Below are 72,089 nucleotides of genomic sequence, written 5' to 3'. Positions count from 1 at the left end.
TGAATTAATCAAAAAGTAATGCAAATTTAAAAACTGATAAGACTTGCCTGTTCTCTGCCTCTAGACTAACATTTACATGCAAACCCACACAGTCTTTAGGGGCATTTTGTACATGAAATTAGCTGCATCAGCTGTGGTGCAGTTCTCAAGAGTCTGACTTCTGCAGAGTCTGTTTTCATGACTCAGATCAGTGCAGACAGATCATAAACCTGATCCAATGCAAAGTCTGAATGAAGAGTGTGAAGTAGATGAAGTCCCAGCAGATTCCAGTCACCAAAACACACACAGAGCCCCATTCCCTCACCCAACAGCAGCAGAGGACTCCAGAGAGTAAAGGTGCAGGGCCGTAGTTGCTGTGTAGTGTTGGTCTACTGGGCGCTTGTGAAGAAGAAAGCAACCAAGATACTTAAATGAGTTTCTTTTTCTATTTTTTTCCCTACTGTTTTCCCATTAGGTGGATTAGTTAAAGCCACTCACAGATTAAAAGATTCAATCGTGTCCATGAAAACAAATGGACTTTAATCAGTGTTATTTTAATTTCTGTTCTTGATATCTGATTTAAAACTCTTCAAAGGACTGTAAGTAGCCTGGGGGAGTTTGTAGAGAGGAGGCGTATGCCAGCAAACAGAATCTTCTAATTGGTTTGGGACTTCAGATTTAGTGCAGATTTTAAGACTTTTTTTGCAAATGCCCATTAGCTTTTATGTGTCTTGACTTCAATTGCTTCTCTCTCCCTCTCCCTAGAGGATGAGAAAGAGAGAGAGTGAGTGAGTAAGAAAGAAAGGGGGAGAAATGTAGGATGTAGTGAATTTGATCTCCCTTAGAGGGCTAAACTGTTAATTGCAGCGTTGTGGGTCAGACAGGTAATGTGTGTGCAAGAGAGAGAGAGAGAGAGAGAGAGACTCTAGGGCAAAGTTGTCTTTTCGCTGTCTGGCTGTCAGTCTGGGTCACAGTTAGTCAAGACAGCTACATATAACTGATACTGGAACTCTCAACCCAACACTACAAAACTGAAAGAGATAAAATTGTGCAAAGAAACATAGTTTTGATATTTGGACCAACATTGCTTTTATACAACAGTGTAATAAGTTAATGAGTTAACTTCTGTGTTTAGTTTGATCAATTCATTAATTCATTATGTTTTAATAATTAATCGTTAATAAATACAATTCATAATTTTGTGATACACAAATTAAATTATGTCCAAACAAAGCCAGAAAAAATCATTGTGTGTCTCATTCAAAGAGACTCTTGCCTGCTTTGTTTCTGGTGTGTTTGAACAAATCAGTTTGGTGAGTGATTCAATGGCACACTTATAATGTCAGTTACAGTATTTGTTTTGTTCATGAATGAGTTGTTTTTTCTGAACTAATCAATTGTTGGGTTGATAATAAATGGACTCTCTCATAATAAAGAGAGGAGGTGAGGAGAGACCCCTGATATGATTGTAAAGTGCTTTGGGTCTACAGTACTACATAATAAAAGCACTATGTGAATGCCTCATTTATTCATTCATTAAGATGAGAGAGTCATTTGGTGTAATGCTGTAACCACACTACTAATGGACACAGAAAAGGACAAACAGAGTAATATAAACAGTGGAAAGTCGCAGTGCTATTAGACTGTATATAAGCACTCCTGAACCATCTAGGATATCAAAGCGATTCAGACAATTTAAGATTCGATCAGAATAGTGTTAAAACAACACAAAGAGTCAAATTCCACAGAGGCCCAGGATAAAAAGATGTTGACCATAAATCTGCCCAAGATTCTGGCACCCCAAGTCTAACTAACTAACTAACAGCTTTGAATAGCATACAGTTTAAAACAAAGAACCCTTAAGAACCCCAAGATTAATGGTCGAAGAGACAACACATCATGATCATCACAAGTAAAACCGTGAGGAAATCCTATAGTTTAAGACTTCCTTCATTTTTCTACATCCTTACATTCACAGAATCACTGTCTTTTACACACACACACACACGCACACACACACATATATATACATATTGTCTAAATTACACTCTGCGATGTGATTTACGTATTAGGAGGAGAAATGTAGACCTCAAACACCTCAAACTAAGAAAATGTCTAACTGGTAAAGACACCAATTGGGATGCATCTAAAGGCTGAGTTTAAAAACCCAGGACACAATCAAATTTTGCCACGGCTTTTTTGCCTTCAAGTTCTTCAAGCACTTTCCCAGCATGCTCTAGCTTGCATGCCAGCTGCTTCTACAATCATGAAGAGATAAGCCATCTAGTCTCGTCACACTCTTATTTTCTATCTTTTTAAGTTTCTTTTCCATTGAGAGTTTTGTTTCATTTTGCCACAAACCTGTGACTCCTGTAACCTTATCTGTGCCCACCACCAAAACCTCAACCAGCCCACAACTCTGCACCATTCTTCAGCCAAAGCCCAACGATTAGTTCTCCAAGATGTCACTCCGGAAGATTATTAGTAGACCTCCAGTGAATTAAACCCATTTCTACAATGACGCCACAATGAAAATCATGATAAAGGCAACACAAGTAAACCTCCAGATTCTAGCTCAACTGGAGCATTTAATATAATTAAATTTATTAGCCTCATTGAGGAACTCAATGCAAAACTTAATCAAATGATTGATGGTTGTTCAGGTCTATGAAACTGCGTATATTGCTGTAAACTTGGGATTTCACATTTCTTAAACTCATTCTTTCTGCAAGTTGTGTGAATGTGTGAGTACATGTGTTTGTGTCAGATTAGTTTAGTTTTGTCCAATAAAGTCTTATTTATATTGAAAAGAGAAGTATATTGTGTTTTGTTTTGTGTTTTACCTGCTGATCTTGTTGATGTGCTAATAAATGTTTTCACTATACTTTGGAGATTAATATCCAATATCCAATGTTATATGACCCATTCAATTGACCATTGGCCAATTCAGTTCAGCAGTAAAACAGTGATTCTGTCCAAATTCCCTAGAAATATCATAATTAATTCCCTTTGAGGTAAATATACCTGTTTCCCTCACTACCAACATAAGTGTGGCTCAAGACATTTAAAGTGAAGTCACTTTGGATAATCGCTTTAGCTAAAATAGTGAATTTCTCAACCAAATCTATAGGGTGATTTTTCTCTTTACTATCCCATTTTGCTTCAGATTAAATTAAAACAGAAAAGTGCCAGACAAAAGCACAGATGACCCATATGCTTATGGCAGTTTCTAATATCTTTCTTTGAAAGCTGTGATCACTTTGGAAAGTGTGTTTTGGAAGGGTGCTAATTGTACCTATGAATCAAGCTCTAATGATTCTTTAATGGAGTTGGCAGAGGTTTTAACTGTTGCCTGATGGAGTTGGATCATATTAAATCACGCTATTCAACACTCAGCCCTCATCATTCCATTGTGCATGTGTTTAGCAAATTTTTTACCAAGCATTTACTTTTGCTAGATTTGAAGATGATTAATAACATGTAAATGGCCTAAAACAAATCTTTAGTTGCATTTTAAAAAAATTATATAAATAATTTTCTGTCTTGAAAAGCTATGTCAAAGATTATTCTTTTCTTAAACCATTGATAATAATGGCTCAGCATGTTCACCACACATGCAACACTAAACCCTGGAAATAATGTACGTAGCATCACATTCCCAGAATCAATAGACTTTTGCCTTTATTGAAATCCAAACTTACATGTGATGATCACTCTGTTATTAGTTGTGAAAATTTAGGGTTTGGTATTCATGTCAGAGGTGAATTTATTCTTAATTTAGTATATAATGGGCTCTGCTTCATTTTTGGGGCGGAGTGCAAATAAATAAATAAATAAAAATATGGTAATGAGTATTGTGAGGTTCTATGGCATTAAGTTTGTCCAGTGTCTAAACTAAACTAAATCTAATATAAATAGAGAAACATGTTACAGCTGTGGCTACAGATGAAACAACACCCATATACTGTACCCACTCATCCCTAACATATAACTAAGAGTAATGCATAAAATGCCTCTGCCAGATCAAAGAAATAACCCACAAACACATTGAAAAGACTAATTTCAAAAGAGCTTCAGTTGTCAGTCATCAACCCCATAATGGGATACTGGAAAATCACAGGTTTTTCTGTTCCTCAGTGGCATTTTCACTAAATCCCCTCTGGTGAGTTGCTTCGGTGTGCTGTTGTTTTTGAAGCCAAAGCGGATTTGTGTGTAAATCTGTCAGTCTGTGAGGATAAGATGCTGTTTTTAAAGAGAGTGAGAGATGGTGAAAATAGCATAGACAAAATTTGGAACTGTTAAACCCAGGCAGGAAGGATTCTCCATACAGATAGAATGATGCAGATAAAGTGGTATGCAAAGTATACTTGGATTTCTACCCTGGGCTATAGTATGAATTGGTATGGAGGTCTTTGTTAGTATTTAAGTTTCTACTTAGTACCAGTATTTAGTTATATATTTGTGTGAGTATTTATAGTACTCATGTGCTTAATTCTCTTACTGAGCTGGGACACATTTTTAAATGTATTATGATGGCAAAATATTAGTAGAGAATACTGAAGAAACACTTTTTGAATGAAAATAACTTTGTTCTGTTTACTTCTTCACTTTTGGCATTTCATAACATTTCATAAATTGTATTACAACATCTGTATTATTCTGAAATTTCTGAAAACCAACTGTGTATATCTTGTAGTTTAATGCAAGTATTTTTGTTAATATCAATTGATTTTATTATGCTATACCATGTCCATGTCCTTTGGTGGATCCATTGTGCTTTGCAAAGTTTGACATGACTTTACTTCAGAAAGCGTGATCTCCAGATCCAAGGGCGCTTCTTTTCCCTTTCTCTCTCTTTTGTTTTTCCTCATTCTAGGGTTTAAACACTAAATAGAGGGAAATATCTGTATAAAACTGGGACGGCCTTCTATAAATACAAAACAACCCTGTCTAAGAAGGATGTATGAAAGAAAGAGAGAGGAAAGATGTACTTAGGGTTTGGCCATGCAACCTCACCTTGGCTTAGATACTTACTTTATTTACAGACTTGGCATCAATCAAACAGTTTAAATGGTCGACTTGCAGTTTATTCTGACCATGAACCTTCCAGTTAAATGGGGAAAAGGCTCTTTAACTTATTAGTTAAAAAAATAATAATAACCTTGCTTTTTCAGTTGACATTATACATAATGTATAAATCCTAAATGTATAATTTAAACTTTTGAAGTCCAAATATCCAGTTAAAAGTAATAAATCAATGTTCAGATATCTGTGCCATATTATGTGCAATGTGCTTTAGATGGTCCCTAAACATTGTGCTGAATCTAAACTGCAGATGAAGGGATTGAAACAGGAACTCTTGCTAGGATATCCTAAATTATGTGAGTTCAACTTCAGTTCAACTTGATGGAAGTTACTGCATATTTAGCAGAGCTGTTAGATCTTAATTTGATTTTAATTTGCTCTCTACACCATATGGCTCTGAAACCACACTGGCTGTGTGACAAAAGACCATGTCAGTATAGCTCTCATAAAGATCTCTCTCTCTCTCTCTCTCTCTTTCTCTCTCTCTCTTTCTTTCTCAATCACACACTCACTCACTCACTCACACACTCACTCACTCTCTGCAGGCTAGTTTTGTGTTAAAGGATTCCATTTAAATATATGAACGTTCAGCTGTTGGTCATTTTACACACAGCTGTGGGTAACACTTTAGAATAAGGTTCCATTAGTTAATGTTAGTTAACTACTTTCGTTAACATGAACTAAGCAAGAACAATCCTTCTACAGCATTTATAAGTCTTAGTTCATGTTAATTTCAACATTTGCTAATGCATTATTTAAATCAAAAGTTGTGCTTGTTAACATTAGTTAATGCACTGTGAATTACCATGAACTAACAATGAATAACTGTATTTTCATTAACTAACATTAACGAAGGTGAATAAATACAGTAATAAATGTATTATTCATTGTTTGTTCATGTTAATTAATACATTAACTAACATTAACTAATGGAACCTTATTCTAAAGTGTTACCCAGCTGTGTGATGTATAATTACAGCGTTTGATAGAGCCAAAACCCTTTGTGCCAATGTCCAAAATTAAACTGGTGTTTAAAGGGGTCATAGGACGTAGCTGAAAAGAACATTATGCTGTGTATTTGGTGTAATACAATGTGTTTATGCAGTTAAAAACACATTATTTTCCACATTATGTACATTATTCTTGCTCCTCTACGCCCCGCCTTTCTGAAATGTGTCGATTTTTAAAAGCTGATCAGTCTGAAAAGCGAGGTGTGCTCTGATTGGCCAGCTATTCAGTGTGTTGTGATTGGCTGAATACCTCAAGCGTGTGACAGAAATGTTTCCCCTTAACATATGATGCCGTCTCCTGGCACGAGGAAACGAAACCAATAAAATCCATTAAAAATGAGGCCTTTGTTGCATCCAGTGGGAACATAATTACTGATTATAATGACTTGTACTGTGTTTTTACGCGTTGCATTGCGTATCGCGCCGCGTAAACATAAAACCATGTCTGCATTTGTGATCATCACAACATGGCAGCGGCAACAATAATACTACAGCGAGATTAAAAGTTATGCCTTCTTTCTTTGCATGAACATTTGGGCGGTGTTATGCAAATCTTCCCACACATTGATGTAGACATGTGGGGGTGTGTTAAAATAAGGCGTTTAGGAGGGCGTGGATGAGTCTTTACTTTTATAAAGAATATCTCTTTGGATTTGAGACTTTAGTCTTTGCCACTTTACAGATTGTCTTTATGCAACAAAAGCTTGCAACACTCAAAACCTGAAATCGCATCATTTGACCCCTTTTAAGTGTCTTACTTTTTTTATCACTGTAGGTGATGAAGATCAGTCATTGAGCAGTGATCAAGCTTCATTACCATGGAAAGATTCACATTGTGAAATTTAGTCTTAGATGTAATTCTACCATGAATAGACTCTTGATTAGACAGATGTCTAGGGTTTCAGTTGTGTTACAGGTTGACAGCACACATTAAGAATGCATAAACTGACATCCTTGGCTGCTTCCATCTCTCTCCTCCAGAATGACCTTTAATCACCTTCTCACAAACAAACTGAAATTACAACCCCCCACAGGATAAAGGCCAACGCTCAGCCAGAATCAAAGTCTCCCTTTTTTCAAATGTTATCATATTTAATGCAAAAATAACAAGCTATTACTCAATTGTAACATTGAAACTCACAGTTTCTGTAAATCTGCTTTAAAACACTATATATTGTGAAGCACTATACAGATATACTTGAGTAGATTTTTCTAAGGTCACTAAATACTTCCACTGAATGTGGTTTAAAAGAGAAGTATAGAAAACCAAAACGACCTCTTGGGTTACATAAAGCTCTTGGCAGTGCAGAGATGCTCATTCCGGACTCCAAGGGTTCTCAAACTGAAGTACCATACAATCTGTTGTTCACTGTTAGTTTGAGGAGCATTTGAATTAAAATAGGTTCAAATGGATCCATTTTGTCTATGAAGGTTTGAGTAATAAAGGGCAATGTCATCCAGTAATCACAGTAATAATATTATTCATTTATTTATTTTACATTTTGGAAAATATAAATATTAATATATTATTACTGTGTCTCTCACAGAGAGACTGCATTTTATGATAAAAAATAAATTACAGAAAAAAATATATGAAATATTGTTACAAATTTAAATGTACAGTACTGTTTTCTTTTTTGTATATTTAAATCATTCAATATGCTTATTTGTTTCCCCAAAAATATTTCATATTAATTTAAATGCTCAACAGTTGTGCTGCCTAATAAACTGATTAAAATTTTTTTCAAGATTCTTTGATTAATAGAAAGTTCAAAATAACAGTTTTTTCAATCTGATGTAATCCATTTCATTGCTAAATAAATTTCTTTCTTTATGAATTTCTGAATCTTTCAAAAAACTAAATATCACACTGACTCCAAACAATTTTTCACCAACTGACTATATCATTGGTCAACATCATTTGTTTTCGTCATTATTAATGCTAATTCTCATCACACAGACAGAGTCGAGATATTCTACCCCATGTTTAAACTGAATGCTTAGCTCTGGTGTGGGGTATCACTACACTTAGTCCCAGGTTTAAATCCAACCACTGTCAACTGCCTACTTACATCTTATGCAGACCATCATGGGCTAGTCTTACGCTGTACATAATGGAAACTCTTTTTGGCTGCTTTCTATTGCATGAGTGTGGGTTTCAGCTTTAAAGACGTTTCTGACCTGAACCGTCGCAGCAAACACCCGATCACGGCTGCAATGTGTAAAGTGAACCGTTCTACTGAGGTGATGTTTGAGTTTTAACCGCACAGAGATCCCTGTTTGAATTCTTTACCTTTGAAAGGTTATTTAGCAGGGCATAGATTAAAGACTTACAGTAAGTTGTTCTTGCTAAAGTTAGATACTAGCACATTGGAACGTTGTCTGAGAAGGTTGATACCAAAATTTGTTGTGCTATTTGGGCATACTGAATTTTTTTAAAATGCTGTAAGTATTAAGATATTAAAATAATCAGTGTAAAGGGCCCTCAATGTAAAAAAAAAAAGTTTTATTATAATTTTTATATTATTAGTTTTATTATATTTATATTATAAATATATACTTAATATATAAGTATAAGATTAAAGACTCTGTATGTCTTTTATATTTATATAATTGAATATAGTCACACGTTTTTGACAAATTTTTCTCCAGATATCAGCATTTTAGGTGCCTGTTTTTGCTGTATTCCACCAATTAAATTAGTTCCAAACTGTTTTTCACCCCGGAGCAACCGTAGACGGTATAAAAACAGGAAGCAACACATATGACGGCGTTTTCTTATAGAATGAATCAGTTTTTTTAACGAACGATTCAGTGACTCACTCATTAAAACAGTCAAATGTTTAATTCCTGAATGAATCTACCTTTTAAATGAATAGATTCAAAAAGTATCACATACTTTAAAACTTTTCCTCAAGTAATATTCTAAATGGTGACTTTAATTTCTACCAAAGACATTTTGGGGTAAGATATATCTACTTTTACTTAAGTGTGGCTTTATGCACCACTGATTTTTAATTGGCTATTCTATTTTAAATTGCATAGTTGCTTGAATTTAGTTTTAACTGAAAATAACAGCACTGATTCAATGTGTCAATTATCAACACAAACATTGTTCTCTTGTGTCAAAGTTTACATTGTTTCTTTGAAATCCATTCCATGCCTTCTTAATGCCCAGTGTTTTGTCAATGTGATAAAGTCTTCAAATCTCATTTGCATCAGTTTTAAGTGTGTGTCTGTTTCTGTGAGTTTGTGTCCCTGTTTAATGTGTTGTTGCATGTGTGTACTGTTTGTCATATAATGTTGCTTTGTTTCTGCAGGTGGAGAACGGAATTGTGGAGTACATGAGCTTATCTGTATCAGAAAAGGTAAGCGGCCAGTTTAAACATAAAATAGTTGCCATCTGTGCTGTACTGCTGCTTTGAACCCAGATTTTTTTAAGCTTTCCATACTGAAAGAGACTGTTTTGATCACCGCTCATGCCTTTCCATGTCTGTCTTTCTTCTAAATGTTTATATGTCAGTATTTCATCTTCAGTGCACTTTCCTTTTGTATCTGTTGTTGGTGGTTTGATTGATTCTTTAATTACCCTTAATTTATTAATTACCTTAATTACAAGGAAAGAAGGAAGGTTTAAAGTGTGTATTAAATAAAGACAATTTATATGATAAATATTTTTATTGTGCACGAGAGAGAAACTAGATTTACTGAAGGCTTTTAGTGGATGAGACATTAGACATTTTATTTGATAGTCCTGCTGTTCCTGAGTTCCTCAGGGGTTTGTCCAGCTGTCTTGTTTGTTTTCCTCTGGCTGGCTTGTTTAGTGAGAGCTCAGTCTCAGCAGATTTAACATCATTAGTGAGGATCTGCGGTCCCAGTGTAATAAAGTCTCGTGGTCCAGGTGGTCCATGAGTGCTGGGTCTCTGCCGGAGCTGTTCCTGAGGCTGAACCCATCAGTACTGATTACTCTATTTAGACATGACTCTTCACACCAGTGTCCAGCGATTTAGTTTTTAGTGAAAGAGAAGATTTTTCTATCCAAGTCTAAATGCCAAGGTCACATCTGTGTTGTCAGAATTTTTTGATAAAGAAATGGAGATTCCATTATGTTTTTTTTAAACTAATTTAATTGTATCATTTCACAGTTAGGCTATCCAAGAACACTTTCAGAAGATGGGTTTTCATCACCTGTGTGTGTGTGTGTGTGTGTGTGTGTGTGTGTGTGTGTGTGTGTGTGTTAGTTTGGACACTCCTCAGGCAACATCTGTTCACTGTCAGTCAAACCCCTAGGTGTTTGTTGACAGGACAATGCTGCTGCAGCTAATGCTAGTTTCATAGCTGTGATGAGTGTTGGAAAGTAACAGACTAAAGTTGTGATGCTACAAACCTAAAAACAATTTTTAGCGGTTTGGTTTAGTTGATTTAGAGTAGCTTTTCCAGCGACAAGCTACTGTACTTTTTCCAACCAGTAGCATTATAGCACGACAAATTGCCCCATCGTTGTTTTCAGCTTTACAACCATGTGAAACTCAAAAAATGTCCTCCTTCTCTGATATGAAGTTTTGGGAAGTCAGATTCATTTTGGTGAATCAGTTATTTTAAATGTACCAGTTAAATAAATGATTTACCAATTTATTGGAGTTCCTATAGTTTTGGCATGATGCAGTATAATATATATATATATATATTTTTTTTTTTTTTACAATAATATTACAGAATAGATAGTATACATTGTATTGCACATAATAATATCTTGCTGTTGTTTCATATTCAAATTACAATAGTGTTTACGTTCTGTTTATACGCTTTGATTTCTTAAACTGTACATGGTTAATCACTATGTCAAATTATCCTGTTTTAAAAAGAATATTAAATCACCTCAAACTGCTTTTTTATAGCTACTGTAGTAAGCTACAGATTATTCGTAGCTTAAAGTAAACTGTACAGGTAAAAGAAGGACAGAGATAAATATGACAGTTTGGTATGAGAATGACAAACAGTGGCATGAAAGAAGAAAAAGAGGAACGGTTCTGCAGAAATGAAACTGTTTTATAATGAAAACACTTTAAGATTAAACAGACTAATGTTAAACCCTGCAGGCCCATCACTTGATGATGTTTTAATGTTCTTCAAAAGCAGAGCTGTTTATGAGGACTATACAATCTGGTAATGGAGGTGCTGCCTGCTTCTCTATTCAAGTATGACTAGACATTATGTGTGTTTTTGCTGCATCATTTAGCAGTCATATATGTTTGTGTTTCATTATATCTCTCTATGAGTGTACACAGAGCTCATGTCCATGTGTGTGTGTGTGTGAGGGTGTTATGACTGAGGGCGTGCATGTGGGCCTCTATGAGCACTTGTGGTCTGCTGTTATGTGGGAGTTTACAACAGTGTGCAATGTTTTTGTAAGTGTTTGTGTCTGTAGTATTTTGTAATTCAGAGGTGGCTAAGAATCCTGACATGCTTTTACCTGTTTCTATGACAACAGAATCATTTAACAATATCCAAGAAGAATGCAATTTCTTGCTATAATAGTGTGATAATAATGTTTACCATTAAAGGTGCACTAAGACAGTTATTTGAATCCTTGTTACACGCAAACTATCTCTGATATGTCATATTAAAGAACTAACTAGTGTATGCATTGTTCAAAACATTTATTTGAGGTGGATTTATTTATGGTAGATGTTGTCACTGTGGGTTTGTTTTTAGGGTATTTAAAGGGTTAGATTTGGTGTCATTTTCAGTTTTTCTCATCCCTGGCCTGCTTTACTCCAGATGCACCTGTTCTGTCCAGCTGTGTTTTTCTCTGGCCCAGATTCTGTCCTGGCTCAGGTGATTTTCTGTCTGATAATGACCTGGATTTACATCAGAAAATGCAGTTCTGAGATGTGCAACAGGTGTGCAGCAATTTTTTTCTTCACCCCACTGATTTGCAGTTCCTCTGACTTAAAAGGATACTGTGTTGTATTGTAGCTGGATTTATGTAGTCAAAATCATTTATGCTGGTCTAATAAAACACTGTTAAATCATATTGTTACTGTTATGAACAGTTTTTAAATCATTTTGAATAGTTCACCGAAAAATGTAAATTGTTTATTATTGACTTTATCATGTAAAAGAAATTATAAAAAATTACAAAAAAAGGTTAAAAAGTCAAGAGTCAAAAAGTGTTTATTGCCAAGTATGTTGACACATACAATTATTTGTATTTATTTTTTTGTGACAGAAGCTTCCAATACACAGAGACAACAACATAGAGATAATAAAAATATGAATAAAATACACATAAAAATAGAAAGAAATTGTGTGTATACAGCTGTGTACTGGTTTTCGGTGCTCTGTAGTGCTGATCAGATGGCAAAAGTTCAAGAAGGCTTGGGTGTGAGGGATCCAGAGTGATTTTCTGAGCCCTTTTCCTCAGGATGCATGCAATTCCTGAAGTTTGAGTGGGTTGTTAATATTGCACCAGACAGCCAGCTGTTCCTGGATGAGGCAGATGACTGAAGTGTCATCTGGAAACTTAGGGGAGCTTGACTAAGGGGACAGTAGAAGTGCAGTCATTGGTGTAAGGAGAAGAGCAGTGGGGAGAGGACACATCCCTGAGGGGTGCCAGTGCTGATGGTGTGGTTGTTTGACATGCATTTCCCCAGTCTCACTAGCTGTTGCCTACAGTGTATATAGAAACGAATTACCCCTCTTTAAAATAATCACAGTTTGTTGCTTTGCAGCCTGAAATGTAGATGAACTCAGTTTTTACATTTTTAAAATTCAATTTCTGACATGTTGTTGGTGTTATAAAAGCACTGTATAAAACAAAAACTGTATCCGTCTTCATTTCAGACAGTAAAGCAAAAAAAAAAAGTATTATTATCAAGGGGGGTGATTTTTTTCTATCCACTATATCAGAATGCTGGTGATCCATTGACAACTAGAAACAGAGAGCTGGTTTAGTTTGGACTTGAGGAGTGTTGGGATGATGGTGTTGAAGAGCGAACTGAAGTCCACAAACAAGATCCTCCCATAAGTCCTGGGTTTGTCCAGATACTGCAGGATGAAGTGCAATCCCATGTTCAACACTTCATCCACAGACCTGAAAGAAAACTCCAGGGGGTCCAGTAGAGGTCCAGTTATGTCCAGTACCACTCAGCAAGGATGCATTAAATTGATCAGTTACAATTCACATTAAAGACATTTACACCAAACCAGCATATTAGAATGATTCGTAAAAGAATCAGGTGACACTGAAGAACATTTCCATACTTTTGAATGGTATTGTATATAATATTTACTTTTATATACTAATTATTATTTAAAGCAATAAGGTCTCCATTCATTTTAATTGCATGGAAAGCAGCAAACTACGGAAGTTCTAAGCGGCCATGCATTACAATTTTTTTTCCTTTTTGTTTTCTCGTTATAACGACTTAATTTTCTCGTTATCTCGACATAACGAAAGTCGTTTTCTCGTTATAACGACTTATTTTTCTCGTTACCTCGACATAACGAAAGTTTGTTTTCTCGTTATAACGACATGACAGTTTTACTGTTGCTATAGTAACAAACTCAACTTTGACAGCATCTGATGGACAGCCATGCAGGCGCTCTTACTGTAGCCTATATTTCAGTTTTCAAGCTTCTGTTTGAAAAGAGCGTCCATGTGTACGTGTAGTGTGTGTGTGTGTAGAAAAAAACGATTACATTATAGAACAAAACTGAATTAAATTAGCCTATGGATTTTACATATACATCACATTTCTCATCAATATGGTTAACAATAAAGATTAGTAATAAGCAAAAGAAGCACATCAGCCTGCATCGTTAAATCCCGTCCTACTGTAGATAAACAGAATACAGTGATGTCAACCTTGGTTTTGATAAGCAGTTATTTTATGACACAGAACGCGTTGGTGAAACTCATGCATCTAGCAGGAACTTAATACACAAAATATTCATATTGATTCAAGCATTTAACATTTCTGAATTAATTAAATGTCAGTAATGAAGACTGCACGAGGAAGGTCCGCGTACAGTAAAGTGGATAGTGTACAACACCCCATAAGTTATATTCAGGTCTATAGTGCCACCTGTTGGCGCAGTTTTGTAACTTCTTAGAGAAAATTAAGTCGTTATAACGAGAAAACGAACTTCGTTATGTCGAGAAAACAAACTTCGTTATGTCGAGAAAACTAACTTCGTTATGTCGAGAAAATGAACTTCGTTATGTCGAGATAACGAGAAAATTAAGTCGTTATAACGAGAAAACAACAAGAAAAAATATTATAATGCATGGCCGCTTAGAACTTCCGTAGCAAACTGCTTTACCTTAAGATTTCCTCCTTTTGTGGTCCACAGTTTTGGAATGACATTTTCATTTTTGGGTTAACTGTTCCTTTAGAACTGTGTAGGTTTGGAAAGCCTTTTGTAAATGTTCTTTCTCAGAGCACTGAACCATACTGAACATTGTATCCTGTCACCTCGTTTCTAAAAAGTGTGTGGAGACTGACAGGAGGAACTCTCGGTACAGTGGATTATTATTTTGTCCTGTTATTGATGTCTGTGACTCAAGCCTTTCTGACTAAATTGGCACCTGATTGCAAGACTCTCAGAAGGACTTTTGACTAATGGATTTTTTTCCTTTTGCAAGATGGTTATATGTACCTCACAGTGATCTAAGTATATTTCAAATAGAACATTAAAGAACACAAACCAGAAATAATAATATAAATGACCGAACAGAAAGAAGAAACATAAGGGGGAAGAGGAGGCAAGTGGGTTATCAGAGAAATGTTTTCATTGCATTGATCAGGAAACACACAGGCTGTAAATCAATTAACATGAATAAAAATAGCAGATGGAGGAGAGCCGTTTTATAAGAATCACCTCAAACACTCATGAAGTCTCTTAAACTGTTTGAGTAGCAGTTACTTTATATTTTAGGATGTTTATCAGCCTTGTAGTTGTAGTTGTTTATTTGTTGCAAATCTGTAAGTCATGCACCAGTGCTATATAATAATTTATCCTATTATTATTGCTCTCTTATGCTATTGATGTGTTAACTGCAGTGGGTAATTGTTTAGAAGCAGTAGGGATGTTAGTGTCTTTGTTGTAAGGAAGCAGTGTGGCAAACATGGATGAAAATTAGATTTCAGATTTCCATCAGCCCACTACATTACCGTCTCTGACACACAAATTTGTTGTATGCATTACTTGGCTAAACAAACAACAGAGACCAGATTCACTGTACGGTACTTAACATGCATTTGGCAATTGTTTGTCCTGTGACATCCTCCTGCATGCCAAAAAAAAGAAGGAGCTAGCTAAATTACGCAATCAACTGGCTAAACAGGATCGGTGAGAGTAGGAACTCTGTTGCCCTGGTTAAGTTTTTCTGGTATGTAACAAAGATCATTCCATGGAACATTCTCTGGAATGGAACTTTATGGATTCTGTCCATTCTGGCATATTGACTCATACTGGCATAATCACTTTTGGCCTCATCTCACCCTGATTAGCCTTTGGAGACATTTAAAATTTAAATCTTATTATTAATAAATCTGTAGTATAATTTATTGGTTTTAATTTATCATTTATTTCTGCCAGTAACACATTTATAGCTCACGCTAACTAGTAAATTAATTTTTTTTGTTTTTTTTTTAGTTTTTTTTTTTTTTTTTTGCCAGCCACCCTAGAGATAAAATAGATTTTAGTTTCAATTCCAAGCAAAAAAAAGTGTTTTAAAATGGAAGCATTTTTCTTTTTAATATTTAACTCTGTTCTTGTCAGACCCTGTGGGAAAGAGAGGCTGATGGGACAGAATCACATTGCATAATTTGTGTGAATAATTCACAAGTACTCTTACTGAATGGATGTGTGTGTGTGTGTGTGTGTGTGTGTGTGTGTGTGTGTGTTTGCGTGTGTGTGTTTGCGTGCGTGTGTGTGTGTGTGTGTGTGTGTGTGTGTGTGTGTGTGTCTGCACAAAGTGTGTTTTGCACAGAGCTGTAATACAGTTCAGTGCAGAAATCATTGCTGGTAAGTTTATTTTTCTCTAAGTGGGAAACCAACTGTCTGGAACTGGGTCATTTCCCTCTGTCATCCTGAAATATGTTGCCACATATCAGATATTCTTATAGTTACATTTATTTAATCTCTGTGGTTTTTGATGAATGAAGAAAGGTGGTCAGGTCAAGCACCCACTGTGAATATTTCTTCTTGCTCTGTCTCTGCATGGCTGGTCTCTTTTTCTCAATAATGTCTAGACTAATGTATTTCCCTTTATTTTTAAGTGCTGCTGAAACTGATCTGTGATTGATTCACGGATCCTAAATCAATCAGAAATCTTCTTCAAAAGTCAAAGTACTGAACTATATTAATATGTTCTCATTGTCACAGAAAACATGGATTTCTAATTTGAATCTTCAGATCTGGAAAATTCAAGGAAAATAATAAAATAACAGCAGCCAAATTTGGTTTGAATCAGATATTAAGTTAAAATCAGAAAGGTCATGAGAAATTCTTCTACTTGTCTCATTCCATATCATTTTCAATGTACCTTATTGGAGTAATAAATAAATCTCTCTGTCTTTCTCTCCACAGTGTCTCCTGAGGCTCTGGGGTTCCTGTCTGGCATTTGTGTGTTCATCTTTCTTGTGATTGTACTCTTTCTTTACCTCAATAACAAACTATCCCTTGAGAGTGCCAACCAACTGTCCAGCCTTGACCAGTACAGAAAGAGCACAGAGCCAGCAGGTTTGTGGCTGTTTTTCTCCAATTGTGTTTTCATTTTTGGGTTAGCTATCCTTTTAAGTCATGTTTATAATATTAAACATATATATATATATATATATATATATATATATATATATATATATATATATATATATACACACACACACACTACTCTTCAAACATTTAGGGAAAGTAAAACGTTTTTTAAAATGTATTAATGTTTTTATTTAATTTGATCAAAAGTGACAGGAAAGACATGTTAAATATTTCTATTTAAAATAAATGCTGTTTTGTTGTTGTTGTTGTTGTTGTTTGTTTATTTGTTTTACTTTCAGCATAAGAGACTTATTTCCAAAACATCAAAAAAATCTTACCACACCCAAACATTTGGACTGTAGTGTTTATTGAATTTGACCTGCTACGACTGTGTGAATTTGAGGGGACCTGATAATTTGTTTTTAGCCAGTTTCAGTGTTTTGTATACAGACATTTTCAACGTGATCTAGGAGTGTACAAAATACTTTTTGGGGTTACTGTAAAGGAATGTTAAGGAAGTTTTTGTTTTGTAACTGTGGATATTATTAGTTCTAAAGGGAATATATAGATTTATTTATTTTTTTCCTGGTGAATTGGTTGAGGTTTAGTATTGATGATGAAGAGAAACGGAAATGCCGGATGTACAGTATGGATTACCTCCCCATCTGTAAACGTTTCATTGCCCTGGATTGAGCAACAGTGTTTTGAATTCTTCAAGCTGGAATTCTTAGCACAGCAGTGGCCATTCATAAAAAGACAAAATGATGTATTTCTTTAATTTAGATTAAAATAACTTTATAACATTCTGTGATTACTGAGACCAAATCATAATGTTTTTGAAGCTGAGAGGTCCAGTAATACATGAGTCCAAATTCCCAAACTCTGCATGACAATCTCCAGAGAGGTAATAATCTGCTAAGCTCCAGATCAGAGTCTGTGAGAATTGAGAGATTAATGAGTACCACCTAGGTGTTGGAGAGGTTTATTAGAGAATTCTGGGATAGGCCGCACACTCCTTCCTGTTTGTCTGTCAGGTATGTTGATGTGCTGAGCTGATCGGCTTGTGATCTTTAGTGCCAGACATTGATTGGAGAGGGCAGATGCCACTGGCCAGTTTTTAGATCAATAGTTTGTGTGATGAATGTGTGTCTGAAAATGAACTAAGGGATCATGTAACATCCCTGAGAGAAAATCTGGGCAGAAATCCAAACACACTTACACTCCAGGTCAAATTTCTATATTGTCAGCATATATGCACACATGCTCATACAATAAAGCTGGCTTGAATCAACTCAATGAGCCATGCACATTTGTACACACAACTACTTTTTGTTTAAACCATGAAGCACTCCTACCTCACACCTATACACTCTTACTGTTGACAGGGGCACTTAATGCCCACATGCACACACACATCCTACAGACAGGTTCTGGATCCAGGCATCACTGAGCTGCCCACACACAGCACTTTACATAACTCTGCCCACCATCAGAATCAGTGGCATAATCAGAGTGACATTTACTGGAAAAGGACGTTTGGACTTATTTGACTCTGCAAATCTATGACAAAGCACACAAAAAAGTGGTTTTTCACTAAGTTGTGATGTAAAATTTGAATATTTGTTTTGTTAGGGTTTCATGAACAAAAGAGAGCAACAATGCTGAATGTGAATTTTAACTGTAATGAACATTACTGTTTGTATTCCTGATACTTTCAGAAGTTTGGAATGTGTATGATTGTTTAATGTTTGTCAAATAAGTCTCTAATGCACACCAAGGCTGCATTTATTTGATCCAAAATACAATAAAATCAGTAATATTGTGAAATATTAAGATTTAAAATAACTGTTTAATAATTAATAAAAGTCATTTAGTAAAATATCGTTACCTGTGATCCTTCACAAATCATTCTGTTCTGATTACTTGCTGCTCAAGAATCATTTCTTCTTATTATCAGTTTTGAAAACAGTTGTAATGCTTAATATTTTTGTGGTTACCCCGATCAGGATTCTTGAATGAATAGAAAGCTCAAAAGAACAGAAAGTTTTGAGAAATAAAAGGAAGTTACTGTTACTTTTGATAGTTTTAATACACACTGTTACAGTATTAATATCTTTCTTTCTTTTTTTCTGCCTAAACCTTTGAATCATATACTATATTTAGTAATTACCTTGTAGTACTTTGTACTTTAACAAAAATTATATATTTAGTTAAATAATTTCTTATTTATATTTTATTTTCAGAAAAGTAGCTCCACCATAGTTAAACTACATTAAATAAGGAATAGCTTGTGTCTTGACAAAAGTAGTATATTATACCCAGCATTGGTACAATGATTCTGGATCCTGAGTCTGAATCAGTTGAGAACCATGAGGAGAATGTGTGTTATATGTTGCTGTATAATCAGAACACAGGACACAGTATAAGTAAATATATACTAGTAAATGTTGACTATTAATTGTGTTAAGTGTCAGTGTTCACTGGCTGTGGCAGTGTGTAATATCATCTGTAGTCATTTAGTGTCTTGATGTGCTGCATGTCTATGGCCAGTTGAGGGTAATGTCAGACTGGCAGTTTTTTATGTCTCTGCTCTGAGGTCCTGACTCCCTGCCAGAAAGGAGTTCCCTTGTGGGGTTCACTTTGGAAAAAAATATGAATAGAAATCCTTTGCTTTTTGTCTCAGGGGAACATCTCCTTATGTTCGCTGCCAGATTGATCAGACTCTAGTAGAGTAAATTTGCTGGACGAAAACTCTGAACCTGGTGTCAATGTTTCCCTGAACCATCTGCTGCATAAATTACAGCTGCATAAACTACAATCATTATACATAATTACAGTTATACAACATAATATACGCACATCTGATTGTGCTCAAAGGCAATTTGGCTCATTTCTGGTTCAGTCTGTGTGTGGTTTGTGGCTGATTTTGTAAAAGCATAAATTACTGTCGTGACAATGTGAGATTTGACCTCTCTGCCTCGCCTGTGTAGCAGTTGTTTGAGTCGGAGCATGCTGGGATATCTCACCTCCTAGGATCCTTTGTGTACTGTAATTGAGTTGCTTTATGAATATGGAAATTGTGTTATTTAAAGATAATTTGTTTACTTTATGTTTTTCTTCAAGGTGCTCAGATCATTTTTGTTTAAAATGTTTTTGCCATTTGAAGTAGTTTATAGCTGTAGATTTTGAGTAGTCTACATGATCCAATGTCCAGACATTCTTTATAGCTTGTTTATTGAGGATTTTGAAATTGACATTCCATCGATTATAAACTTGATACTGGCCTGGGAAGTTGGACATTTTGGAACAATCATAAATTGACCAATCAAACCTGCCATCCATGGCAGCATTGCATTTTTTAAGGGCTTCCAGCAAAGTCTCCCCTCTGTGCCCACCGTTTTGGTATCGGTGTCAGAAGAGGTTGATGACCTGGCTTATGCATTGCCACTGAGTGATGTCACATTCAAAGTTCAGGCTGAGAGCTGAAGAGGATTCGTAGGAAAGAGGCAGAAGAGAATGAGGCTGCAGCATGGCAGGCCCAGGAAAGATATCCTTTTCTGGGTAGAACTGAAATCCAGACCCCAAAAAAAAATACAATATTGGTTTTCTTTCAGCATAAATTATTAATGCATCTTGCCTCTCTTGCCCTCTCAAACTGAATTTCTACAGATGCTGATTAGTAATTTTTGTTAAAAAAATAAAATTAAAAACACTGTATTACCTGCGTGCTACCATCCTTATTATGTGACAATGTTTGTAATTGTTGAACTGTATCGCCCTCTAGTGTTTGTGCTGAAGATTTAGGAATTTAAATAAGATATTATATATAGATTCTTATTGCACTTTTTCCTGATTTTCGTCTTTATTACAAAAGTATATTTATCAAGTCATATTATTATTTTATTGCACATTTTCTCTTCATTTCCTCTTCTTTTGTTGCCTTTATTTGGTGACCAATGTCGGAATGTTTAAATAAGTTTTGAGAAAAGGTGAACTCTTCAAATTATTGAGGTCTCAAATTATTTATTCTTGAGCTCAAAGTACAAATGCATATTCATTTTGTTCTTAATTGGTCCCCGTTTCTTTCCTCGTTTTCTGTTTCAGATAAGAGTTGTGTGAATGCACACTATCACTGCTCATCGTCAGATAGTGATGATGAGGTGATTGTCCAGTACCAGGAGGCCGTGTCTCGATCGCAGGGTCTCCAGGGTGGTTTAGCGGGGACTAACTCACACCACCAGAAGGGCTATGGCTGGGACACACGGCAGAAATACTGTCCACTAGCAGCTGAATACGATGGTTACAGCAGCGAGGCCTCAGCAGAGGATGGTAAATTTACACCTCACTCAAAAAACTGCTTTCTCACAGCTCATGTGACATGATTGGGATGGGGGTTGGGTTACATTTGTAGTGATCAAAATTAGCTTCAAATATATCATGGTCGAATAGCAAACCAAAATGGTTGCTGAATTTTTATACACTACCATTGAAATGCTTAGGATCTTGATTTTATTTCTATACTTTTCTTGATTATTATCAATATTGAAAACGATGTTTTCCATTACACTAGATGGCGCTGGTCAACTACAAATCTCTTTTTGAGGGATGTTTGTTTTTCACTGGAATTTCTTTCTTCTTTTTTTTTAAGAACAGTCAGTAAAAGACAATGTAGAACAATCTGAATGAAACCTGTTTTCAATAAAAATAACTGTGGGTTGCTCTTTCTCTTGCAGAGAGCGAAGGGTTTAGATCATGAGATATCAAATGAATCAGGACAGTTTTGGAAGATTTTTTTTTTATTTTATTTTTTTAAACACACTTTTTTCTACTTTCTTATATACAAACACATTATCTTCCACAACACACTAGTTAAACACACAGAAAAATGAAAAAAGAGAGTAAGAGAGTTATTGGTTCTGTTCTGCTCCTTGCGAAAAGGGAGATTATCATGTTATTCTGTGTTTTATGGTCTCTGCTTTTATATCCAACAGATAAATGGCTGTAAAATGATCCTCTGTTATGGACAGGATTAGGGTTATTTTTTGGTACTTCCAATTGCCTATTTCAGTTTTCTGCTGTAAATTTCTGCTGGAATCCCTGCAGATACTCAGAGTAGAGTAGAGCGACCAGATGTCCCCATTTTCTGGGGAGGGTTGCGGTTTTTGGTGTCCTGTCCCAGGAAATGTGGGACGTTTTACTCAATTTTCAAAACAATGTTTACTTTCACCAGCAGCATTACTGATTACATACTAGTCACATGCTGTTACTAACTGAGGAGAGCAGAGCGTTATTATCGTCAATTATCAAAAGAGACAGTGTTACTGGTTTCGAGATAGTAACATACTATAGCTATAACACCCCCACTGGTAAAGTTCCATTTCCTAAAGCATAAACAAAATAATTTGGAAAAATTTTAAAAGTTGTGATTAGGCCACTCACTAAACTGAAAATGTTAAAATATTAAAGTATTTGTTAAATAAACATTTTATTTATCATATGTTGTCACATTTATTGTTTTATTTTTTATATGTTTTTGTTTTAGTCATAATTATAAATATATATAAAATACTATTTAGTAGTTACTATTTACTTTCCATGGTGTGCTTTCTGGTGAATTGCAGGCTGATTAATAAACTAAGATTAGTTTGATCCTCAAATATAATTTTAATTATTTTTTGTGTTTTTAACATACGGAAAACATACACAAGTATATTATCCCTGTTTTTTAATCAGCTAGTAGATCATCACAAGTGAGATTCAATGATATTTTGATCACTGAACTTGGAAATGTCCCCGGTTTTCATTTCTGAAATCTGGTCACCTTAGAGTAGAGTAAACACCTTGGAGAGATTACAGAGGGCTATGAAGAGAAAGAAGGAAAATGTGTCGAAGGGATGCGCTGTCAGAAAGAAAAAAGCAGGAAGCTGGTGCATATGTCTCTTTGATTTCCCCCTCTGTTTATGTGAACTACTGCACATAGAGACAGATAGAGCTGCATGCTTTTCTCATGAGCTGTTTTCCTGGAGGCAGAAGAGGCCGAAGCCTCAGGCCATCTCTATAATACATGAGAAGCTAACACACGTTTATATATAGCTTGAATGTTAACAAACATATAAAAACACAATCTTATCCTTTGCACACATACCGACATTCTTATACACTCAAACATAACAAATGAGCTGAGTGTTTGCTCTTAGATCCAAAGAGCCTTATAAAACCTTACTAAAACATTAGCTTTCCCATTCATAGCAAGCTGCTTGGGAAAATCAAGTTAACTGAGCTGTAAATTTCATGTTCCTTATTGCTCAGTGAAGTCCTTGTGATACTGAATATTATAGTTATAGTTAGGCATATATTCTGGCATTCAGATCAAATTGAAACATGAGAAATGTCTGAGACGAGATTTGATCAAAACATCATTGAGATACAGGGCACACATTTCTCTTGCTCTTGTTCATAGCCTGAGGTTGGAAATGCTAGTGTTTATGATCAAAGACCTCATTCAGCATTGAGACACAGAAGGCAAGCGGATGTGCTCCTCCATCATCTTAATTATAGTGATGTTTCTTTCCTCTATCCTCATTAAAAGTGAATTTTAGTTCTGAGTTTTTGTACTGTCATATCTTGATGCTTCTCTGTCTTAGGAATGTTGTGATCTAAAATGTAATATTTCTGATTCTGCTCTATTTCTAGGTCATTAGTAAATTTGTGACATTGTTCATGGGAACTCCAGATGTTATTGCTTCCACTGAAAAAAAAAAGAGTAAAAAATATAATTTTTTAGAACTAACATGTAGGAAGTGAGGCAGTTTAGAGAAAGTTGATAACTAATCCCTCACTTGAAAATTCACAGCATCAGCAATGTCTCTTCCCAATAGTCAGAACCAGTTATCCCAGCCACACTCCAACAGAAGTGTGTGTGTGTGTGTGAGGGAGAATGCACTGTATTTATGAGATCGCTAAATCTTCCTGTCCTGACCAACAGCATGTTGCTATGGCAACAGCCATCTGGTTCATTCTCTTTACAGAGCAGTTTAACTTGTCTGGTGAATGCAGGTAAATCAGGCCATGTTTTGCCATTCATCTCAATTTCAAAGTCTCACAGAGCCACAAGCAGTATCAGCATATCCTCTAATGTTCTTCATTTTCTGCTTCTGAAATGATGAAACACACCGATTTGTTTAATTTAATCATATGCATACACATGCAGCAATTTGTAGCTCTTGGAGGACAACTGAATGATTTATGAAGATGCATGTGTAAGGGATAGCTTTACTACATTGTGTGTAAAATCAGGTTTTGACCTTTCTTGAATCAAGCTGAGAGTTTCAAATAGTTTCTTGTTTTAGGCTTTCCTTAGACGGATTTGAATGCCATATAACAAGTTGTATAATAAATTACAAGCCTAATAGATATCTGGGTGGTCTCATAAAAACATAAAGGCTGCAGTTTCCGTCTCATGTGAGAATGAATGACATTGAGTTATTCAGATCACAATCCTGCTTCATTCTGCCGTTGTGCTTAAAGCTAAACTCAGAGTTGCTTCAAAGAAACTTTTACTCCAATTAATGCACTTTCTAAGTTATTTAAGATGACATTTGCCATTTACTGTCCCACATTTTTGCTTTTTCATATTGCTTGAGAACACCAGTCTAAATGACACTAAACGGACCTCTCTGACTTTCCTCCACATCAGTAAACTGTATCCAGCGGATGAGACGGACTCCACCATTGGATGAGCTGCAGCCTCCACCCTATCAGGATGAGGATGGGTCACCACGCATGTCATGCACACCCTCTGACCTGGGCGATGCCAAATGTGACCTATCCCATGGGAGTGAGAGCCCCAGACACAGCTACGGAAAATGTCCAAGTGAGGTCAGCGGAGCACAGGAAACAGCGAGTTTCCTTAACAAGGGCTATGAGGAAGATGTACCCAGTGACAGCACTGCTGTACTCAGCCCAGAGGTGTGTGTTTCACTAAAGAAATTTGTGTATGCAAAAATACCTTACTGCACAGATGAAAGTTCCACAACACCAGGGGTCTCTTGGACCTGTTTTGTTTGAGGCAGCTCCAGTGGCAGTCTAACTCACTTGGTGACCCTAGATGAGATTAGATATGACCAAAGAATATTCTAAAAACTGTTATTGCATGAATTAGATTTATAGTATCAATTGAGTCTAAATTGTTATATATTATAAATTATTATTTGTAAATATTATTAATATATGAAAATATTAAAAAACAATGACCAAATGTTCATTATAATTAACATATAGTTCATTTAGTACATACAAATTAATAAATATATATAAATAATTATATATAATTTTAGCAGATGCAGATGCTTTTATCCAAAGCGACTTACAAATAACAATATATATTATAGAAATATTTTTTCTTCTTTACCTTAAGATCACATGCATACAATCACAGATCCATGCACTAACGGCATCATAATTTAATATGCATGTGCTGTAGACATCTCCATAATAACTTAAATGTTTACAGCAATGTGATGCAGCAGTGAACGTAGTGAGTTACATCCTCGGTCTAACTTTGTTATATGAATGAAAGCAATAAAAAAAATAGTTGTAGCCATCAGTCATTGAAAATATTTAGATACATCATGGAATATGTGTTTTTAGGATTTAAAGCAGTCAAATAAGAGCCCATATAAATTTAAACTCCTGCACAGGTACCATATTCATCTACTTGACGTGCACTACCTCAAGCCTCAGATGAAAACGTACTCCCTCTAAATCTTCTATTTCTTCTATCAATCATCTCTGTAGAATCTGTCTGCACGTGGATCAGCGGCTCAGCTTCCCAAAGGTTATGACCCTGAGCCTCTTGCTCAATATGGAACTCTCGACGTCATCTTCGACTACGATTCATCTGACCAGCGTCTGTCTGTCACGATAACAGCTCTGACCGACATTCATTCTCTCAAACGGATGGGTAACATCTCCTGGCAGGTGCATCTGGTGCTGCTGCCCACCAAAAAACAGAGGGCGAAAACCATCATCCAGCGTGGCCCATGCCCTGTCTTCACAGAGACATTTCACTTCAGCCATATCGAGTCGGAGATGATCGGGAACCATGCTGTCCGGTTCCGCTTGTACAGTATCCGCAGGATGAAGAAGGAGAAAGCTCTCGGGGAGAAGGTGTTCTACCTCACCAAACTCAACCTGCAAGGCAAGATGTCAGTCCCCATCACACTGGACCCCTGCTGCAACATACCTGTGAGTGTGATCAGATGCTATGTCCAGAAGTTGGAGACTACTAGACTAAGCTCGAAAGAAAATTCAGCCAAGTACATATTCAGTTTTATAAATTGTAATAGAATTTCAAATTATTACTGTATTTTGATAAAAAGAGTGTGTGTGTGTGTGTGTGTGTATGTGTGTGTGTGTGTGTATATATATATATATATATATATATATATATATATATATATATATATATATATATATATATATATATATATATATATATATATATATATATATATATATACTGTATATATATATATATATATATATATATATATATATATATATATATATATATATATAATTCAAAGTTAATCAAAGATTATGTCTGTCCCAGGGCAGTGACTCTCAGGCAAGCATGTCAGACGTATCGTGCAGCGAGACAGCCTCGTCGTTCCCTTCTGCTGGTCAGGGGTCAGCACCAGAGATCCTGCTGGGGCTTGTGTACAATGCCACTACGGGACGTCTCTCTGTGGAGGTCATCAAAGGAAGCCACTTTAAAAACCTGGCAGCAAATAAACCTCCCAGTGAGTCCAAATGCTGTTTAACATGATTGCTTTAGATAGCCATTCCAGAGCACTTCACCATCAGATCAGTCTTGCATTGCTTATATAATCTTATATAAGATTTTCAGTAATGTCACCTTTTACCTTTGACCTTTCTCTCTCCATAATTTTCTGTCACCCTTCTTATAAACGCTGCCTTAAACAAACCTTCCCAAGCTTCTGTCACACTTCAGTCAAAGAGCGCAATATAAGAGCTCATAACTGCTCATAAATACCATCAAACAATATTCACCCTATAGTTTCTCTATATAGCGTTATGAAATGGTGATAAAGGCTGCATGTTTTTCTAATGCATTGGCCCTTAACCTGAAGTGATGCAGTGTGCTTTATGAACACGTTACATCTGATCCAATGTGTTGTCACTGAACCTTCTGACCTGCTCTTTTTCTCCTGCTGTTGTTGATATTCTCTCTCTATCTCCCTGATGTCTGCTGATCCCCTCTGCTCTTGCTGTCACTCCTCTCCCGTTGTCAGATGGTTTGTTCTGTTGTCTAAAGCACTTGATAGGTGGCCAGGTGTATATAATCCGAGGTGAGTTTTTTGTGGCTACCTTTATCAGCATCAGCCTGTTCATCCATCTTTCTGTTTTCACACGTCGTCTCTTCATCATCGATTCTAGTTTTTAGGCTGGCGAACACTTCTACATGGATGCTGAAGGTTTGACCTGTGGAAGATTTGAGTGCAAATGAATGTAAACCTCAATACAGAAGGAAGATTTATAAAACATGTGAAATATGTTATCCATTCGGTCTTCATCCATGGAGAAGGTTAAAACGCTGTTATTTTAGACATTATGTTGGATGGTATGATGTTATTTTCTGTCCCCATAGTGATTTTTGTATGTGTCCCATAACCATTTTTCTTTAATGTTTTATTTTTAAATACATTTACTCTATCATTTGCTTGGACCGTTTGAATGTTTCCTGTCATGTGAATGGTAGTTGCCAGAAAGATGGAGAAATCTTTGTAGACTTGTCGCCATGCGATTCTTCTGTATTTGGAGAGTGGAGAATTTGAGGACTTTTTTTTTTTTTTTTTTTTTTTTTTCACAAAACATATTTTTGGGGATCTCACTGCTAACTTAAAATATCAATTAAATATGTTTAAAACACTTTTTATTTTAATAATTTTTTCAATAATTATTAATTTTTTCGGTTATTATATGTATTTATTATTATTATTAATAATAATAATAATCAAATAATAATAAATTCATGGTAGTATTATTATTTTAATATTTAGTCATATTTAGGGAACAAAAGCTGCAAATTGTTGAGCAGGATTTTAGGTAATGTGATCTATTGAAGACTACTAGAAGTCGATTTCTGTGGCAGGAAGTGTTCAGATTCCTGAATAACTGTATCACAGATTCTAATCAACCCTCTTTAATGGTTAATTAAAACCTTTCACATTCAGCTTGAGGAGCTGGAGATGATTTCCTCAGTGTCAGGTATAAGTCTGTGTTCCCATCTCTGAAATCAGCGCTTCTATTAGAGGAGAGTGAAACATTTCCTTGAAAACACAGCAGGATGCCTCCACAGGAAGCCCGCTCTCTAGACTCGTGGAACAGAACCGTCGCCCTGAAACAAAGACACACAGAATACTAACTTCTGTTGTATTGTAGTGTATTCAGGCAGGGCAGCAGAAAGCACGCTCAGAGGAGTTCAACTGCACTCTGAATTAAACCCGGTGAAAGGCCTCAAGCTACCGCAGAGTCTGCTCTGAAAGCATGTGGAGTCACAGTTCAAAAGGCTCTGAAAGAAGAAGACAGAGGAGTGCTGCGGGACTCAATTATTAATCAGTGAGCATTGATTAGTGCCAAGCGTTAATGTAAAAAACTAACTGAATGGCCCATTTTCAGCCAATAAATTTCAGCCTGTATTAATGAATGGAATAATCAATTGCTTTTCAAATAAACTGAGAGACTGAAGCGTTGCCAGGCTGGAACTGTATTGTAGAAAACCTCCATGTGGCAGAGAAGCTGTACCACAATGTTATATCTTGACTCTTAATTTAACGTCCTCACTTCCGAACCTACAGTTTTTGTAATAATATTATCTTTTTGTATTTTATTCCCAGCTGAAAATGGTTGTAATTCTTTTATTTTTGTTACTTTCCTTTTTTTTTTTCTTTTTTTTTTTTTGATTTTCCATTTTTCAAATCCGAATTATTGTCTTGTTTTGCAGCAAAAAAATCTTAAAATAATAAATATTTATTTGATAAAACTATGTTTCTTCATCTTGTCACTGATACTGAGCTTTTTCTTGTTTTTAAGAATAAATCAAACAAAAAGCAGAAATGTACCCTAAAAAACTATTACCAAATTGGGTAAAAAATAAATGATATTATATTATACTATAATGTATTTTCTTTTTTAATATTAGACAACATTAAAATGTATATTTAAAAAAAAAAAAAAATATATATATATATATATATATATATATATATATATATATATATATATATATATATATATTTATATTATTATTATTTTATTTTTATTTTTTTAAGAAAATAAAATCAAAACAATGATTAGGAAAATCATTAAGGAATTGCTGAGGAAAGTCATTTCAAATTTTTCATGGTCAAATCAAATCAAACTGAGTCTTGACTGATTTGATGGTAAAAGTTTTAGGACTACTGGTCATAGTATGAAATGTTCTCTGTCTGACATCCTGTTTCATTCTGTTTCAGACACTTATGTAAAGCTGGCTCTACTAAACTCAATGGGTCAAGAGATGTCGAAGTGTAAGACGTCCATTTGCCGAGGCCAACCCAACCCCACCTACAAGGAGACCTTCGTGTTCCAAGTCGCTCTGTTCCAGCTCTCCGACGTCACACTCATCCTGTCGGTCTACAACAAGCGCAGCATGAAACGGAAGGAGATGATTGGCTGGATCTCTCTGGGGCTGAACAGCTCTGGGGAGGAGGAGCTGACACACTGGACACAGATGAAGGAATCGAAGGGACAACAGGTGTGTCGATGGCACAGTCTTTTGGAGTCCTAAAATGTCAACAAGTGATGGCATGATGTGTGTAATGGCGTGGGGGACAGAGAGCAGGTCATGCCCTCGAACGGCCCCAAGATGACAGAGCTGGCCCTCACTGCAGTGCATTATGAGAAACACAGATGTAATCTGCTCTCCTTCCCAATGCATTGTGGAAAATGTGTTAGATACAATGGTGAGAACAGGGTTAGAGATGCCACCCTGTTAATGGAGAAAACAACCGAGGCAGACTTTTATCTTTATTTAGATATTTATTTGTATCTTTTTTTGACTGGTGTTTCTGTTTTTGTTCTGCTTAAAATTAAAATGGGGTTGTGGTGTTTTAGGCACAGTAAAAGAGAAAGAACAAACAGATATTTGTGTGAGATCCAGACGTGAAAGATCCGCAGAGGTGAGAGAAGTTAAATATCTTGGCTCAGATTATAACTGGTGTCCTGAGATTGCATTACTCTGACCTACCAAAGTAGGACAGGGTAATTCAATTGAATTCAATTAAAGTTTATTTGTATAGCACTTTTTTAAATTACTGTCAAGTTCACTAGATGTCATCCTGGGGTATTTTAATAGGAACTCTGGCAGATGTATCTATATGAATAGCTGGGTTCCTCAACGTGTGTCTAGATCTTTTTCTAATATGTGATTTAGTTTATTCCACTTTGAAATGTAGTGCCAATTCAGGCTTCACCACATACAGCCTGTCATCCAGCATTATATGTCAGCTATTTTTTTTATTAGCAACCAGAAACACACCACAAAACAAATAGATAATTCATTCTCAATATAACATTAAGGATATAACTTTTGTTTTAACTATACTTTTCTAGAAACACCTTAATATAATTATTATATATTATACATAATAATATATCTATAACACTTTTAATATAATAATACCCTTATAATAAAAGTATGAATTATTATGTAAAAGTATACAAATTATTTGTTGGACATATGCAGTCATGATATGAATCATGAAAAAACTGTAAAACAGACTAATTTCCTTATTTTTGATTTATTATAGTTTAACTATACATTATAGAAGAAATACCTTCAAATAATTCTAATAAAGTAATATAATGTCAGTACAAACTTGGCGATAATTGAATTATACAATATTGACCACAACGTTTTCACAACTGTAAAGTCATAAAGAATGATAACAATAACAACTGCATTAATGTCCGGACCAACAGACGGTAATGTTTTGTATAGAGGAAATGACACAGCATTTAAAAACACCATTCCTGATGAAGAACAATGAGCACATGCATCATCAGCTCTTACTTTGACTTTAGAATCAAATCTGTGACTGTTCTGAATCATGAGACTATTGCGAAATTTTTGAATAGTTTCTAACATGGTGAAATGAAGGCTGCATTAAGTTAACAGTTTATAATATGGGTGTTTATTTGCCAGACTTTTACAACAGGCTGTTCCCTCTTTTATACTGAATTTGTGTGACCTTACAATCCTGAATGTTCACGTTTTGTACCTGAGACCTAACACGGTAATGAAACAGTAGAGATGCAGAATGGCAGTTTTCCGGCTGGATGTCCTGTAGTGGACCAGTGATGAAACTGTGAGGATGCTCAGAGTATGTGATGGCAAGGAAGCTTCTCAGCATTTTGCTCTGTCTTTACAAGTGTCCAGATCTCTGTGCGGTCAACCTGTGAACCTGTCTTAAACTAGTTTCTTTTCTTGAGCAATGGTCAACCTCACTCAGTGATTGTTACGTACTGTAAATGGCAAATAGATTTTGCTGATCTATTTTTGTATCTATAAATCTGAGAAAATGGACTCACTTTCTTAGTAAATGTATGAAGCTCTGTGAGCAGTATGGAGTTGTAGACTTTGTTCTACTTTCACAGTTCAGTTGATTTTTTTTTTTTTATTGGTGAATGTGCCACTCATTCTGTGTGCGGTTTCAAAATATGACAAGATAAATGTTCAAAAACAAACAAAAAAGAGCTTCACCGTCTCGTCCCTGTTACAGTTTTGCAGGTCGATAGAAAAAAAGTATGAGTGTGAGAGATAAGGGGAGAGTAAGTTACATACAGTTATGTGTATTCTTAGCTCTGCTGATGTCATCATTTCAGGTGATGATGTATGAAAAAGAGAGAGAAGAAGAAAGAAAAAAGTGTGGCGAGCAGCTGGACTCTGAGCTGGTATGTTTGTACTAGAATTAAGCACATGTTTAGGGCACATAATTACAGTCATGAAACACATCTTGTGAAAGAGTCTCAAACAGTGATGGTTCTCAGAGAGTCACAACTGGACAATATCTTTGCTGACCATGTGTCATGAAACACACAGCTGGGCTGAGATTTCCCTCTAATGCTGAGACTGGGAGACGTTCTCAGATTCTTCTTCGCTTCTTACCATTCAGTCAACTTTTAAGCCTGAGAAGATGCCACAGCTGTCAAAATTACAGTGAGTTAATACAGCGCAGTGATGAAATTAGGACTTTAGATGCATTATGACTAGAAAACAGCTGTCACATGAGGCAACAGGCTTGACGCACTGTTGCCTCATGCAGATATAGCTTCCAAATAATTTTCCTACATTAAATGTGAATTGTAGCTACAGTTAATCAGTTTAATAGGTTGGTTATATGGCACTGCCAGCCTGCAGTTCCTCAGACTCAACCCTTCCAGTAGCTTCTGACCAGTCCATCTTTAAAGGGATAGTGCACCTTAGATATACTGTAACATTTTGTTGATGTTTACTCACCCTCATATTGTTTTAACCCTGTATTATTTCATGAAACACAAACTGAGATGTTAGGCAGAATGTCCAAGCTGCACTTTTCCACATAATGAAAGTGATTTGTAAAGTGATTGTCTGAGCTCATTTTGTCTAAAAGTGCAATTTTTCACAATTAATACGAGCACAAATAACATTTAAGGTTTCTGATTGAGGGGGAAGATTATTACTAGGCTTAAATCATACATACCTATTAAAGAGGCTTGAGTCAGTAAGGTTTTTTTTCTGTTATGCTCACCAAGGCTTCAAGTTTTTGACCATTTAAAAATGTTCTATTTAAATCTCTTTTAATAGTAATATATATTTATGTGTATAATATTTATATTTAATAATGTATATTAATGTGATGGCAAAATCACATCACAGACAAATTAGTGTCACATCATCCTTTAAGTCATTCTAATATGCTGATTTCGTGCTTAAGAAACATTTATTAGCAATGCTGAAAACAGTTGTGCTGCTTAATGTTTTGTAGATCATGAATTTTAAGTTTAAAACAAAAAAGCATTAAACTGATTTATAATTTTTAGTTACAATAACCTTTTATCAATTGAATGCATCTTTGCTAGTACTAATAAAAGTATTATTTTACTTTTATTTTAAAACGTAGTTACCCCAAACTTTTACAAAAGTAAATCTCTTTAGAGGACTGGGAATATAGCACACATATGGAATATACTTTTTTTTCTTCGTATAAATCACCTACTTTTTACTAATTTACAAAATAATCATTATATTTAACTTGAACATCATGAGGGTGAGTGAATAAGGACAAGGTTTTCATTTTATTAGGAACTAGAAAACTTCTCTCAAACAGTGCCCAAACAGACACTGCATGCAAAGAAGTCTGAGGTGTCTTAAGGAGAGGCGTTTCTTAACATCTTGACAGATGAAACAGCATGTTCTCTTATAATGTTTAATGTGTGTGAATGAGGCTTCCTCACAGCTGTCACAGCAGTCTCTCCCACCACCCTGCAGTAGTCTGTTTGTAAGAAGATTGTAAGTATTTAGACAACAGAACAGTGATGGTCATTTAAAGACCCATCTTATTCTGAACTCAGAGACAGGGATTCTGTTCAGTTTACAGAACTGATAAACACCAGCATATATTTTTCTTAGGATTTATTGCACAAAAAGCATAGCACACACCCTCCTTGTGCTCTCTCTGTGTCCCAATGTGATTCAGGTTTAAAATGCCACTTTCACAAGGTGTGTTCCTACTAAGACAAGTTTTAAACATTTTATACATGTTCTGAACTTTATGCACATGTTTATATTTGCAATTATTTTAATTTTGCCATTCCAGTTTATTCTTCAAATGCTTTAAATGAATTGCCTGTATACCCACCGATTCAGTCGGTGCCTTACTTTTCTCTGGAGATTGTTTTTATGATGTTTTTGAAATGTTGCAGCGATGTTGTGTCACCTTGTGTATTCATACTTCTGTACAACTGCTGTAATTTGATTTGTAAATGAAGTCTTACACGATACATTAAAAATATCATTTTGAAAAGAAACACATCTGCTAAATGTCTTTGCCTGTTTTTATTTCAAGGAATGTTAGATTGAATCTAATGAAATATGGGTCGCAAGTTGAAAGAGTTTAAAGTTAGTTGGGAGGAGAAAAACCCTGTCAGCTAATGGACAACCAAATGTATTTTATATTTAGTGTACGAGGTCAAGAAGCACAGGGGAAAACTACATGACCATGTGATGCCGCATAAAGTCTGTGAGCAAAAAATCCAGTTGTCAATGACTATAAATCCTCTCTGTTGATTCCAGAAGTTTTTGAAACCGTGTCAAAGACAAATTTCTGTCAGAGTATGAAATTCTGAGAGGCTGAGTTTAGAGTAGATAATGATTTTTTTTCTTTTTTTTTTTTTTTATGACGGCAATGCCTCACACATACCTTTTTACACATACATTTACCATCATACAAATCTCTCACATACTTCTTTCCTATGCACTTTGGATGCTCATAAATATGTAGATGTCACTACCTGAAGTGTGTCCGTGTGGGGGAAGTGTATTTTGAAGGGCCCATTAAACTTTCATTTTAATCCTGAGGGAAAGAGCTCTCTTCAAAGCGCTTAAACATGGACAGCAGCTCCGTGCAAGTCAATATTTATTCCTCACTGCGTGGCTGAAGTGAATAAAGATAAATGCAGAGTTGAACTCTGTGAACTTACTACCAGAATGTAGCAGAAACCGAAGCATGCTGTCAGATCAAGAGCTCTAGTAAAGGATGAACAGACATCAAAACGAGGGTATATAACTGAAAATGATTAGGCATCCTCTACTGCTGAAATAAAAGAAGGAATAAATATTCACCTAACCACTTGTACTGGACTGTAGCCAATATGGCACTATTGTCGATGGTCATTTTAGGTTTTACAAAACATAATGTTTAAAATTCTATTTGTAAAATGCACAAATTTCAGATATAAACAAAAAATGGGGGCAAACCAAACAATAATAATAATTTAAAAGGAATAATTATATAAAAGTAATATGTAAAATTTAAGTGTATCATGGGTTAATCCTAAAATAAAATATAAATTTTTATAGCCTGCTCAATGTACAATGTTGCAGACTACATAAAGTACAGAGCACTATAAAAGTGCTGGTAGAGTAAACCAAAGTATGTGGTTTCCATTTATTTAAAAGATGCTGTTTCTCTCTGAAGCCCCCATCACCTGGAAAAGTACTTCAACACAGGGCTGCTTGTCACACAAGAAAATAAATTACAGATTCTGGCACAGGATTGGATGTCTGCTTCTAACCAGAAACAGGGTGTGTTTTTTGGAACCTGGAGTCGGTTAAGAGGGAAACTGAGCAAGAAAAAAGCCTTTGTGTCTTTGTGTGTGTGTGTGTGTATGATTGTAGTTGTGGGGGCCAAAATTCGAAACAGTAATGTGTCCACAAAATATCCTCAAACACAGACTGATGGAACTTTTAAAAAGTAGATGGGAAAAATAAAATCTAAAAATCATAAACAAACAAAAATAAACATGGTTCTATGGGAGGTCTTTAGGCTACACTCTACAGGTATAGGTGTTTGTGCGTGTCAGAGGACAGAAAGTGATGGAGGGACCTGAATCGCAGCCAAAGCGCCAAATAAATTGGCACACATTGGCGTTCACTCCACCTTCTATAAGGAATACCGAAGAAATCCGCTCAGGAGCGCGGCTGGTAAATACGGGCCGCCGCTCAAAAGGGAAATGTCTAACAGATGATTGGCGCCGTGCCCGCCCGCTCTACTTCTGCTGCGCGCTCCCGGCCCAACTTAAACGCAGCTCCTCTGACCAAAACCAGACACGCATACAAACACACACACAAAGCACCGGGGAAGCATTGCTGCTGGGACGTGACGCGACTGATCCTGAGCAAAAAGCTGCTGCTGTTTATTCCGAGGAATGGGGCGACGCTGCTCGTGTCCACTGACGTTAACAAGCCCAGCTCAAAGCAAACGCAATAACATCGCACCGTCTGCCGGTGAGGTCACTGTGGCACAAAGCAAAGCGACCTGCGCGGACACGCAACGGAGATTCCGTCACATCACAGCGGCTTTGTTCGTGCGCTGATTGACTGCTTGGCTTTGGATGATATTTTCCCAGCAGAACCTTATCGATTATTGCAAGACAAAAAGGCTCTCGCTGATGGATCGTGGATAAGTAGTTACTGATGAACCCAGCGGGACTACAGCAGCGGAGCCCAGAGGAGAAAACGAGAGCGCGTCCACAACGACACATCTGATTAAATAAAACAGCACTCCTTTTGACTAATTCACCATTATAGATAAAGGTAAGTAAAAGTTCATATTATTTGGACATATTCGCACTGCTCAGAGTTACGCGCCACCCGCCTCCGGAGGCAAACCGACATGGCACAGTGCCAACACAAATGAACTACACTTGTGATCTCTCAAGTGTGTTAAGAGCGAACAACAGAAGTACACACAGAATCCCGTTTGTGTTATGTTAACTGGTACTAATGATCAAATATTACATATATTACATACATATTTTGTTTATATGAGGAATGCACAAGGCAAAGTGTGTACATTAGGTTCATGTAGTCCTTTTTTATATACATATATATATATATATATATATATATATATATATATATATATATATATATATATATATATATATATTTTTTTTTTTTTTTTTTTTTTTTGCCATCACTAGTTTGCATTAAATGGTCCTATAATTTGAAATCAACATTTATATCAATAGCTCTATATGCATATATATCTATGTATATATCTATATCTATATCTATCTATATATCTATCTATCTATCTATATATATATATATATATATATATATATATATATATATATATATATATATATATATATATATATATATATATATATTCAGAGGGACTATATATTAAAAATATAATAAAAAAAAACACATGTATCATACATGTGAGCTACATCCATCCTGTATCATCAATCAAAGATCTTTATTCTTTCATGTTTATATTATAATTTGTAAAATGTACTATAATTACACAATGACAGTGAGGTCACACACACAAATGCACACACATGAGCGTACACACACAAACATACATCTGGTTTACTGTCCTGGTGGGGACTATCCAAAGGCATAAATGGTTTTTGCACCGTACAAACTATGTACTCTATCATCCTACACCAACCCTACACCTAAACCTACCCCTCACAGAAAACTTTCTGCATTTTTACATTCTCAAAAAAATGCATGATTTATAAGTTTGTTTCCCCATGGGAACCTCAATTTAGGTCCCCACTGTGACACGAGTCCCCATGAATCAGTGTGTATCCAGGTTTAAGTCCCCACCGGGAAAGAAAAACATATACACACACACACACACAGCAATGTTCCTTTCACACATTAAAACACTCAAGCTCTGTATGTGTGTGTGTTGTAAGGGCAGGGAGCCAGAATTCTGTTACCACTTGATTCCCTTACAAGGAGATGAAATGTACAAGATGAAAGCACAATAACTTTATAGATGGACGCAGAGTGTTTGTTTTTGTCCTCATGAATGCGCAATTGCTATTGCACAGGAAAATTGTGCATTGGTGTCTGCGTAGTGTAAGGCAAGGGACAGTTCTATGTGTGTGAGGCTATTGTTGTTGTTGTGTAAGAGAGAGAAACTATTGTGCGTGGCTGAGATGGTATGTGTTTGCGAGTGGGATTATTTGCTTCATTCTCAGCAATGGGTTCACTGCGCTGGCTGTGGCATCTGTTCCTGATGCTGTGGGGCAGGAGTGTGTGTGTTCGTGTGCATGTGGGTATTCCCCCTGAGATCACTGTGCCAGTTTAAGAGTGTCTGGCATACTGCCACACATTGATCCCTCGATCTACAGCAGGCAAAAAGGAAAACCCACGCAATCGTTTACCGCCTGTGGTTCTCATCAGTCCGTTCCAGTCATTTGTGTCTGGGCATGGTGAGGATTTACTTCAAGAGACTTCTGAGGAGTCTGCAGGCTGCTCTTAATCATCTAAAACTTCAAACTTTCAAACTGTGGTTTGGAAGCCACATGGCACATCCTGTGCAGATCATCTTGATGTCAAACCTTCAATCACATTCAGAACCGACTCACCAAAAGGCTGTAGATAAACATTAGATATTGTATGTTGCAAAAAACTGTACTGTCATCAAATTTGGTACAAACACATAATCCACAATCTGAGAGCAAGTATATACATTTATATGAGCAGGTTTTTGCATAGTCAAATTACACTCTTCATCTCTCCATCCTCTACAAATATATATTTATTTATTTGTATTTTTTTTTAAAGAAATTAATCTATTTTTATTGGGCAGGACATAATAAATTGGACAAAAAGAACAAAGGTTTATGGACATTTATAATGTATATAACTAAGAAAATTTATGCCCACTGCTATGATTGGCTAACAGTTGCACATTAAATAATAGATAGACGTACTCTGTAAACAAAGTGGGTCATTTGGGTTAAAAACATAAAAATACTAAGTATATATCAAACTATCTGGAACAGACAGTGCAATAGTGGTAAATACAAATTTACTCCCACTTTTGTGTTGCAATATTACTGTTGGATTCAATATAGTCAGACTCAGCACTGCATCATCTTTTACTTTCAGTGTGAAAAGCCTGTCAAAGTGCCAATTAAAAATGAATCAGTAGAAAAGTTAGGCAAACAAACATGCAGTGTTTCACATGAAAGAGAAATGGATTTGCACCACAAAAACACTCACATCCGATGTAGAGACGGTGTTAGGATCACAAGGAAGGAAGGTTTCTTCAAAACTTACACTGCACAGCATCTTCCAAACCAAGTCATTTTGATAGCTTGGTTTCAATAAAAGTTGTTTATGAACTAATAAAAGTCAAGTTAAAGTCAAAGTCAGTACAAAAGAGTTCTGAAACTTACAAAATGTTTTCATAGTACATTGACCTATATATTAAAAGATCAAGGGAAATTTGACTCTCAGTTTTAATTCCCTTTTTTATTTTTACTTGAAAATATTTTTTATTTGGCTTTATAAAGCAAAAAAAAAAGGAATTAATAGATAGCTAATTTAGTTTCTATACTAAGATGAGTTGGTTTTCACCCACAATATAGTTTTTATGTGATTTTAATAATATTATTATGATAAATTAATCAAATGTTGTTGTTTTTTTATGTTTTGTGAGTTTATAAAAAGTGACGTGACATACAGCCAAGTATGGTAACCCATACTCAGAATTTGTGTTCTGCATTTAACCCATCCAAAGTGCACACACACAGCAGTGAACACACACAAACCTTGAACACACACCTGGAGCAGTGGGCAGCCATTTATTAGACAATATATAGACTTTCAGTAGACACTAATAAAAAGTGTTGCTGTCTAAACACAAATAAATCACAGCCATAACATAATAAATCAGAGACCACCGTGATGTAAATATCATACTCATTTAAATGATAGCAGGAATTATGTGATTACCCTGCCCCTTTTGAGTATACAGAGAGCATGTATTGCCCTTCCTCTGTCTCTAAAACACACACACACACACACATACTGTACACACACACACACACACAGCTTCAAGCTCTGACTCTTAACAGCAGGGATGCATGGATAGCCAGAACATTCCTTCAGAACTGATGTGGCGTTTGTGTCAGCACGATCATGTTACTGTGCTAACCTCACACACACATAAGCTCACACACACACACGAGGACTGCTTGCCGAAGTCAGTATAATTTTTCTCTTATTTTATCTGTCTAACACCGTTACAGTCTTTGCTTGCAGTATAGACATAGTGCAACTCTTTTTTTTCTCTCTCCCTCTGAGTTGGATTTAACCTAGACAAGCTGAGCAGCCACAGAGCTCTTGGCAGGCGGGAAAGGTGTTCCTGCTTCTCTTTTTTTCTCTCTTTCATTTTTTTCCCTCATTCCCTCCTCTCTTTCCTCAGGCTTTGTATGTGTGTGTGAAACATGTTTAGATGGATGTTTTACCTCCTCAGCTGGGTGTTGCCTACATTTTCTGTCTGAGCATGAGAGAATGAAAGAGACTACCTAATGACCTAGATTACAGTCTGCAGGATGTGTTCAGATCCCCAATGCAACATTTCGATTCTTAAATAAACCTCCTCTGTCTCGCTGATAGATTCAGGTCATGGAAAGCTTTAACCCAAACTGTTGAATGGAAGTCCTGCACCCTGAGGAGGACACATGTGGTTTAAATGCTTCCAGCACCCAGGCAAAAAGCAGTTTCTGTGCAGATGGATGATAGTTCCTGGCGAGGTGTGTAAGTGTGTGTGTAATCTTTTCACCTGATGGTAGATTGGGGCGTCACTTCAGCAGGGTGTGTTTCACACATTACTATGTGACTCTTTGTAGTCAGTGTGGGTTCTGCAATCATGAATTAAAGATGTATTTCATGTCATTCCAAATCTTTTTTCTTCTATGGCCCCAAAAAAAGCAAAATAAAAGCATCATAAACTGGTTCATGCAACTTGCATTATAAGACGTCTGAAGCGATACAAACTTTGTGTTAAGAAATGAAAATTTAAGTCATTATACCCTGTTCTCCCTCTGCCGTGAAGTTCGTATTAAATGTCACTTTTAGACATCATGTCAACTTTGTAGTTATTGACAGTCATCAAACATGATGCAATTTGTCATCAAACATGATGCAATTAATTTGCCTAAAGGCACAATATATAACTGAATGCAGACATAAATAAGATTTGAGACCTACAGTGGAAGCCAATATTTTTTTAGTGAACAACTTGCTTTGTTTGTTTACAAGACAAAAATATCATATGGCTTTAGAAGACTTGTAATATAGTGCATAAGTTGCATGGACCACTTTTATGATACTTTTATGCTGCTTCTTTGTCATACCATTCAATATTCAGAATTGTCAACTTTTCTGTTCCACAGAAGAAAAAGAAAGTCATGTGAGTGTGTAAATTAAAAATAAATAAATACATTTAGCTTGAACTATTTTTTTATGTTTATTAAACTCAATAGAAAGTCATAAATACCCATGAAATATTGTTGTCTCACTGTTTTACCTCCAAATTTTGTCATAATTTACATCATTGAACGTGTGTTTATATCAGTTACTCATGTTTCTCATAAATCACGGGTCTGTTTCTGGGTCACGCCGTGTGCGCAGACTGTGGCGTTTCTGATGACTCTCTAGCTCTGTGCATGTGCCAAGAACAAGTTTGTGGTCGACATTCACTGGAGTTTTAGAATGATATGTCAACCTGGTTTTCCAAAGAGCAGAGCATGATATGAGCTGATGCCTAAAGCTCTTTTCAAAACCTGACTAATTGTGCAATGCTTTGTTTTCTTTCTGTCTGCTCTGACTCTCTCTCTAGCTTAACTTCTAGCGACGAAGCATTTTGAAAACTGTTTAAATCATTTCAAAGGATTAAATTTCAAGGTAGAATAACCACTCAATAGTCTGTTCTTAATAAACTATACATGAGAAGTGCATGTTCCAAGAAGTTAGCAAATCTGGCAAAACCTGCCTTTGAGTGCATAAGAAGAGCTTCTTATATATATATATATATATATATTAGTGCTGTCAAAATTAGCGCGTTAACGCATTCGATTAATTTGAAATATTTAACGCGTTAAAAAAAAATAACGCAATTAACGCGGTTGCAGTTTTTTTTATTTCTGGTTGTGGCCTATGTGTGTTCAACGTGCAAAGAAATATGGATAAGACCAAGGAAGGACTTTTAGACGGAAAGTTTCAGTATAAAACTCTGCCGGATTACTCTTCAGTCTGCCACAAGAAACATTACTCTTCATTCAGTAATCAGTATATGCCACAAGAAACAGCAACATTAAAATCATGAACTCAAATGTCATTGTTTAAAAAAAAAAAAAAACAATGACTGTAACAGTGCGTAAATCAGACCTTTCTGTAACGCTAACGTTAATAAGCTTAAGCGAAAAAAACGAAATAATTGTGTAGCGGAGTATTTTTGTACACAGTGCCGCGAACTGTCAATCACTCCTGTGCGCGTGCATCACTGTCCTCCTCACAGCTGCAGCTGCTTGCGCTCTCTCTCTTCATCAAGCTTTAAAACAAAAAGGGGACAAAAAGATCATATTGTCTTTGTGCATAGGCTATAGATTAATTAGATAAATGAATATCTAAATTTGTGCCTTGCCGTCTACGGTATTTTTTTAGAACTTAGAAAAAAGATGCTGCAGCCAATGAGCAGCCAGCGGGGGCTGCAGGACGACTCAACCTCCGCAGACAGCTTTTAATGTTTATCAGACAATAAATACTCAAGATTTTGCTTTAGTATAACTCACAACGAGTTTCACACACCTTCTCCGGCCACGTTGAGTTGTTGACACTTAACAGTGGCAAAAGCGACACATGCGCTATTCACTTGTATAACTTCAGGGTGAATGGGTAATGTAGTTTCTGCTCTGGGTGGGATGAATTAGGAAGCTTGCATTGTGAAGGGCGCTCTGAAAATCGGCAGTGCAGGTAAAAGATTAAAACCTCTATTAAAACAGATGTCCAAATGAGCGTACCGGTACGCTACAAGCACGTTCTGGGCGCACGGAGAGGTGGCGGTACGCTCGAGAGCTATATTTGGAAGTGGCGGTACTGAGTACCCTTGCGTACTGGCCCCCTTAAAGCACTGGCAATGACTATACTTTGGAATTTTTTTTTTGTCCACTTAGAATTCAACATGGAAATCATTTTTGTTTTTTATTGACATTGATTGTTTTGAAATTCAAATGGTACTTACATGCCTGTGTTTTTATTTCTGTAATAAATATGGCTTTCAAGCCAACAGATAATTTGGAGGATATTGATGGTTTTTTGCTGATATGTTGTTTACATGAGAAAATCTGTGTTACAAGTTAAACAAAAATTCCAATAAACAATCATATTTTGAATTTCAATAGTTTCTTTGTCTTGAGTTTACATTAATTATTTACATTTTACATTTACATATCCAAAAAGTTTCAGTCTTTTAATTGCGATTAATCGCGATTAATCGCGATTAATTTTAAAAAATTGTGCGATTAATTAGTTAATTTTTTTTAATCGATTGACAGCACTAATATATATATATATATATATATATATATATATATATACACACACAGTACAGTAAGTCCCCATTAAGCAGATGAGTGAATGAGCTTTACAGTTTTAACAGCTTTTATGACCCAGTAAAGAGCTTCATGAGCTTTGGATGTTTTGGTTTTAGTAAGTTAAGCCAAAGACTACATTACCTCAATGGAAACCTGTAATTGTGGTTTTTGCATAGGAAAAACCACGATTGCAAAAACTGAAAGTTTATCCCTTACACGATTCCTTAGTTTAGATCACTCATTTTTTCTTTCTTTCACTCTCTCCGTCTGGTTTTAGCATCAACTGCTTTCTATTATTTGTAGTTTTAGCATTACTGCGCTTCACAGTTCTAATACACACTCCCTTCTGTACCCTGTGATATTTGTGTATGTGTGTGTGTGTGACTGATGAGCTGCAAATCCAACGCATCCAGCACCTTTTTTATGTTTTCTTCACATGAAAATGAAAGTGGAAGAGGTGGAGAGAGAGAGAGAGAGTGCATAAAAGCACAAAACTAGCAAAGAGACAAAGACAGACAGTGTGTGTGTGTGTGAGAGAGAGAGAGAGAGAGAGAGCTCTGCTTCTATGTCAGCTCTCTGTCTTCTAAAGCATAAATTCAAAGCAGAATTGTGGGCGGAATGAGAAACAGGTAACAGTACAAGGGAGAGGAGGATCTGCTCTGATTAAACACGTCTCGCTCACATGAGCTCAGTGTGATCCAAACCCTGCAGAAACCGACCAAAACAGGACAGGTTATTACAGCCGAATTAAGTTTACTGCAAGAGGAACCATTTTTGCATTTGTGTGCATGCAAAAAAAAAAAGTATGTGAAATTTTTACAATATTTGCTTTACAGACTTCTCATTTACTCATACAGTTCAATTCGTTGGTTAGTGCAATTGATTATTTAAAAATTAATGCAATAACATTAACACAATTAGTCATGTCCATGAACCTGTATGTGAATTCCACAACACAGTACATTCCCCAGAAAAAGAAAAATGTTAAAAAGGTTGACAATTATCAATAAATACATATATATATATATATATATATATATATATATATATATATATATATATATATATATATATATATATATATATATATATATATATATGTCAGTGCTTTTGTCTGCCACAACAGTGTAATGAATTATTCTCATTCTGGGCATTTTCTCAGTTAACACTTAAATATATGATTAATTTGAATAATTAATTAATATATCATTTGAATTCTATATTTTAATCAGTTGAAAGCCCTAATATTACAAATAAACTTTATTTGTTGTCATATGACAATTGTGTCACCAGATACAATTCTCACGTGACAACAAAGTTTATCAGAAAACTAGCAGTTCAATAAGTGCCAACTGAAACCACTACATGAGAGTAATGGTGTGTGTGAAAGAAACTGTCAGTGAAGATTAATGACCTTTGTAGAGGCAGTCATCCAGAACTTATCCTCTCTCTCCCCTGTCACTGCGTGTGGTAGAACAGAGAACAAAATGATTAAAGACCGATCACACAAACAGATACCTTCCCTTCAGCAACTTCTATTGAATTTTTTTCTCACTCTATCTCATTATCTGAGTGTTTCCGAGTGTGTGTTTTTGCTCTATTAGCTTTTTTAAAGAGTCTTGATGTGTTTTTCAAATGCCTTGTTAGTGTAATCTTCAAAGATAGAGGAAATAAGTCTACAACCGAAGTGTATAATGGAGTAGCACAGTGTTGTTAAGAGATTGCTTTCTTTAAAAGGGTCTTAGACTCAACTTTTCCTTGCTCTTTTGAGATAAAAGAGTTCATTGTAATATGAGAACATACTGCAACTTTCAGAATGCAAAACTTGCTCCCCAGTGAGAAAATAACATGCATTTTTAAGACTGTGATCATTTCAATTACATCTTAACAGTATTAGCTGCAAATTTCAGCACAGATTGTTTTGTAAACCTGTCACAAATGTAATACAAGCTTCACAAAGAGGCTGTTATTAAAGGATTTGATTGCAAAAACTTTACTGACATCAAACTTTTCTTGAAGTGTGACTCGTGTTTAAATCAATAGCAAAAACATTTTAAGATATGACCTCTCTATGAACACACAAACTGAATAGTGGTACAGTACATATACTGTATTCAGACAGTCTTAAATGAAAACCTGTGTTTTAAGGGATATTTCATTAAAAAAAATCTACATTCTTTCATCTTTTACTCATCTATATGTGGTTCCAAACCTGTATGATTTTTATGCAACGCATGTCATTTGTAGCCTATGCTGTATGTATTATAAATACAGTATGTAGAACAGATTTGAATATATATAAATATTTCAACTCTTTTTGTGAATACAAAGTTAATGGGGTACAAAGCAACACTGGACCCCGCTGGCACTGACAGGGGATAAAACACATCTTCTGTATTCCATGGAAGACGAGAAGTCATAGTGTTGGAATGACATGATGTGCTTTTTAATGACGTGATTTTTTTTTAATAATTATCTTTGTGTGTTTGTTGTTCAGGACTGAGGCGAAACTATGGCTTTGGTCCTATCAATGAACCCATTTTGTGAGCCTGAGACAGAAGCCCCGCCATCCATCTACCATCCGATCTGGGATTCAGAACATTGCAGTAAAAGCTGTATCTCCACCCCCTCACCACCAGGGGGTGACACCCATGGGCTCATAGAAGGTCTGAAACTAATCTCCTCTCTGAAAAACAGACTACTATGAACAAGAACAATGCTGATGCTGAGTGCTGATGATGTTCTGTTCCAAAGTAGATGTTATAAAATCTGTTATCTAATTTGGGAACTAAAATAGGCCAGGAATTCCCATCATACTGGTCTTTAATCTAGAAGATTTAGACAATTAATGAACCTTCCCATTATCTCCAGCGCCCCATTACAGACGAGCTCCTGATCATGTGATGGATCGTGTGGCCATGTCACGGATCTCTTATTTCAAGAGGAAGTTCGTGGAGGATGAAGAACCTGTACTGAACTTCAGGAGTTACTGCCACACTGTAAGTCTTCTAGGCCTACATAAATCTACACAACATTTTATATTATTTATAGTACAACACTTTTACTCCAGGTTTCACAGTCAAGGCTTAAGCCTAGTCCCAGACTAAGATGTAAGTCCAAACTTGCACTGATTCACGTCTCCAATAAGCACCACTTGTTTTTTTATCTTCTAAAAGTTTTTAGTTCCCTAATTTAATGTTTATCAATTAATGACAGTACATACCTCTTCAAACAAAACAAATAATTTGATCCTCACAACACATGAATCATACATATTAACTTGATAGCTGACCTGACCTCACTTATGAATTCTCAACTTGTGTTCCGGGCCAACAGGTGTCACCAGTCCTGGAGGAGCGCACTCACATTCTCCGTCTCTCTCTTTCGAAACTGCGTTTCATGGATGACCCAGAGTCCTTCTTACGGCGCTCCGTGCTCATCAACAACCTTCTCCGTCGCCTCAGAAATGAAATCCTCCTTCAGAGTGACTGGTGCTTCCCATCGGGTCCCACAGCAACACCTTGTCCCCTCCAATCCCCTGCCACAAATAACCCTCTTCCCCCTCCAGTCCTGCACCCCTGCATTACGCCACCTGGGCCGTACCGCAAACGCCTGCGTCTGCTGAGGAGGGAAGGTCCAGAGTGCATCCCAGCCTGCTGCTGTTTATACGCAGCCGGCCGTTACCTTCAGCTTCCTCTGTCTGTGTACGAACGGGATGTATACACCAACTCTCACCCTACTTCTTCATCACCATCTTCAGTTAGATTTCCACAGCTGCTGGAGGAGGAGGACGAGGAGGAAGACAGTGATGAAGAAGAGGACTCTGTGTGTCCTATGTTGGCTCTCTGTCAAGCTGAAACCAGAGAGCAGAACAGGACGTGGGATGGTCTACGTCCACAGAGCCACAGGGAAAACGAGACCCAGGAGAGAGAGAGAGAGAAAGGGAAGGAGAGGGTTAGAGGAGGAGAGGTTTCACAGCGATGGATTACAGACGCTATAGGTACTGGACACCATGGGCCTCTCACCAGGGCTCACGTGAGGGGAAAATAACAACTGAACACTTGCTGTGGAAACAAAGGAAGAAACTGGTTTCCAGCGGCCAAATAGATGTTACGTATAGGAACCAGAATATCAATGGTCAATGTTTTTGAATTTTTAGGTACTTTTTTGTACTTCTGGATTCCGCAACATCCCAGATCAAAAGGGACAGTGAATTCACATATTGCTTGTCTCTTGCGAAAAAATACCATACTGTGCCTTAAATGTTCCTGTTTAATCTGTTTGATGTGTTTATAGATATTTGTGACTGAACCAGTTTAATCCGCAAAGTATGGAAGCTTGTTTCAATAAACTCACAGTTCTGAGAAGAAAAGACAAGAGTTGCAAAATATAAACTCACAGTTGTTATGGGGGGGGGGTAACAGAATAAAAAAAAGCAACAATTATCTTATTTTATTTCATGCAGAGACAAAAAAAATATTTGTGAAATATAAACTCGGAATTCTAAGGAAAAAAGTTTATAATTGTAATATACAAACTCAGAAATTCAGAATCCTGAGTTTATTTTGTGCATTTCTGGTATTTTTATTTAATTTTTTTTTCTGAATAATTACAAGTTTATATCTTGTAATTTTGGGTTTATATCTTGCAATTCTGCAATTGTATCTTTACCATGGCAGAAATAGCCTTCCATAGTGATGGGCACCATGTGAAGTAAAAAAGATTCACACTCATTTAGAATTTGTAAAGAAAAAAAAATGCTAATAATAAAATGTTCGAAATTTCATAGGCACTTGAGAAATGCATGTCATAGGTTGCTTTCCATGACGATCATGTTTACAGGCAGTGGATTTTAGCCAGAATGCATGAGGCCCTGAAGGTGGCCATAATGTTTAATAAAATACTATTTCATTTAGCACCCTTAACATTTCATACATTTGCATATTCATGAGATAAAACAACCTAATTGACGTTAGCTGACAGAGATCACAGATACAGTTAACTTATTATCCCCATTAATTTGTTATTTTGAGGTCAACTGATTCAAGTGATTATTGGTTACGAATGAGAGAATCTTCATTCACTATGAAAGTTTTTATTTTCATGCACTTTCTTTGTTTATGTGTTTTCTCTACATTTATTTTTTTCATTTCAATAAACACAAAATGGGAGACCCTAAGACATGAGCACACTGCTGGTAGGAAATCAAATTAAATCTTAAAGAGCAGGTCATATGGGTTTTCGAAAAAATATATTTTTTGCAGTTTGTAACCTAGCTATCCTTCAATGTAAACAGTCTGCAAAGTTGTTAACCAACAAAGTGCATGATAAATAACGAACTAACGAATCATTCGATGTAACCGGATCTTCTTGAACCAGTTCACCAAATCTGAATCATTTTAAACGGTTCACGTCTCCAATACGCATTAATCCACAAATGACTTAGGGCCCTATTTTAACGATCTGAAACGCAAGTGTCAAAGCGCAAAGCGCAAGTAAGTTTGTGGGCGGGTCTCGGCGCTGTTGCTATTTTCCCGGCGGGATAAATGGCTCTTGCGCCCGGCGCAAATCTAAAATGGGTTGGTCTGAAGTAGCTTCATTATTCATAGGTGTGGTTTGGGCGTAACGCGAAATAAACCAATCAGAGCGTCATCCAACATTCCCTTTAAAAGCAGGTGCGCAAGTTCCATTATGGATTGCTATTATTATGACGTATTTACAAGGCGCTCGCCAGGAGCGGTTCACAGCCGAGGAGACTGATGTTCTTGTAAGAGCAGTGAAAGACAGAGAACTTGTGTTGTATGGGGATGGGAGAAACCCACCCAAAATAGCGTCGGTTAAACAGGCGTGGGAGGAAATAGCCACAATTGTTTCATCGATTTTTTTTCCTGGTTCTTGACGGACAAACCAATTTGTCAGATGTCCTTATATACATATATGACCTCAAACAGGTCTGATCCTTAATTACTACAATTAGCCTGAATAATTTGTAAGCTAGATTTATGCCTATTTTTTCACATCTTCGTGGCACACCACAATGATTTCCGTCATCTCATGTGTTAATATTTTTTTAGTGTAACAATTTATGATTTGCAAAAATAACTGTTGCATCTGTGTAGATTACATGAGCAAAGTGTATGCGCGTTGTGCACGCTATACATTATGGTCAAGCATGCGCCCTTAAAATAGCATAATGAACAACGCGCAACGCGCCACTGACTTTAGACTAGGTTTTTTCTGGTCAGTGGCGCAATTGTTTAATGGAACAGCAAAATAGCACCAGGGACTGTTTGCGCCGGAACACGCCTCCTTTTTTGCGCTGAACCGCCCAGGGAGCGCAAGTTCATTCACTAGTTTAGCGACGTGCTTCTGTGGAGGGAAAAGCGCGCTTTGCGCGGGTGCAAAATAGGAATGACACATGCGTCGGTGTACAAAGTCAATTGCGCTGGGTGCAAGATAGGGCCCTTAAGCTGTTAACTTTTTTAATGTGGCTGACACTCTCTCTGAGTTAAAACAGACCAATATCCCGGAGTAATTCATTTACTCAAACAGTACACTGACTGAACTGCTGTGAAGAGAGAACTGAAGATGAACACCGAGCCGAGCCAGATAACAAACAAAAGATTGACTCGTTCTCGAGTCAAGAACCGTTTCTGTCAGACACGTCCGATTGGAGAACCGAGGAGTTGATGATAACTGCGCATTAGCAGACTGACACACAGTGCGTCTGAACCAAACTGGTTCTTTTGGCCATTGATTCTGAACTGATTCTGTGCTAATGTTATGAGCACAGGTAAACCGAAGAATTGAATCAAGGGCAATCATCGCCAATGAAATTATTACGTCGAGCGCAAAACAAACGGTGAACCATTTTCTTCAACTGGTTTATTGAATTGAACTGTCCGAAAGAACTACTGGTGATCCGAAAAACGATGCAACCGGTTCTGACTCGTGAACGAGTCATTCTCTGTCTCAGCTCAGTGTTTATGTCCAGTTCTCTCTTCACAGCAATTCAGTCAGTGTACTGTTTGAGTAAATGAATTACTCCGGGATATTGGTTTATTTTAACTCGGAGTGTCAGCCACATTAAAAAAGTTAACAGCTTCATTTGAGTCATTTGTGGATTAATGCGTATTGGAGACACAAAACAGTTCAAACAATTCAATTCGATTTGGTGAACTGGTTCAAAAAGATCCGGTTACTTTGAGTGATTCGTTCGCGTGACCCTCTGATGTCACATGGACTACTTTGATGATGTTTTTCTTACCTTTCTGGACATGGACAGTAGACCGTACACAGTTTCAATGGAGGGACTGAGAGCTGTCGAACTAAATCAAAAATATCTTAAACTGTGTTCCGAAGATGAACAGAGGTCTCACGGGTTTGGAACGACATGAGGGTGAGTTAATGACATAATTTTGATTATTTGGGTGAACTAACCCTTTAAGCTCAGAACTGCTTCGAGAATCATTTCGAAATAACTGAAAAAATTATTCTTATATTAAATGTATATTCAGAGAAATGTACAAAGTTTTCTGACCTTAGCTGCATTTAAACCTGTTGTAGGGGACTCCAACACAATATTAGGACACTTTAAAATACCATATGACCTGCTCTTTAAACATTTTTTCAGGTTTGAATGTGTGTGTTTTTTGTGAGATGTGTTAAGAATAAAGGAATGATCCCAAGCTTACAATGTTCCCTTTATCTCCTTGTGATGTGATTATATCTGGCATGCAGCTCATTTCTTTGGACTCTCTCTCTCTCTCACTAACTCGCTCACACACAAACACACATATTTTCTCACTCATTCACTTTCTTATTACTCTTGCTGTCACCTTTTCGCATCCTTCCTCTCTTACCCATTATCACTATGGAAACAATGTTTACTGGAAGAGCAGTCTGGGATCCCCTGAGGCAAAAAAAAAAATGGTTCATGGCAAACACACACCCCACAATCAATCATGCACACATACACTCAGTGGTTATTATGAAAACTCACATAAACGTCGTCACACACCCTGGTATGAGATGTTCCTAGATTGAGCACAGAGTGCTTCCATTGAAGTAGACATGATGCGATGATGTGATTCACTGAGTCCACCTCTGGATGTTGTTGGAAAATCTAGTTTTCATATGGGCTTTTCACCTTTGAAATTCACCAGATGTGATTTTAAACATTGTAAGTTATTTTGGTCCATCTTTCACACCTCAGGTTCGTCGTCATGTTTTGACATTATACAATTTGTCATTGTCTTTGTTTGCAAATTTATCAGGTAAATAACACTGCTTGTGGAAGTACAGTAGCATGTGAACTGTTTCAATACCCGCTCATCCGTCCATCCGTGGAAATGTCCCGCAGTGTGAAACCGTCTTGAATCTTCTGAAATGTAGTCCAAAAATGCAGTCTTATCTTCACCACTTAAGTTTGTAGTCACTATTAGACAAAGGGTTTTGCGAAAACCTCACGTGAAAGATTATTTAAAACAAGGGTAGCTCTGGCTCAGAGTAAGCGGCCTGGCAAAAGGTGTCGTGCCGAAAGGTGAATGCTACAAGGCCCAGCGTTCTGTCGATTTGTCCTACCCTGTCAGATTTTGCTACCTCCCATTAAAACAATGGGTAGTACAATTCGACAGTTCGACTGAATAGTTCGCCAAATCTGCAATGAAATGCCATTATTACAGCATTTTCTGGTTAGATGCTAACTGCATTTCGTTGCCTTGTACCGTACCTGTGGAATGACAATAAAGTTGAATCTAATCTATTCTAATTAACTGCAGTTGCTATTTATTTTGTGTGAGAGTGCTTAGCACCCTCTTGTACCCCCTACCCCTATTCCTAACCCTAACCAATTAGAATTACCTCTGTGTCTACGCATCACCATACACCATGTTGGAGAATATCCGCTGAGCACAAGCATCTTCTCTGTCAGCCATGCTGCACAGATGCGCTGTTTTCGTTCAAATCAAAGCATAAACACATGTAGACAACGTATCCTTGTGTCGCGGCAGAGTTGCTTGCATTGAGAAGATATTTTCCAAAATGGCGCTAGGAGATGCGGAAAGATACAGAGGAGACGAATTGTTGAATAAAGTTTTTATTATTGTTTTTTTTTTTTTTTTCGTGCACAAAAGTGTTCTTCACCGCTTTGGACTATGGACTATTCTGATCTTTCATACATTTCTGGACCTTGACAGTGTGATTTACTGGGCAGTTAATGGGACAGTCACAAGCCTCCCAATTTTCATCCAAAATATCTTAAATTGTGTTCTGAAGATGAACAAAGCTTTTACGGGTTTGGAACGACATGGGGGTAAATGATTAATGACAAAAAATTCATTTTGTGGTGGAGTATCCCTTTAAAAGGAATTTGATACTGTTCTTACTTTATTTCTCATTACTCATTTTTTTGTCTTTCTCAGTCTCTCCTGAACCCTCCCTGGCTAACATATTGTTGAAGTTCAATCTCGCACACTTCCCCCCACCAATCTCCTGTTTTCATATCTGTGTAATGACAGGCCTGGCTGCGCTTTTGAATTATTTGAGATAAGTGTTCCCGGTCTGACTAATGATACAGGATTCAGGAGCTATCAGACAGAGAGAGAAATTTTCATTAGGAAGAACATTTTTTTGCAGCATTTATGCACAGTTAAACAAACAAGATGTAAACAACAAAAAAGCTTCATATACTCTGAATGCACTTAAATGCCACATGAGTCTAATTTCAAAAATGACAGCCGGCCTCACCGTTCAACTCACATTCCCTGGGGCACCATGGCAGTCTGAGAGAGAGGAACTGTGTGTGGGTGTGTTGCGATGCACAGTATGACAAGCATCATGTCATTGTCAACACTAATAGAGGAGTAGAGGAGCATGATGCCTCTCTCTGTCTCTTTTTGTTCTTCCAGATGTAGAATCTGTCTAATGCTGCTGGCTCAAACTGTCATCCATCAACAAATATCTTTGGCAGCTCGGTGTTGCCATGGCAACTGCCCCTTGGCAGGCAGAGGTTTTAGATCAAAAGGCGTTCAATGCCAGCTTTTCACCTTAGTCGACTTTTTCCTTTCTTTTCTTTTCTTTTCTTGTTTTGTCTGGTCGTTTCAACCCTCATCTGCTCTTTCTCCTTCTCCTGTCTTTTTTCCTTTCTTACATCATCCCATGTTATCCATCCTTACTAATTAGATTTCATGAGAAAATATAACTACTTTACAAGCTGGCGAATGTGATTTATAAAAAAATGTAAGATCTTTAGAAAAACGCGTAACCTCAACCTAAACCTAAACCTAACCATCAAAGAAATTCATAGTAATCATCCACGATTTGCCAAAACATAAAGTAGGCTAGCTGATAAACCAGCAATAGTGTCGGAGTGGAATAAAGTGTTATTTGATTTTCTTTCACTGGAATAAATTTCCTACTGGTCAAAAGTAAAAAAAAAAAAAAAAAAATGGTTTTGTCAGACATTGACCCCTTTTTAGATAGGTCCCATGATTTCATTATACCTGTTTGCAAATTGCAAAACCTTGGCATGTCAAAATGTACCTAAATTACACATTTAGGTTTTTGTTGTAATCTGTATTTAAAAACATAAAAGCTAAAATAACGGTCAGTGGAGTTTAAGCAGATCATACAAAAATAAAAAAATGAGGTCATTTGTATTAGGAATTGGCCACCAATTTCCAAAACATAAAAAAAGGTATGAATGGACATGAGAGTGTGTTGGAAGTCATTTGTCTGAAATCTAATGTGTAAACACTGTATTCACATGGCACAATAACAGCCAATCAGAACATATGTATAATTCTATGGAGCAGGATTTTAGACCAATTAAATTTTACTTTGGGTGGGGCAACCAAGTGCAATGACACAAAAAAGTCATAAAACCATCAATACTAGTGCAGTGTGCATGATTCAGTGATTCTTTCTGCCTTTTAGAAATTTGATTTTACACTGCCAATATATTAAACATTGGCCACGGCCACAGATAGATGAGTTCCAACACAATACATGCTGTGTAACAGTTCTGCTGAGTAATACAGAACTGGATTATCAAAATATTCTGTCCTATTCCACTAGTTCTCTAAAGGAACATTAAATTAATTTCAAAGTCTTTCAATGCTAAAGATCTCTGCACTGGCATGTGTTTTATGTACTGTAAATTATATGTGTCTAAACGCTAAATGTGTTTCCACGTTTATAAATTATTCGCCCCAAAATGAATGTTTATTTGTATTGTTTGATAGATACATCATTTTAAACATTAAATAAAGTATAATACAGCTGTATTGACATGCCACAAGGATATGTACTGAGTCCCATCCTTTATTCCCTCTAAACACATGGTTACGTTCCTTCATTTTCCATTAACATTATTGTTAAATTTGCGGATGACACCACAGTAATTGGACTGATTCCTAACAATGACGAATCAGCCTACAGAGCGGACATATAAAACTTGGTGCTCTAAAAACAATCTGACCCTTAATACAGAAAAGACTAAGGAGGTTATACATCTCATGAGTACATTACTGGGTCCACAAATATCACGGCATTAATAAAGAAAGCTCAGCAAAGACTATTTTCCTTGAGGACATCAAGGAAATCTTTTTAACCTCAACAGAAGCTGATCACTTTTTATTGGTGTACTATAGTAAGCATTCTAATATATTGCATTTCTGTATGGTTTTCTAACTGTAGAGTTAATGATAAAAAAGCACTCGAGTGGGTAGTCTTGCGAGCACAGAGGATAATCGGAGATGAACTACAGTACCAGCATTAGAATAAATCTATAGGTCATGCTGTCTAGCAAAGGCTATCATCTGTAAAGACTCTACACATCCATGCCACCACATCTTTAAACATTTTGACAATTTACGCTTGCTTGTACCTCACGTTTGAGGAACAGTTTTATTCCCAGAGCCATTAATGCTCTGAATCAAGCTAACAATTTTTTTTTTTTTTTTTTTTGAGTTGTAATAGTAATTTAATAAGTTTTGTGGGGCATTGATTGGTTTATTTATAGTAATGCTTAATAAGTGTGTTGTGACTTATTATATATTAGATTGTTGCTTTTATTTTTTTATTTTTTAACTGCATTTAGTGTGCAGTTTGCATGTTAAATTTTGTTGGTGGGTAAAATTTAAGTTGTAGGCTTACAATAACAATAAAGAAATTCAGTTCAATTCTATATCTGTATATGCTTATTCTAGTCTTGTTCTGTTTCTTCTGTTTCTCCCCGCCTATAATGACACGTTTCCCAGAAAGTGAAACTGATGTTAAACTGAAAGTGAAACTTACAGTGAATCCTGAGCTACTAGAAGACAACATTTGACAAAGACCAAACGTTTTTCAAAGTTCTATCTTTTATATGACCACAGAACAAAGATCTACAGTAGGTAAGTCTGTCCAACTGTCTTTTTCCATATGTTTTATGTACACAAAATACAGTCAAAATGGATCGTCCATTTAGTATTTCAAAGTGTTGTATTTCTCTAAGAGTTTAAGTCTGATAATATTGAAGAAATTAACATTAGGTGTCATATATGTCAAAGTAAATGGGTCTTAAAGAGTCTTAAAGAAGTCTTTATACTTCTTTCCAAAAGGAACTAGCACACCAAAAGATATATTTATGTGTGTATTCCCATACACGTACCTCATTAAAACAAACTTTTTTCGAATTACTTCATACTCTGATAAACAGAGATTTAGGTAAAGCATTCTGTTTTATAATACCTCAGGGTTATAAAAGTCCCATGCACTTCTGATCACCCTGTTTATTTTGAGAGAATGACTGCACATTATTCTGAGTAAATGACTGCTGTATCTGATGACAGTGTGGATTACTCCTGTGAAATTTTGGCCTGCTAGAGAAACCTCACCTCGCTCCTACACTTCTTGATCTCCCTGATTATTTTCAGATAATGACTGTACATTATTTTGAAGAATTTTTGGCCTGCTTGAGAAACCTATCCTTCTTCTCAATGGACTCTTTATTGTAAGTACATTACAATTGATCTGCAGAAGAAGTTAAAACTTTAATTAAATGTATACATTTTCTTTATTTCCAAGCTGTTACCCCAGTTTTCACCTTGACACAGAAAGCATTATGTTTGTGATGCATGAACTGAAGGAAAATAACGTTACAGACAACACACTTCTCTCCAACTTGGACTTTGCTGAGAGATTCTTCAGAGACCATTCTCTGAAACTGTCCTCAAAATTGCTAGTCAAAGGAAATAATAAAAAATCTCATAAAGCAATACCTAACCACAAGCAGTTTATGGTACTCCTACAGATTTGTCATACATGCAGACAAATAAATTATCAGAATCACTTCATGTAAAGAAGAAAGAGAATTTGTATTGATACATGATCATGAAGGGGTCTCAATGTTTCCTTAAACACTGCAATAAAATCACTCCAAAATCACTCCAAAACTGCAACATATTCTGTTAAAATATATTCATATGCATTTTTAAAGACTAAAGATAAAATTAAATAATTATATCCACTACTAATTTTAATTTAGTTGTAATTATTTCTAAAGAAATAAATCATACAATGGCATCACATTTGGAGTACAATACAGTATTCGTAATGTGCATTTTTTGTGGCAAGCAAATTTTTTTATAGATTTACATTTGCATGATTTCCTACTTCATCTGTGTTCACTGACAAAAATGTTAGATTCTATAATTCTCTTCTTATTGTTGACATTCTTTAACATCATAAACATAGACAACATGTAAACAAACAACTTAATTTTGTTATTTGTAGTTCTTTATTCTACAAGTATTTTGCATTGGATTTTATTAATTAAAGTGATAACAGTCATAATAAAACTGCATAAACATTTAATGTATGTTTGATAAATAATTGTGTGGTTGAATAATTTTTTTTAAATCTTCCTATTCAGCACAAAACTCTCAATTCTAAATAAAAAATACCAGTTGTGTTGTTACTTATTTAACAGACCTCAATCAGCTGCTCTTTCCATCTGTAGTTCATCGATTCAAAGCCAGTTGCTGTTAAAAAAAAGGTGGAAAATTATATTCAGTTACTAATTAAATGACAAAGAGCTTTTATGAGTTTAAGTCGGCTGCATCTGATAAATCACACCACACTGGTCTGGGGCGGGGGGAATCTAAAGAAAATCTAAATGTACCATATGCTAACACAAGACTTATTAACAACATAATTGTTTCCAGGTTTTTTCTCACACTCATAATTACAGCAATAGATCGTACAGTTACATGAGACCTTGTGCTGAAGGTCAAGGTTTAGTCCAGTTATTTCAGTTAAAACAAGGTTGTTGTTGTTTTTTTCTTTTTTCTCATTTCGATCTTTCAAGACTGACAGTATGTTATATAGATCTGACAGTAAGTTGGCGCCCCCTTCTGTCCTGGAGGAATACTGCAATAAATAATTTTCTATCAAACTAAATAACCCGTAATCTCATGTTTCAGAACAACCAGAGGTCAGAGATTTCTATATGTTGCATGAAGCATAATTTTGAATGTCAACAGTTGTCTCTTTTGTGACAATTTTATTTATCCTAAGGTCTTAAGAGAACCATTTGAGTCAAACAAAAAGGTTTTGGGCAAATTCAATTTGGTTTCCTGAGCTTTGAAAGAGCAACCTTTGAGCAATAAAATTGTCCTCCAAGAAGGAATAGATTGGATACAAAGGGATGAATGATGTAGATACGGAAAGAGAAAGAGATCTGGTTTATTACACATCTTTGCTGTGTTTGTGTGTGGCCAGGCGGATATATGAGGTTTTTCTGTTGGTCTGTGTCCATAGAAAACAGTAAAGTTTTCACGTGTAGAGGGGTTTTATAACAGGCCCTTTGAGGACAAATAGATGTGTGTGTGTGTGTGTGTTTATTTGAATGTGAATGATTTTGCATGTATGCGCCGCCATGGAAGAAGAGTGATGTGTGGGTAAGTGTGTTTAACAGACGTAAGTGAAAACAGGCCTTCTGGCTGTCCGCTGGAAAAGCTGTGGAAGAGATAGACATCTTCAGTCCATTACACATGCTTTCGCTTAGCATTTGAACAGCATACCATGTGAAGACATCAACTGCAGGAAACCTATTTGTGAGATTGTGTGTATTAATGTGGGATCAGTTTCTCTTCACCAAACAGCATTCCGAATCACTCAGACTGAAACTCTGACACTGTTCATCAAGCTATTTAAAGCTACACTATATAATTAATGTTGATTATTGAGAGAGTGCATAAAATCCATCTTTAAAACTGAGCCACAAGCATAGGCTGTTTTCTTTAAAATCTAAGTGTAATACACATAGAAAACATATCCTTGTGGAAATGTTTTTATGTTATGTTGGAATTGTTGGAATTGTTGAATAAAGTCATTATTTATTTATTTTTCTCGTACAAAAACTATTTGCATCGCTTCATAATGTTATGGATAAACCACTGATGGCAGATGGAGTATTCTGACGATGTTTTTCATACTTTTCTGGACCTTGACAGTGTAATTTACTTGGCAGTCTATGGGACAGTCACAAGCCCGACGGTTTTCATCCAAAATATCTTAAATTGTGTTCCCAAGACAGACAAAGCTTTTATGGGTTTGGAACGATATTGGGGTAAGTGATTAATGACAAAATATTCATTTTGGGGTGCAGTATCCCTTTAAGGCAGTTCCTCTTCACCACAATCTGGTGTAATAATGTGACCTGCAAGAATTATACAAACAGTGAAGAAGAGGTTTTATACTAACAACAATCAGTCACATATTAAAATATATATATATATATATATATATTTTTTTTTTTTTTTCTACCGAAACATAATATTTAATTCAGTGTATTACTTTGTTTCTTTTTACATGTTTGAGAAATTTCCAAGCAAAAAGTTTATGATTATGAGAACAAACTGTTAAATAGAAAAACGGTCTTTTTCCGGCCTCCAGAAAGCGAGTCGGTTTTTGATTAAAGTGCAACAGTCCATAGAGACTGAACAGTCCTCTCCATAGCAACAAAAGCAAGAATCATGGGATTTTCCCTCTGATTCAACGAGGGCCATTCACTCAACCTGGATGACAGACACAGATACAAAATGCTGTGTATAATGTTACCAAGAAATAAAGCCATTCGCCATGAGGAAGTATTTTCCCACAGAAATGTGGAAGGGACCTTCTGAGGTTTTGTATGTATGTGTGTCTCTCACGGCACATAAAGAGCTCATGCAGCGTCCTGAGCGATGAAGTAAGTCTTTTGGCAAGGACACCAGTAATTAAATACAGGTCTCGTTCTGTGTTGTGTTGAGCACATACACATGCACACTGTTACAGATGCTCTCGACTCATTTGTGAATGTTCTGTTTATATACAGAAGGGTAAGGTTACTGGTGCAGAGAATGGAAAAAGGCCTAACACAATAATAGGTGAAATTACATTGGGTTAAACCATGATTTGTTTCTAGACTAAGGTATTTAAGTGTTTACATATAGGAACTGTTCCATGTACGTTGCAGTAAAAATTAAAAGACTTAAACTAAATATTCATATGTACTTTAAATCATTTTATGGATGATTGGAGTGCACTGCACCACCAAAATATTTTACACATAAAAAATTTAAAGTAAAGGTCAAAGTTTGAAAATGGATTTTAATTATAGAAACAATAAGCTGGGCTTTTGAGCTTTTTTTTTTTCATTTCTTTATTAATTTCATTTCATTAAATAATCTTTTGAGCATGTTTTTGGGATCTGGGTTTCAGTTATCATCTAAGCTTCTTTGTATTTTTTGTTTTGGGGTTAAATATTCTTAATAATTTTTTCTTCTAATGTGCTCTTCAACTGTGCTTAATTTACTTCAATGTCAAACTCTTCACATCATTTTATATTTTTCTACCCTCTGTATATGACTACATTGCACTTCACTTTTGTATATAGTGTACCCATTAAAGTGAATTTGAAAGGGCTATTATTTATTTATTTATTTTTGAAGGCTTTAAGTTAAAACCATACATTGATATCTGAAGCTGAATGTTGTTGAAACTTTTTATTTGTCACAGACTTTACAATTGTCCTGAAGACAATGTGACACGACTCATTAAAAACACACAACGGCAAAACTCACACACTAGGCATCCTACCACATTTATGCCTACTATATGCCACTGTTAATGTCACACGGAAAACTCATAGGGAACACAAGAGAACCTTTTAAATTGTCAATGCCCTAGATATATTTAGAGATTTAACTAAGAAGAAATCTCTAACAATAATAATAACAGTGAGTAATAATTTCAACATTTAGGTAGTAATGTGGATCGCCCTACCAATGCTGACTACTCTCAACTGCTGTATAATATATCAAACAGAATAAAATAACAGCTACTTTAGACATTTCACAACATTTACACATTTGTATCCATGTTATCTATCATGTAGGACACACAGAGGCCTGAACAAAGAAAACACTTAGACATACCTTGAAAGTTTTTATAAAAACAGCATTGCTAATAAAATAACATTATCTGAAAGCTGCATGTAAATTCATGTATTTTGTGCAAGAATAATCTTCGCATTTGTCACACAATACAATTTTATATAGAATAGAATATATATATTATCTTCTCTGTGCGTATTTCTAACCTGGAAGAGCACAGCTCATAACTGCTCTATGAATTCAGTTTTTCGCCCATTAATTATTATTTATTAGTTTTGGCTTTTTTTTTATGCCCAGCATGTATTTACCATCTACTCATTAGAAGCAGAAGCATTCTAGCTGTTTTGATCGCTCACCACTATTTCTTTGAGATTTAAGTTAATCCATAATGCCACTGATATCTCCCTAATCATGGGAAAACACATGTTATTTTTATTTTTAAATAACTAGGTCCAAGGCACACAGTAGCTCCTCCCCCTGTAACAGGTGTTGCCGCCCAGTCACAGGAGCATTTACCTCACAGTCGTAACGGGTAAGCTGGGGGAGGGGCATCGTTATGGCTCCACCCTCTGATGATCTGCTCAATAACCTTCTCGCAACATCTGTGTAAAAAAAAAAAAAAAAAAAGAATTACAAATAAAACCGAGAGAGCAATTAGTCACTATACAACCATACAAAAATAACTGATCTCCCAATATTCACGAATATTGCACACACTGACTTGTGGTCTCCATGGTGACATACCAGATGGCAGCAACAGTATCGTGGCGTGACGAAGCCCTTCTGATTCAGAAGCGTCTGGTTTTCTGATCTTTTTCTCTGGAAAACCATTCACCACCTGCAGCACAGAACCCTTGGAGAAAACAGCATCAACATTCACTCATAAACTCTCCTTGCACACATGAATAAAATATAACAATTGCTTAGGCCTACTATTAATTGTAGATAAGTGTATTTATTTGTCTAAATGTCTAATTTAAACACCTGACAGGGGTTTACTTTGCTATAATCCCCAGCTGACTGCACATTATTCTGCTTATAACACAACTTATTACCAAACAAATAAACATTTGGACACTAATGTACGACTCATCAATTAACGCGCGCCTTGTGAGGCAAAACGCTGTGTGTCTGTAATAAGCAAATCAATCATTAAGCTGTGTTAACTTTAAACTGTTGTGGAAAAGCCTATGTTCCGTTGTCCTTTCACATTAAAATCCAGCAGCATATTTGTTTAGAAGTGTTTTGGATTGTTTTTACTTGTAAACAGCGCTTGATCTGTGCATATTCAGCTGGAAGTGACAGTTTGATGTTAAAACGTCTCTAAAACGTCACGCACGGTGGCTTGCGGTGTTCGGCCATCTGAATGCACTGGGTCAGTTGGCCAATCAGAGCAGATTGCAATTGTCGGTAGGAGGGACTTTGTAGAAAACGACGTGTTTGAGAGAGGCGGGACCTACAATAATGTACAGTATTTGAATATATATATATATTTTTTGGACATTAAAGCATGTCAACATATTCTGTTACACCAAATACACCAAATAATGACATTTAAAAAAGCATCATATGACCCCTTTAAAGATTATATTATATCATATCATATCATATTATATTATATTATATTATAAGGTGAGGTTCTGCCAATCACAGTCAAGGAACTATCTGTTATATAAGTTATATGACAGTTCACTGAAGTGAATGACCACTCAGAATCACATATTCCAGAGAGATATGCATTGATACACACTAACGTTCAGACATACCAGCCTCATTGCTTCAGACAGAGGTATGGTCTCCAATTTCCTCTTGAGTAGCTTTGGGTTTGTCTGACATTTAGAAGAAATATCACTGTCTTGAATAATTTCGCTAGAGATTTACAGAAACATGAAGAGAGACAGAAAGAAGAAGGCAACAGAAAACAGACTGTTCTTTAATATCTGTATTTATTTGTTCATCTGTTAAGCGTTTGTTTGCAGAATAAATCAGATCATCAAAGAGTGTCTCTATGTAGATGAAGTCTCACCTGCTGTTGCCCTGGTTTGTGGTTCTAATGTTCTGTGGAAGGGTGTCACAGAAGTCTAGAGGGGCTGCTGGGAGAGCAGGGGCAGTTTGTGTGCTGCTGGAGGGGGTCAGTTCAAGCACTGAACCTGGGCTGGAACACATCGACTCAGCTGGAGAAACAGTCCGCAGCTGGAAATCATCATCCATGGGAATGTATGGAGCCAACATATCCAGATCCAAACCCACACCCTACAAAAATCATCACAAGTAACAGAAACTAAATGAACACATGTGTGCGGTACATTTGTATGTTATGTTGGTTTGTTCATCATTGACTTATATACTGACATCTATGTAGATGCAGAAAGTTTGCACTTCATTTTAAGTCATCTACCTGTGTATTAAATGTTGTCTTGGACTCTATATCCATGGAAAATAGTCTTTCCACATGATCCGGTTTTAGATGGTCACTTAATTCTGAATCCACAGAGAGATCAACCTGAACATGAACAAACAACCAATCCAAACTCACATTAAAAATCTATTCTTTAGAAACAGTAAACTAGAAAAATCATATAAAAACATCTGTAAAGTATGAGGAAATAAATTTGACTAGACTCCACCTGGGATCTGGAAGAATCAGGAGCCGAAGATTGTGGAAAGGGGAAGTCGTCAGGTTGTAGATTGGCTGTGGAGACATCATCATCATTTAGGGAGGAGTAGGGAGGAGCGAGGGGTGAGAGGGGTAGCAGGGCACTTGAAGAGGGCAACATAACATCATTGTAGAGAGGAATTTCTGTCAACACAGAGATTGAGGAGTCTGCAAGAAAATTAACATAATGACGTTAAAATCCTCTGTACTTTCTTATAAATAGTCAAAATATATATACAATTCATACATGAATTAATTGTGAGCCATTCACATTAATAATGGTTATACTGCTTAATACCGTTTAGTTATTGTTTTAAGAACAGTGAGTGGCAGGATTATACAGAAAGCCAAGAATCTCTAACTGTAGTTGAATAAAAAAAAAATTATATGTTTTTTTCTAGAAGATGTTTAATAGCGGAGGTCAAACATTAGGATGAATCAGGATGAAGCTCTTTCTTGATTCATTATTTGATTGTGTTGCCAAAAAGTAGGATATTTTTATATAAAATTGGCTTAAAATTGTAAAATAAACACTTTTGTTTTTTAAATGTATGCATCTTTCTTTAATGATTAAATGCTGGGAGGTCACATAACAACACTGTAGCATGTAACGGTTTTGCCTAAATTGAAATATTGGTGCATAGTATTGTATCCATTTATTTTGCAACACTGAAGTAAGCTATTCTCTGTGAATGTGAGAGACTTCTGTTACATTAGATGCTATATGTAAAAAAAAAAAAAAAAATACCATTTTACAATGTCAATCAGCATAACGTGCTGTTTTAGTACAGATAAAATATGAAAACACACAGAATTTACTGTAGGCTGAAATTGTGTGAATGACCCTGAAACTTCCATAACTGATGGTCTCATGTCAAGAACAACTAGTAATTGTGATTTCGATAAGTCATTGTGTGGTTCAAACCTGTGCTGATGATATCCAGTGTGAGGATTGAGTCTACTACAGTCAGTGCCTCTGGCTTCCCCTTCAGACTGTCGTATAGCTCATCTCTCACACACTCTTCTTTCTTCTCATCCTTTGCCTCCTCTTTCAAGTCTGCCACAGTCACTTCAGTCCCGAATGACTCCTCGTGGTGTTCTTCCTGTTCCTGTTTTATGTTTGTGCTGTTGGTTTGTTGAAGGGACAGGATTTGTTTGGGCTGTTCAATGCCACTGAAGTGAGAAAGTAAGAAAGGATGAAAATAATACCACTTATACAAACAAGCACATATTGGTATTCAGGTCGACACACGCATTCTATATGCACACTAAGTGTGTGAAGTCCCACCTGAGGATATAGTTAACACAGACCACACACTGTGGCTGGGAGTTTTTACTGTTATAGATTACAGTGGCTTGAGTCTCTGCCCAAGCAAACCCTCCTGCTTTAGCCAGCAGCCGGTACTGTCCAGTACACACTTGTCCCTTCACAAACACTGCAAAGAGAGAAATACATGAAACATTATGATATATCTTCATTTAGATTTATGTAAGAGGACTGCATTTATATGAGCTTACAGTAGTGGTGTGCTTTGGTCATGCGGTCAGAATCCAGTGCGTGATAGTATTCATACACAGAATGCTGCAACAGTTCTACTGGAGCAAAACCCAACAGCTCTGTGATCCTGCAAATACACACAATTTGTATGTTGCTCTGAGACACTGCAGCTTTCCACAAGTTACCACTAGATAGTGAAGAAATCAAGGCCATAAGTCTGGCTATACAGTCCACACACTCTCCGCATCTGAACATGCATACTTCCTAAACAGTATGTCCAAATATCTGTTAGTCCTGAAAAGGTAGGCAAAATACCCAGATGACCTACTTCACGTGATTCTGAAGGTTTCGAGGCAAGTTCTTCACTGAATATAGTACAAACTAAATTTAATAGAATTTCAGTTTTGTTATTATTTTATTCTCTCTTAGTTAGAAATAATGACATTATGCATAGTTATTTTATTCTACAGACAGTCTTAGTTTTTAGCAGTAAGAAATACACACAAAATATTTTTTATTTTCTTTTATACATCTGATGATTCTGATAATAATCCGCGAGAAAAAAAGACATGCTGTAAACTTAAAATAATGTAAATATTTTCAAAATAATATTTTAAATAGCTTTGGGGTTTAATACAGTCACAAGGACAAATACTACAATACAATAATAAATAAATACAATATTGTAAATAATATAATATAAAATATATATATGATACCTTTCAATAGTTTGGGGTCAGTAAGAATTTTTATGTTTTTAACGTCTCTTATGCAACTATGAAACTATGAAAACACTTTTTTCCCACACCATGTTTACATGAAAAGAAAGTAAAAAAAAAAAAAAAAAAAAAAGAATTTAGGAGTCTTTGGTTCTTAAACTGTCTTAAACTTAAACTTTATAGTGCACGATCCAAACTTACATTTTATGAAAATGTTTTGTAACATGATATTGATGTACCATTTACATGGTAATGCAATGTCTGATTTTAAAATGGGTTTCAAAGGATACATTTTGAGATTTTAAGTTTTCAGTCGATATATAATTTCTGATGATTTCTAAAATGTGATAGAGAAAATGGCAACATAGAAGTCTTTCTTTTTAAACAAAGGTCAAATCTCCAGTTATAATTTAGATTTTTGAGGGTGCACTCTTGTCATAAATTAATCAATTACTTTTCCTACATAATTTTTTACAAAAAATATTGATAAAATATATATTTGGGAGCCTTAGACCTTTCCAACGATATATAGTTTGTCAAGATTAGATTAGATTTATTTGTAATATAGTGAAGTAAATGTAGGCATCCCACAGAGGGGACGGGTGACAGTTAACAGGTTTTAAGTGATTTGTCTTTATATTTCATGCTGAGTATTACTCTCACAGAGGTTGTATATGTATATATATATATATATATATATATATATATATATATATATATATATATATATATATATATATATATATATAAATAAAATATGCCCTTATATTTTAGGAAGAGGAAGATAGGGGTCCATTTCATCAAAAATGTCCACCCTATAAAAAATGTTGTTCAAATTCAAATTGCTGCCGTCAACATATAACCATTGAATTTAGTGCTGAGTGGGGCAGGTGTTATTGTACAGCACTCAGATGTGCTGGGACTTTACCTCTCATCGCAATAGGTGAAGCGCATATCTAAAGTGTGGCGGCTGAGAAATGTTCTAGAGTCCAGAGGAGCCTCAATGTTCATCGGGTGGGGAATAGACTCACAGATGAGCACCAGGTACGAAGAACTCATATTGTTTTCCTCAACCACACCTTTCTTGATGCCATCTGTTGTGTGGATATGGGCCCGAACAGCGCAGCACCTGTCAGAAAGAGAGGCTGATAGGGATAAATATGGATCCAGTTTCACTGTGTAGATGCTTTCAGAGTGACGTGCAGTCACATGGTCAAAAGTGCAGCTCAAGTAAGGAGTGGTACCTTCCAGGAGGCAGATTTGACATTGACAGTGCGCCCTCTGCTGGTCAGTGTACATTTCATCCTCAACAGAAAACCTCTGTTTGTGTGCTGCTCCTTTGCTTTCTTAGACAGACCTAAATGTGGGAAAAGGGAGAGAGATGAGTGTGAGTGATCATGATTGTGACTGAGACAGAGAAAGAAAAAGAGTGAATATTACCAGTCCTCTGTGCCAGCATTTCTCTGAGCTCCTCATGGTCACACGGATGAGTAAACTCAAACACACTATGTCCAGTGTAGTCGACCTACAGGGGGAAAAATGGTTTAATATACATAAATCATGTTATTTTTCTCATTTCTAAGACCTGGATACATATTCATAGCCACATTAGTGATTCAATTTGACATCAACCAGTTTGCATTTTACAATGAAATGTAATAATTGATCACACTGCTACAGTAATACCCAATGGATTAGTACCCATTTTGTACAATTACTACAGTAATACCCAATTTCTTACCCAAAATATTATTATTAAGCCTGCAACTGTAAAACCTGGCATATTGTTTTACTTTTATTGTCCAAACAATTCAAATCGTTAACTCATGCAATACCATTCAAAAGTTTGGAGTCAGTAAGATAAAAAAATAAAATAAAATGCTTTTATTCAGTTACATTATATTAAATTGACCGGAAAGTGACAGCAAACATACATTCTGTTCATCAGTGAATACTGAAAGAAAAGGCACCATGGTTTTCATTAAAATATACCACAGCATAACTGTTTTCAATACTGATCATAATAATAAATTTATTATATAAAAATTATTTCTGAAGGATATATGTCAAACTGAATTGAGCCAAACTGTAAAAAAAATTTTTTTAAATTCTGATTTTCATAATGTTGTTGATGCATTGTAACAATCACGACAATGATCATAATCTAATCTAATTATTGTCAGTTCATATTGTAAAACTACCCCAAAAAAACAAAAAAACACTTTCAATGTGAGTTGGAACCACTGATCTATATATATGACTATATGTTCTATATTATAGATCAGTGGTTGGAACTCACCTGAGGAAGGCCCAGACACTTGCTGACACTCTCCGACAGGTAGACGATGTCGCCATCACCAGAAAGAACCATGAGAAACCCATCCAGAGCTTTCAGATATGAACTGTTCCACTGAGAGTCTAATTCAGACTCCACGTCCAGTACATCTATAGAGATAAGAGTGAACACATGCTGTCAGTGACAAACACTGCATGAACTCACCAATCATTTGTCCCATCTCTCTCACCTGTTTTCAGTAGTGTACGCAGGCGCAGGTAACTGAGTGCGAGTCTTATGACAGATGCTTTATCCAGGTTAGAGGTGACACTGTGGGGGAGGGGCAGTTCTCTGGCCAGTTCATAAAACACCTCGGATTCTTTTCCTCTCCGACAACGCGCTGCATCTCTGGATTTCTCCTTTCTCCGCTCTGAACTCACCCTATAATGAACACATGCACAAATATAATCCATAATAAGGGGCTGTGCTGTGTGCCTTCAGCAATACACATCTGTGCACTATGAAAAACATACATCATAGAGCTATAAAAGCACACATACATTTCACAGTGTATAAGCCAGCTGCAAACATTATGCAAAGGTGCAGTTGAGCAAGCAAACTCAGGATGCTGAAAAAATACTGACAACATGATATGATGTTACACTATAGGGCTTCTGTTTTTTATAAACAATAATAAAACAATAATGTGTTATAATGTGTGAACGTGTATTGTGGAGCGTAGTTTTGTGTTATGTAGGGTCAAGCAGGGCAGTTCTCCTGAACTGAAGACAGTCGCCTTATTAACAGAGACTCGATGGAGACATGGCAGACAAACCACTTTCACACACAAAGATCCTACTGTACAGTTCCCGACATCATGATGTTTGCTGTGAGCTGTTCTCAGGGCAAATATGGAAAACCAAGAGCTCATAAAACATCCGTGGACAAGACTAGTCAGAGATGTCAACACGGTTTAATTAATTCTGCTGGATTTATTTTTTCTCTTATATAGGTTTTCTTTCTCCAGATTTGAAGCCACAATTTACATACTGTTCAAAAATTAGAGATATATATATATCCCTGCTGAAAACCAGCATATGCTGGTTATGTACTGTATGTATTGAACTATGGCAGCTGGTTTGAGCTGGTTATGAGATGGTTTAAACTGGTCATGTGATGGTCCTGTGGAGGAGCTAGTTGTTTTAGGACCCGCACATAACCTGCTCAAACAAGCTGCCATTCTTCAAAACATACCTAACCAGCATATGCTGGTTTTTCAACAGGGATGTATGAGTTTGTAAGCTATTATATGTTTTTATATATTTGTCAAGTGCTAAGGTCACATTCAATTTAATGCCGACTTCACACACTTGTGGGTGTAATGGGAAAGGTTTTGTCTGAAAATATGAGTCATGAGATAACATGTGTCAGAGGGCCCAATTTTGCTATATGCATGTATATTTAGAAAAGGGTGATCATCATCATATACAGCTGCTTGTGACTGACAGATGCACATGAGAAGTGAAAAGCACGTTTTTTTATTAAAAGAGAAATTGCCTTCGGGTTTTTTTTATATGGAAGGTAAATTGATTTTACTGCCACAAACATGTTTTATTCTAAAAAAAAAACAATTTGCCATCAGTTTTCTACATGGCAGGTAAAGTTATTTTACAGCCACTAAATGTATACAATAATCTATATATTTAATTGTGTTGGTATTTATCAATGACTATCAATGCAGGTTACATCATTCCACCAGTAGGTGGCAACAAGTGATTGTGTTCATGAGTCAGTCACTGGGGTGAGGTTCACACTGCATGAAAATGAGGCCCAAATCTCATGTGTGACTGAAATCTTTTTGTTTCATGACAGTATGATCAGCACAAATCAAATGCATTCTGATCTTTTTTATTCTGATTTGTGCAACTTTCATATTAGGTCCTAAATCCGTTTGCAATGTAATGCCAGTCTGAACGGTTAAAACAGAACTCATGCAACTTTTACATACCTGGATCATTTGTCATAATTCCACGCTGACAGGAGTTAGTCATATTATTTTATATACCAGTAATTACTTGATCTGTAAATATGACAGAAGGTTGCGGAGGCAGTCAGTAAAGATAGAAGAGGTGTTATTTTACTGTGAATTACAGTGACAGCTCTATAAAAAGCTAAACTTACAGGGTCGTACCATAAATATTTAAAAACTTGTTCCTCATCTTTGTCCTCCATAATGTGAACAGTCATACAAAAAATCAACTCTGACCAATAAATCATAAATTGAGCACTAATGCTAGAATGCTAGAGAAAGCACTTAGCCATCTCACCCCTCTTCCTGTCTGTTTCTCTGAATCACTCCGCCTGTTTGAGCATTATCTGTAAATGCTGTTTCAGATACAACAGAAAAAGACAACAAAAAAGACACTAGTCACCATGTGCCAATAAACACACAGTCGCCCGGCTGACCATTTCCCATTCAACACACTAATTAGAAATATACAATTAAACAAATGTAGATTCATTAAGTTTTCATTTTTGTGTATGTACTTAAGCTGTAGTGAACATGTGTAGTACAAGAGTACACAATTGAAACCCTGTTACTGATCAGTTTCCAGCATATCTGAGTAACCTTCACAATATACATTGACCTTGACTGCATGGTATCCATGCTTCATAGCAACATAATGCAGGCCCCTGGTGTAGGGTAGTGTGTGTGATCTTATCAGTGTGAGTAAGTGATCGATAATAGTTTTTTGTTTCAGATTATATTAGATGTACTTCAGCCAACTTTTCATATTTAAAAGGGCAACAGTGGACACCTTTTTTACGATCTGTCAAAATCTTTGAACTCTGAAAGGTTACTTTAGGACATATTAAGTAGTTCTGTAGATTACTGTAAGTTACAATACAGCCACTCTGTAGGAAATTACAGATGCTGCCACAAACCACAAACCCCCGCTGAGAGAACATCAAACATCATGTAGTATAATAGATGACAAAGAGCCCCGAGGGAAGTTGCTGAACACTTTGCAATAAGGTTCAATTTGTTAACATTATTTAATGCATTAGCTAAAATGTTTAACCTTGAATAGCTGAACGTTTCATGAAATGTTACAAATGTATTAGTAGTGAAATTAATATGAATCAAAACTATTAAATGCTATAGAATTAAAGTTTTAATAAATGATCAGTCAGTCAACCTGCTCCGTATTCTCTCCTTCTGACCAGTCCAAACTGCTTCCTTCAGGGAACTACATGATTCATTATTTATAACACACACACATAAGGCATGCTTACTATGGTCTAAATATTTTACCAAGGACAGTGCATACATACTTGTGGGAAAACATCTCTGTTTAATGCATCTCCACTACATTAGCAACCTTAAATATTAGTATGAACAATGTTGGTGTTTACAACCAGTTTTAAGAGAGTATCATGTTTTAATACTCTCTTTCTGTACCTCTTTACAGCAGGAGCAGAAATGCTCTCTGTGTCTATGAGATTTAGGATCATGCCGGCTTATGAAATGAATCTAGGTTAATGCCATTATCCTATCATTTAAAGCTCTCATGCAACATTTAGAGCTTCTTGGCATCCTGTGGATACGTTATTAGACATTATAACACATTTGAGGAGTGTCCAGTAACCAAAGACATGTTAACTAAATCCATCCTAAAAAAAAAAAAAAAAAAAACTCTTCCATTAGAGGGGTTACAGAAACCACAACAAGATGGCTAGCAGGACATTATTCAAGCAAAGGTCAACATTCTTCATCAGCTGTCTGATAATAAAGTCTCTTCTATTTACGAATTCTGTTTCTAAGAGGGTGAATGGCTAGTTTGATAAGTGCAGAAGCAGCCTAACCTTTCTCAGCGTTGTTTTACACCCCTGCGAATGACAGCAGCGACAGGCCACAAGCTGATAGCACACAGGGGACCTTGACCATAGAGCCAAGAGGAGAGGTGTCAGCTGATTACAGTTGACTTTCAGAGGAGAGCAGAGAGACACCAAAGATCTAACCTTCATGTGCTTGCAGATTTAAAAATGGGCGCCACTATAAAATGTACATGTGTTACACAGTCATTTTAGATGGAAATCTCGAGTGGTGCTAACAATATAAAATCATTCCATAATTCATTTTTTACAATACAAGTCACTTGTAATTCATACTGTAATTAAATGTAATTCAACTATTAAAATTAATTATATAAACATGAGCAGCCTTATGTACTGTAAAGTGCATTAAATATATCACAGCAAGAACCCAAACTAAACAATTTAAATATAAGGTGCAAAAAAATCTTTTTTTTTTTTAATTTCAAATGTTGGATCTTGAATAGGTTTAAGTACTTAGCACTGCTTTTTTAATTAAATTGCAGTAGGCCGTATCTTCCAGCAAGGCTCCTGGATGATTTTTAAAGGAAGAGATGATCAAT

General features: G+C 36.1%; 2 protein-coding genes and 1 pseudogene across 3 annotated transcripts in view; 2 read left to right on the top strand and 1 right to left on the bottom strand.

Moving 5' to 3' along the window:
• Positions 1-30,512, top strand: part of LOC113092327 (synaptotagmin-14-like) — a 34,509-nt gene extending 3,997 nt beyond the window's left edge. Inside the window, exons 2-9 of the mRNA XM_026257905.1 lie at positions 9,395-9,442; positions 16,674-16,826; positions 20,946-21,170; positions 24,538-24,809; positions 25,638-26,087; positions 26,455-26,644; positions 27,158-27,214; positions 29,381-30,512. Of these exons, the coding sequence (XP_026113690.1) occupies positions 9,395-9,442; positions 16,674-16,826; positions 20,946-21,170; positions 24,538-24,809; positions 25,638-26,087; positions 26,455-26,644; positions 27,158-27,214; positions 29,381-29,694 (1,709 nt within the window). The 3' untranslated portion in view covers positions 29,695-30,512. The remainder of the gene's footprint in view (positions 1-9,394; positions 9,443-16,673; positions 16,827-20,945; positions 21,171-24,537; positions 24,810-25,637; positions 26,088-26,454; positions 26,645-27,157; positions 27,215-29,380) is intronic.
• Positions 30,513-35,471: 4,959 nt separating this feature from the next.
• LOC113092325 (SERTA domain-containing protein 4-like) lies at positions 35,472-48,503 on the top strand. Of its 2 annotated transcripts, none has more exons than XM_026257903.1 (4): positions 35,472-36,261; positions 45,580-45,748; positions 45,954-46,081; positions 46,419-48,503. In XM_026257903.1, the coding sequence occupies exons 2-4, from the start codon at positions 45,595-45,597 to the stop codon at positions 47,130-47,132; spliced, it is 996 nt and encodes a 331-aa protein (XP_026113688.1). In that variant the 5' UTR covers positions 35,472-36,261; positions 45,580-45,594; the 3' UTR covers positions 47,133-48,503. The 2 variants fall into 2 exon arrangements, with proteins under 2 accessions (XP_026113688.1, XP_026113689.1); XM_026257904.1 differs by having other exon boundaries at positions 45,575-45,748.
• Positions 48,504-60,098: 11,595 nt separating this feature from the next.
• Positions 60,099-70,035, bottom strand: LOC113092328 (hypoxia-inducible factor 1-alpha-like; annotated as a pseudogene).
• Between the last annotated feature and the right edge of the window lie 2,054 nt (positions 70,036-72,089).

This window comes from Carassius auratus, unplaced genomic scaffold, assembly GCF_003368295.1.
Source record: "Carassius auratus strain Wakin unplaced genomic scaffold, ASM336829v1 scaf_tig00214568, whole genome shotgun sequence".
Taxonomy (NCBI): domain Eukaryota; kingdom Metazoa; phylum Chordata; class Actinopteri; order Cypriniformes; family Cyprinidae; genus Carassius; species Carassius auratus.
This window is presented reverse-complemented; position numbering and strand designations above follow the sequence as displayed.

What these genes read in the sequence shown, in the direction of transcription:
- LOC113092325 (XM_026257903.1), top strand. Translation starts at nt 45,595, where the DNA reads ATGGCTTTGGTCCTATCAATGAACCCATTTTGTGAGCCTGAGACAGAA. An exon ending in CACCCATGGGCTCATAGAAG is followed by an intron (nt 45,749 to 45,953) that starts GTCTGAAACTAA and finishes CATTATCTCCAG; the next exon opens with CGCCCCATTACAGACGAGCT. An exon ending in TCAGGAGTTACTGCCACACT is followed by an intron (nt 46,082 to 46,418) that starts GTAAGTCTTCTA and finishes CCGGGCCAACAG; the next exon opens with GTGTCACCAGTCCTGGAGGA.